General features: G+C 42.2%; 4 protein-coding genes across 5 annotated transcripts in view; 1 reads left to right on the forward strand and 3 right to left on the reverse strand.

The window, feature by feature from the left end:
* Nucleotides 1–1,542: 1,542 nt before the first annotated feature.
* Nucleotides 1,543–11,571, reverse strand: pspc1 (paraspeckle component 1). Its single transcript, XM_034547330.1, has 10 exons — nt 10,993–11,571; nt 10,355–10,504; nt 10,077–10,228; nt 9,808–9,903; nt 9,449–9,645; nt 8,989–9,073; nt 8,779–8,884; nt 5,178–5,235; nt 2,692–2,828; nt 1,543–2,268 (listed from the first exon to the last, which is right to left on the reverse strand). Exons 1-10 carry the CDS (start codon nt 11,368–11,370, stop codon nt 2,014–2,016), a joined length of 1,614 nt encoding a protein of 537 aa, XP_034403221.1. The 5' UTR covers nt 11,371–11,571; the 3' UTR covers nt 1,543–2,013.
* Nucleotides 11,572–16,545: 4,974 nt separating this feature from the next.
* On the forward strand, nt 16,546–19,166 carry lypd6 (LY6/PLAUR domain containing 6). Its single transcript, XM_034546754.1, has 4 exons — nt 16,546–16,666; nt 18,567–18,665; nt 18,759–18,889; nt 18,987–19,166. Exons 1-4 carry the CDS (start codon nt 16,546–16,548, stop codon nt 19,164–19,166), a joined length of 531 nt encoding a protein of 176 aa, XP_034402645.1.
* A 1,568-nt stretch (nt 19,167–20,734) lies between these two features.
* mmadhca (metabolism of cobalamin associated Da) lies at nt 20,735–23,718 on the reverse strand. 2 transcript variants are annotated; one of them, XM_034555284.1, is made up of 8 exons: nt 23,627–23,718; nt 23,125–23,169; nt 22,780–22,921; nt 22,368–22,585; nt 21,902–22,007; nt 21,693–21,811; nt 21,519–21,605; nt 20,735–21,431 (listed from the first exon to the last, which is right to left on the reverse strand). In XM_034555284.1, exons 2-8 carry the CDS (start codon nt 23,134–23,136, stop codon nt 21,213–21,215), a joined length of 903 nt encoding a protein of 300 aa, XP_034411175.1. In that variant the 5' UTR covers nt 23,137–23,169; nt 23,627–23,718; the 3' UTR covers nt 20,735–21,212. The 2 variants fall into 2 exon arrangements, with proteins under 2 accessions (XP_034411175.1, XP_034411184.1); XM_034555293.1 differs by lacking the exon at nt 23,627–23,718 and adding an exon at nt 23,484–23,620.
* Nucleotides 23,719–65,117: 41,399 nt separating this feature from the next.
* Nucleotides 65,118–72,089, reverse strand: part of rnd3a (Rho family GTPase 3a) — a 10,828-nt gene continuing 3,856 nt past the window's right edge. Inside the window, exons 3-5 of the mRNA XM_034554792.1 lie at nt 67,436–67,545; nt 65,980–66,114; nt 65,118–65,802 (exon numbers count right to left, since the gene is read on the reverse strand). Coding sequence (XP_034410683.1) covers nt 65,554–65,802; nt 65,980–66,114; nt 67,436–67,545 — 494 coding nt within the window. The 3' untranslated portion in view covers nt 65,118–65,553. The remainder of the gene's footprint in view (nt 65,803–65,979; nt 66,115–67,435; nt 67,546–72,089) is intronic.

The raw sequence follows: 72,089 nt of genomic DNA on the forward strand, positions 1-72,089 counted from the left end.
TCCATGCAAGTAAAGAACGATGTTGTATAAATGTCCTCCACATCCACCCTGGAGCCTTCCTTGTTATGCATTTGTGTTTTTGAACGCACGGTAACGATTCTACGAGCGCTACAAATATTATATACAGTTCAAACGAAGCCCCGAAGAGCTAAAAATATATTGGATTTATCCACACAAAATTAAAACAATCACCGTTCTTCAATTGTCTCTTATAGATTTACATATGTGTAAAAGTGATACATACTTACTGATGTTCATTTATATTTCATCTGCATTGCCAGGCGGTGCTTTTCAAAAAAATATTACATCTAAATCATCATACAATGGATATGTAGAGTTGTAAACACCGTGTGTGTGTGTGTTTACCCGTTTCTTCACGTGAGGCAGGAAACAAAACGGATCTATAAGAGACGAAAAACAACAAAAACATATTTAAACCAAATATTCTGTAACAACGAGCACACAACAAAAATGGACTTTTCACAAACCTGGTATTTCAGGTAGAAATGTGTGCGTGAATTATAGAAAGAAAAACTTCCGACAGTATTTAAACAATCAAACAGGAAAAAGGCAAAAAATGTAACTATCGGAGCAATAACTGATGAAAAGACCAGTTATTAGCTCATCAATGAGATACATTAAACGGTATAGTTTCCAGTCTCCGAATTATGAAAACAAAATGTATGAAATTACAGAATGCCTGATGTAAACAAAGATATGATTTCCAAACCTGGATGATGCAAAGTTGCCCTTTTCTTAGATTTCTTATTTCATATCGGCTAGATGGCACTTCCTGCTTCTGTCCACAAACATCACAGCTTTCGACTTATCAAATATCAATATCAAATACATGCTAATGGGAGTCCAAATAAATTGAGAGCCTTTAAGTGATCACGAGGTGACCCGGCTTTGGTGACTCACACAGAAATACCAAATATGACAAATATGATAACTTAAACACGTCACATACATACACTTATAAACATCACACAGATGTTTCCTTCCTCAGCCCGTCTGGAACTGTGGTATAACTGGGTCATGTTGTTATGGCGACGCATAAGCAGGGATTTATCTCAATTACTGACAACGTTATTGGTCACGTCCACCTGAAGCACACATAAATATACACTTCAAGTTGAGTGTGTAGAAGTGTTTTGCAACACGGGGGGGACACAAGAGGAAAATAAAATGTAATTACCGGTTATACAACTATTCTTTAGAATCCGTGACACCTCGTGGGGATATTTCATTATATGACAACGGCACCATTTGACCTGTAAGCCATAAAATTGCCACGAAGCCCGTTCAGCTCTCTGGCTCGTTGACAGGAAGTGCATCATTTTGACACCCTGTCAAATGGAGCGCTGCAGGAACGAGTCCCGAGAAACACACCGCTGGTTTCTTTAATGGGTGTTTGGTTACAACTGGCCTGTGACTACAAAAGACACAACTTGCAAACAAAAAACGGCACAAAAAAAAAAAGAAGAAGAGTGATGTTTATGGAGAAAATGACAATTCTTTTAAATCACAAAGAGACAGGAATTCCTACAATATTTTATTTCTCTTAACCATCAAATACACAACACAGCGGAGCAGGCAGAAACATTCACTCACTTTAAGATTGAATATCTAATTAGAGGAACAGTATGTTTGAAGGGATGACCACAAAGTACTACCAACTGCCAGCAACAGTATTCTTTTCTTTGTGCAATCTAACTCCTCTTTAACAATCCCACACAGCGGCTCCGTGAAGTGTATCCAACATCAAAGCAGTCGTCAACTGCAAACATGTTTGCACTCAAATGTGCAGCAGGGAAAAATAGTGTATGAACATTGCAAATAAGAGTCGACCCAAAGCATTCTCCTGCAGTTTCATGTAATCGATCACAAATTAAAACGCTCCTCGTCCCATCTTGAGTTACAGGAAAATACAAAACTCACAGGGCGACGTAAAACATAACGAGAGATGATCGGACGGGGAAGAAATAAAGATCCACGTCTCCATGAGACGAGTTAATATCTGCGCCGCTTATTGTTTGGCCCGTCAAAGACTCCCCCTACTGGACTCCCCCTCCCAGCTTGAGGGCCCAATGGCGGCGGTTGCGGTTGCTGCTGCTGCTGCTGCTGCGGCTGCTGTTGTTGTTGTTGTTGTTGTTGCTGCTGCTGCTGTTGCTGCGGCAGCTGCTGCAGCTGCGGCGGCTGCTGCTTTGGGGACTCAACTTCTGGTCGCCCCCCCATTGGGGCACCCTGCGAGTATCTATCTTTTCGCTGAGGTACCAAGGAGCCAGCATTATAAAAAATTAAATTAAAAAATTAAAAAGGAGTGCATAAACGGGAGCACGTTTGAGCGTCAGAGACAAACCCAATGTATCCAGAAAAGCAGTTTCAATGTTCATCAGTCCAGGTTTGATCCGAGTGTGGCCATCCGAGAGTAAAAAGAGGGGAACCAAGCCAACAAAGAAAGAGAGGAAAGGGACTATTAGTTAAGTCCACAGTTTAAAAGACATTTTAAGGTCTTTTTTCCCCTCCCCGATTCAAAATAAAGCTGACTTAAAAGGATAAAAGGATTAATTATTTTGTAAACAAAGTTTGACTGACACTTATTGGGCTTTGTTCTTGTAGTCTATTAAAGAAATGTTGATAGACTAATCAAGGGATAATAAGCGTCATCTGGTTTTCCTGATACATTACCATGGCTCCATTCTCTGACATCAATGGTGTCCCCATATTTGCCGTTCCCTCTGGGCCAATGGCTCCTCCCCTTCCACTCATGCCCATCATTTGACCTTGGTTACCACCGGGCCCTGGAGAGCCCTGGTTAAAGCCATCTACACGCAAAACAACGGAGCATTGGTTTGTGATCGGGTGGGTGGGTGTGAAGTCCCCAACGCGCTACAACTACCTCAATGACTTCAACGTTAACGTTGGCTTTTGGTCGGCAGCGAATGTGATTCTGTCAGCCGGTGAGGACTCGCATTTAGAAACAACTTTAACTCAACAGTACACTTTAACTGTATACATTCATCAGGTTGAAGACAGACCTTGACAAACAGTTGTAGCATTAAGCAACAGTCCGTTTTGTTATTTATATGTAGATATATAAAAATATATGTCACCAATACCACCAAAAACCAACGGTAATTTAAAGTAGACAACTTATGATATATTATGTAGGTATTAAGTCACATTTCACAGATACGGTTTGTTATTGATAATGAGAGGCTTTAACTTTGACAATTCAACTTTGAGGCTGAGTGTCAACACATCTTTTGCTAATTACACCTTGGATTGCACATCATCTTCGTCATGGAGCTCACAGAGCGGTTAGTAAACAACGCTGTACCATTTCGAAGAGCAGACAGACCAGCACAGACGCCACAGGCTCAATCACACGAATAGCAGAGTGATATCATACTGATCTACAAATAGAGTTCAGTGCAAAAAAATAATGATATTAACACTGTTAAAAGTACAATCGGCCATTTGACTGCACCATCCCAACATGTTGCAAGCTGAGACTTTTGTTTTTTGCAACAAGTGAACGAAGTCAACCATATTTGGATTGCAGAGGGGCGACGCTGTGGTAGAGACCTGTCAATCACAGTAGCCCCGCCCTAAAGCTCTAAATTTACTCAACGAACATCATGCTGTATTAATAAAGACTTGAAAATAGAGATTGAGACCATAAACTCATGTCGACCATGTTTACTGAGGGAATAAATCAGAGTAGTCATTTCCCCAAAGACTTCTGGGGACCAGAGGAGTCGCCCCCTGGTGGCCATTAGAGATAATGCACGTTTAAGGCACTTCAGCATTGGACACACTTTTCAGAACTGGAGTTTGCCGCCTGGTTGCAGCATGATGACTGATGTGAACCGTCCACTGCATGGACAAGTGAGACAAAACATCTTAAAGTGCTGATACCACATATCATTTTTAACTGCAATTACGAGCAGCGAAAAAAAAAGAAAGGGGGATAGAAAATTCCACACCGTCCACATCTCAAAAAACTACAGAGATGTCTGCAGATTGTTGGCAGAATGGCTGCAAATGCACCTTTCTGGCAGTTTCTCCTAAATAATATCCAACATTAACACTAATAATATGAAATCAGCCAATAAAGGGGTCTGTACACTGTTGGATGTTACCATTTAATAACAACTTTCAAAATGACTTAATGGCATTAATGGACATTTTAAATTGAAATATTGCTAAATCTATTTTGTGCTTGGCTGAGTGAACATAATTGCTAAATAAATAAGCGTGAGGCTTAAATGTCCACGAGGCGCCGGAAAAACATCCGATCACATTGCTACATGACACAAACAAAAATGTTATATTTCCAGAATGTTTTTCATATAGTTTGATGAGACGGTGTGAACACACGCCAGCAGAAGACAGAACAGTCTTAAAAGACAATAGCTGACCCCCAGACACCAAAACCTGGATGTTACGGTAATTTGTGCAACCATAAACGTGGAACACGGCAGCTGTTCCTATAGATGATGTGCAATCCTAGGTTATGATCGTTGTGTGGTGAATACCACCATAAACCTCTAACAATCTGTCCCACATTAGACTTCAACCTCGGTCCCCGGCCTCTCATCCGGCAGATCAACATTTACGTCAGATGTTTTTATTCATGATGGAAATCAGACGTTTGTCTTCAATTATTTCCAGCCATGATTCACTTTTTTTTTTTTTGGAAGTGCTAAATAAGTGCTTCGGCCCTTTGGAGCTTTTTGGAAAATGTACCATAATAATTTACTTAAAAAGGGCCACTTCGGCTCATAAATGTCAAATAATTTCATTTAAAATCTGCATATACCTGAGGATGAGAGCTCAGGGACTAAAGATTTCTCAATCTATGAAACCCCGCCCAACAAACAACCTCATTCAGTACACTGTATATTCCGTTAGTACAGACATTATGCTGTCATGTGGTGTAGTATGGTTTCTCCTTTGCATTGCATCGCATGTGACTCCATTTTACACCCAGAAAGGAGTCAAATTATACAAAGTAAACCTTAAGTCATTAAAAAAAATCTAAACAGATGAAAAAGAGCCACATGGGATGCAAGACCAATAAAAGCTCTTAATTACATTAAAAAGGCAGTCATCATCATCACTTGATCTGTTCTTTGTATCAACCAGTCTTTACACAATCATGCCCGTACCTCCCATATTAATGGCTCCACGAGGGCCCAGCTCACCCACTCTCATTTCCTGTTCTCTCTGGAAGAAGTGAAGAAGAGCCTTCAGAACAAAACTCGACTAAAAGAACAAATCTTTAGCGGATGGGCTATCGTCCAACACTCACTGTCAAAGTAATAATTTTCCTACACAAAACGGATGATAGAAATTGCCCGTGGCTCTTAAGGAATGTAATAATTATTATTTATGGCTGATGGGAAAGGTGAACTTAAGGTCCAGCTCATCTATCTTTATCAAGGCAGAAACAGTCTCCACCCTCCAGCTGGTCTGTAGGTTTACTGGTCACAGACCAGCTTTATGCAATCACAGTGCAAATATCATTTGCAAGTTGAGGCTTATAATCAAAGCTAATGATCTGGAGGTGTGCAAGTATTTCATTAAAAAAATGGTCTTCAGACATTTCTTTGGGGTTTAAAGCATATGTCAGCCTCTAAACCCAAATCAAAAGTTATGTGATAAAACCTTCACAACATTCGCCCGTTCACAGGCTCCTGACACACCATGGTGACTTTGGAAATTAGCAACAGCAAAGTGTTCAAGTGCAGTTTATAGATGAGGGATCTATAAACTGCACTTGAACACACGCAAATACCAGTTTAGTTTAGTTTCCTTTGCGGAATCAAGCACGGCCGTTAGCAGACTTCCCTCTGTGCTGTGTAGGTTTACTTTGAGGAGCTCAGGAGAGTCGATGCTGCAGCGGATTTAATGGTGCCTATCCCTCTTATAAACACAGGCCTACTCGTCTTAAACTAGTATGTTAAATGGTACTACCTTGGCGACTGCTTCTAAAGTAGATTCGACATTCAACAGCGAATAGAGTTGGACCTCAGAGCGAGTGACGCCTGTCAGCTTGGTGTGTCAGGGTTCAAACACACAAAAACAAAAAAGGTACTCCATCAACCGTTCATTCATTCACACATTCACACACACACACACCCTCACAATAAACAGTTATGGATACATTTCATTCACATAAAAACGAATACGCAATCCTCTCTCCATTTCACACAATCTTAAAAGTCTAAAGTAACAGATTTCCCTGACCTGGATTGAGTCTGCTTTAGGAATAACATTTTTAATGAAAATATTCCAATGAAACATCTCCACAAGACTCGATCCAACTCACTGAAGCCAAGTGGACGTCAATGACCAAATAATATCTTTTAAAAGGAAATTATAAACTCACTACAATGGGTTAATAAACTGTATGTACACATTTCATCACGAGTCAGTGGTGAAATGCAGGTGCAGGTCACCTCAGGACCCGGGATCCATTAGTTTGTGTTACTGTGTGACTTTAAAAAGGGGAGTTAGTCACACATTAACACAAACCAACCGATCGAGGCAGCGGTCGACCAGCAGCTCCCTTTAAGGTGACAGTAGAAAATATAGACATCAAGATCATATCAGTAGCCCATTGCCAGTTAAGCAATTTTCAATTTGTTTTGCCAAAACTATACGGCAACAGCAGAATTGGTCCCACACATACAGCACTTTATGAAATTTGGAACAATACGTTAAATTACTGCAAATATTGTGAAGAGCAACATTTGCAATCTTTAAAAATACTTACCTGTTAAATGGTCAATATGTTGAAACTATAAACAACTAGTAGTTATGTGCTCAAAGTATGATAAAACCCGTTATCATTGTTCCACTAAACTATGACATGACAGCTTCAGACGCCTGAGCTGCAGCTCATATATTCACTAGATGGCAGCAGGTAACATTCATATTCTGGGAGTCACTCACAATTTTCCTTCCAGCAAACAAAAAACATAAGTAAATGTGTTTAAAAATAAATACAAATAAACACCTTTAAATTAAAGTTCATATTTTACAAAACGGCCAAGGGAGCCAGTGTGGAGTCTTTACATTATTGCTGTTTGAGAAGTGTATGCCTGTACTCATTTGAAAAGTTTTGAAAATATGTCAATACACACCAACTGTATGACACAATGCTCATCCCAGACTGTGTGTGTTCATTGATAAAACTAATCTTTGGTGTTTCGATCTGAGAGAATATTTTGATTTCGATGGCGACCGTAAATGAGTCGGTGTGAATTGGACGGATGCTTCTAGAGTTCAGAGTGTTAGGTGCATGTAAAGATTGCAGACTCCAACGGGACCTCTAAACGGAGCAAAAAGGATTTGAAGAGAAAAGTTATAACATAGAAATAAACAACATATCACACCAACAGACACTCATACTGAAAGTTAAGGCACCTAGAATTCACACAAACTTTGTTCTTCATAGAATAAATTACATCACAGCTTTTTAGTCGCCGCAAATCCACTTGAGAGCAAAACTATATTTTCTACTCTCCTCCACTTATGCAAAGCTCTATCGATTATGTTTCCTTATGTTCTGCATATCTGTCGGGCTGGTTGTTGCTATTCATAAATCCAACCAATTCCTGTCGTTTTAAATCGTGTCGATTACTCATCAGAATTAACAGGTAAAGCTGTCAATGCAACAGAGCTAAACAATCTACAGCTGTACTTTTGAAATGCAATACCATAGATGTTAATCTAGGAAAATAATGAGGAATACATATTCTTCAATCTTACAGGAAACTAGAGCTCCTCTATAAAAGTGCAGCTACATCAACTTAGAAAAAGACATTTATAGAATAGAAAAAAAAGAGACCGCTCACAAAAATGTTGAGTGATAAGCTGCTTTACCAAAATGCATAAATGTATTGTTCCACAGCTAATCACTGATCTTTGATTATTCGTTTTATTTGTGCAGAGAAAGGAAACAAAAGCAAAACCTGCAAACAGTGGTGTGAAAAACAACAAATGGGTTCAGCATGCAGTTCAGAGAGAAGGATCAGGAGAGGAGGCCTAAAGAAGGCCAGTAACAATGTGAAGTATGTACTTATGATTGAATCATTTAAATTAATAATTAATTTATTGATAATATACATTATTAATAAATAAGCAGTACACCTGAATGAGAGTGTGTATTTGTCCGATCCCATGGGACACAATGTGTTACCATTGCAGCCGGAGTGCAACTATCAAAATACAGAAGAGCCGTTATGAATATGAAAATGTTGTCTCTGTATACGTCACTGAAAGCTGCAGCAAAACTATGAGAAAATAAGAAATCCCTGCACAGCAACACAATTCAGTCGAGATTCTGCTCAAAGTAAAGAAAGAGGCTGGCTGCTAACCAAAAACTGGGCTGTGAACTACAGACAATACTGCTTATGAGGTTTAGTATGTACACTGTAAAAGCTGTTGACATCTATTTCACACTATGATACAAAAATACTAGGATATTTAGTAGATCAAGATACTACACGTGTATTTCTACTTTAGGATTTGTAAGTTTGAATTAAAAAGAACGGTGTAAGAACAAGTAAGTTGATGTTCAAAATAGATAGAAAAGTTACGTATGCATTGGCAGAATATTAAATTATTAACCAGACAACCCTTTAACTCCTTGATAACTGTAGTTCTTGACTGCGTGTGTGTGTGTGTGTGTGTGTGTGTGTGTGTGTAACTAGACAAGCTGTTGTGTGTTTGACTGCTTGTATGCATTGCAGCTGTACTCACGTTGTCCAGGTAGTTTGGTTTGAAGCCATCTGGGTGTCGTCTCATGTCCTCTTGTTCTCTGTGTCTCATCATCTCCTCCTCTCTCCTCCTCATCTCCTCCTCGTGCCTACAGCCAGAGAGTAAAGATAGGAAATAGTCAAATAAAACACAATTCAAATAAAACTGTTGGACTCTCTTGACCTAATGGTTTGCTCAAGAGAGGAAATGCACCTCATCTCTATCTGCTTTCTTCTCTGCAGCTCCTGGTTGCGGAGCTCCTCCAGTCTCCTCAGCTCCTCTTGACGTCTCATGAGATCTGGAAGAAGGGAGGCAGTCAAGATTAGTGAGACGGAGTCCAGTTCAGGCGACATAATCCACCACCTCCTTTCATCCTCTCAATCTTAGTCGAGGCATCATCCCACTATGTAGAGCATCCCACTAGAGCTGGCATGTACCACCTCAAAAATGCAGCTAAATGGGGGTGGGAGGAGGGCAGTGTGGAGCATGTCAGAGTGCAATTGTGTTTCCAAATGTGACTGGTGTCAGGAGCGCGTGACAGCAAACACAACGTGGAGTCTGTTGAATAAAAGGCTTATTTTGTTGACTAAAAGGCTTATTTTCAACTTTTAAGTTATGCTGGACTAGTTTGTACAGCAAAGTGACACAGTGCAACATTCACAGAAGCCCCCACCTTGTCTCATTAACATGAGCTGATGTTCGTGTTTGGCCGACTCCAACTCAGCCTCCAGTTTCTCTTTGGCCTCCCTGATGTTCTTGTCCACCTGCTCCTTTTGCTGTTTCTCCATCTCATGAAGAGCTTTCCACCGGGACGAATACTCAAAATCAAATGTCCCCGGCTGAGCAAAATGGGGCATCTGCTCTCGTTCCCTGGGGGAAAAGAAGATAAATGCAAAAGGAACTCTACAACTCCAGACCGAGACCTCAGACCAAGAGACAGAATAAGCATTGGAGTTCAAAAGGTACTAAACAAATGAACAATCTCAAGCACATCTTAACGAGAAGATCACAACAAATCATCTCTTGACTTACTTATAGTACGCTGCAGACTTCTGCAACAATTTTTCAGGCAGTCCATCTTCATTATCAAAGTGCTCCGAGGGCTCCACGATGGTCGGACAAGGCGTGCTGAAGAAAGGGGAACAACAGTGAATTAAACCGGTCATATTAAAGCGATGGGTCAGCGATGTCTTCTACAAATCTACGATTTCAGTGGATGAGTAGAGAGAAACTCGCCCTTCATTTCACAACAAAACAACCCCCAAAAAACTTCAACTCTGAATCACCACCCGCGCTCTTACGTGGTCAGCAGCAGTGCTCCCTCCGCGCAGCGCTCCAGAGCCTTGCGTGCAGCTGCTTTGTTTGCAAACTCCACAATGCCTCGCCCAGTGGGGCGACCGCGGTCATCTGTCACGACAATGGCCCGTTCCACCGGCCCGAACTGAGAAAACGCCTGATGGTAGAGGGTGTTTTTTAGACATTTCAGATAAAATAGGGACATTTTATAGAGCAGCGAGACACAGAAGTAGATTTGTCAAACATCCCAATCCTGTAGAATCTGAGATTTTTTAAAGCATACCTCTTCCAGCAGCTCATTTGTTACTGCGGGCAACAGGTTGCGCACAGTGAGGGCAGCAGTATGTGTTGCAAAGCTGACCCTGATTGGTCGATTATTTAAAACAGTCCCATCCAGCTCAGCTTTGGCAATCTCTGCCAGCATGCGGGTTTCCTGTAGGACACAAGATATGAAGAGGAAAGGATGAGGATACCACAGTGAGGGAGACTCTGGCATTCATAAGGGCAGCAGAATGAATTTCATTACAATTGTTATCTTCACTTATAGCCAATTACCAGTCCAAAAGCTGTGCTTGCACCACTGCATGTTCTATAACTACCAATGAAAATGTGTCACGTGTCCAAATAAGGTGGCGAAGCATCAACTATGACAGACAGGTGAACATTCAAATGATGAGTAATAACCTAACGTGAAGTGTCGTTTTGGAACACACACAAATATAAATGTTAAATGTAAGAGGTTCGATATGAATGGGGTCAACCAGCACTTTGTGCTAATGCTAACATAGCAGCTACTAGCTCCTCTTTCGGTCCGCGTATTAAACACGTAACTAGGTTACAGCTCCAGCTTAGTGCAAGAAAGTCAAACCAACACACAACCAGACACACCGCCACAGTTTAAAACCAATACACGCAATTTACCAGGCGAATAAAGCCGAAGCCCCGGTCTCTGTTGATGAAAACCTCGCTGATCTTCCCGTATTTAACGAACATGTTCTTGAACTCCTCTTCCGGTAGGTCCAACGGGAGGTTCCCGATGAAAAGGCGCGAGCGCTGGGTGAACGTCTTCTCCCCGGGCTTCCGAAAGCTCGTGATATCCAAAGTCATTTCAGCCCGGCCCTCTTCGACCCCTTCCCCGGCTCCCTCCGCTTGTTCGGCCGCGGGTGACTGCTGCTGCGTCGGCGGCGCTGGACTGTCTTTGTTCGCCGGAGACTGCGCCGGGGACTCGGTCCCGCTTCTCGGCGGTTGAGGGGAACTGTTGCTCAGCGCAGTCGCTTGTTGCATATTTCGGTTCGCCATACTCGGATAAAGTAGTTTGTGAGACGTTGTCTGAATTAAACTAACTTTGAGGAGAAGGCTCGCGGGCCAGTGTTGATGGTGCACACCTCCTGATATTCAAAGATGGCGGTGCCTGCGCGCGCATTTTGCTATTTGGAGCCGTTCAGGGGCGTAGAACATGTGGGCACCAACTGGACTTTTTGTGACCCCCCCCCCCCCCCCATTCCACCTGTGCGCATCATCAACTTCAACACACTGAATGAATCAAAACAGGGCTGTTATATAACAGTTATAGACAAACAGAACAAATGCAGCAAATCCTCACATGAAAAATTATGAGTGACAGAAGTAATTGATATATTGCGGATTAATGTTCTGTGGATGGACTTATTGATTAGTCAACTAAATTAACATTAGTAAGATTCATATATATTCTTATATGGTAATGTATTGGTCTACATAAAAGAGCCTGGAGGGTGGACAACAGGTGTATTCAGACAGACAGTATGGAACAAAATATGTGGTTTTTCAACATTAAGGCATGTAGACGTGTTCTTGTAGAAACCCAAAATACAAATATTATCCTAAAATGAGCATGATATGGCCCCCTTTAAAGCTCCCAAGCATTCTTTCCAACATGAACATGTTTTGAATGATCCCTTTTTGTCATTTGAGCAATGTGCAAGCTTAGGGCGTGCTTGCTGAAAGCTATTCCCATTATGCACTGGCCATCTGTACAGATATTATGGCACATCTGTGAGCATATTTCTTCTGTCTAGGCTGTTATCGTATTCATTGCTCTCCGGTCAGGGATCCTGTGTCCAGACCGGTCAGAGGGCTCCTGCCTGTTGCTGAGGAGTCTATATGAGTCTGTCCACATGCTTTTCACTCAGGGAATATAAATAAGCAAACAGTTTGTTGTAATTAGCCTACAGAAATAATGCATGCTCATTTCAGAGAAAACTTGCTGTTTGATCTCTTTTGAGCCTGAGCACAACCCTGAAGCATTAATTGTACATATCTGAAACATCTTTGTCTTAATTACATCTGTGATCATTAAACATTCATTGTGAGTGCTATATTACTGTATATGATGTGTGTTGATAATTAATACTGATGCATTATCAGCGCTATAGGTTGAGCTAATTCCAAGAACGTTATATGTTGGATAGTTTAAATCTTAAAATACATAACATGTTGACGGTCATATGCTTTTGTGTGGAAAATGTTATTGTGAAACGTTTAGATCAGATAAATGGAGTAAAAAGTAGTCATCAGAATGTATCTCAAGTACCGTACTAGGAAAAAAGTACTTTGTTAAATGATGACACCACTGGATAAATACATCTATATAGTGACGTAGAAGTGACGTCGCAGCACCCTCCTCCCTCGGCTCCTCTGAGCAGCGCAGTAGTTTCTCTGATTTCCATCTGCAGGTCCGTCGCGGACTCATCGGGGAAGCGGGTAAGTTGTATTATGAAGTATTATGAAGTATTATGGACTGATCAAGTCACTGTTCATGCGCAGTGTAAATGTCACCCATCGCGCTAATTTCAGAATTGAGGATTATGAATTGTTCCCCATTAAGATTCTGTGTGTTTATTCAGGATTTTAAATATTGTTTTTTTGTTATTTCCATTTGCTGTACAGCCTACTGACACGACAATTCAAAGGGAAATATTGCGGCTACATTTTACTTAATTGACAACAACAGCTATCTTGAAGATTCAGATATTGCATAAAAAACAACTGCTGTTTAATAAACTACCTGATAGTATAACATACTTACCATAGCTTCACCGCCACCTACTACATCAAAATACTGCTTGCACGTCAGTAATAGAAATCCAATAATATATAATAATAATAATAATAGTATACAGCTGAAATAATAAATCGATTGGTCGATTGGAACAAAAATGATTGGCAACTATTTGGAAATATGAGAAGATTTTCATGCTTTTTTCTCATATAATCATTCTTAACTACATATTTCTGGGGGATTATTTTGTCCTGGGACGTTTTATGGAATTAACGATTATCAATAATTGAAGGGGAAAACAAGTGTAACAATGATATAACACTGAGATATAACACACACATCTGCTGCAGTTTTGATACTTCCAGCACCGTTTGATGCATACTTTTACTTCTTTAAACTCAGGACTGTTGTAACAGAGTATTTGAATACTGTAGTTTTGCCAGTAGGCTGTGCATTATGTGACTGGGAGGCTGAACTTTACCCACAATCATACCGAGGCGTTCCAGTCAACACTGAAGTGTCAATCAGCAGCAATCAGCGACGATCGCTGGAATTTCTCCGGTGCAGTGATGTCTGACCGAGTTCAGTGTGGAAGGGGAGCACATGAGCGGCCGTCTGACGGGAGTTAAGCCCCGGCCGTGTGTGTCTGCTCGGGAGAACTGAGCTGCTGGATATCGGCTGAACCTCAAAGGCAACCCTGGTGGCCTGACATGTTGTATTCCTCTGACACGCATGACCGACTCAAAGCTATTACCCTTCATCATGGTTCACATGTTTCTTTATTTTAAAATGTTTTATTAATTAATGTAAGCCTAGATTACTTTATGATTATAAAAATGGGTTTTACGGCTTCCCCAGTTATATTTACAATGTTTGGGGTCATTCGTCCGTGCTGCAGCCATAAGTTTGTTTTCTCTGACAGCACCTGAATGCAGCATAGAAGGACTGAAGGTGTGAATAGTTTGTGAGAAACAGTTATTTCCTTTTCTTGGAAATATATATATATATATATATATATATATATATATATATATATATATATAAATATAAATAAATATATATATACATATAAATATACATGTATGTATATATATATATTATTATTATAGTATTATATTTACAGAAAACCCAGCTTAACTCCTGAACTTCTGATGATGATTTACAACGTCTGTACTTGGCAGACAGCCCCATCTTATCTCTGGTATGAATAGGTCACAGGCAGGGTTGCAAGTCAGACAGCACGTAAAAACCTAATTATTCTTCTTTGTGGATAAAAGAACAGAATGTGACACTAAAGTACAGCACAGAACCACTTTATGGAAGGCAACGTCTCAGCTCAACTTTTACACAATCTGCACACTTCATCCTCCGTTGTCAGGGGTGACAGAAAGATTTAGAACCGGTCCTCCTTCAGATTCTTTCAGCGCTGAAGGAGCTGGTCGGTGCTGATTGAACGTCGAGAGATATAAACCCTCTCCAGTTGTAACAGGGAGACCCTAATCCCTCCAAGCACTCCAAATTTTGCTCCAGGCCCAGCATCTCTCAGGCAGCTCAACGCTGGAGAGCTGACGTCTGAAGTTTCCTTTTCAGTTTACAGAATATCATTATGAGCTATACATGACATGTAAATACAGTATACAGCGGCGGGGCTCTGAGGAGGAAGCCCGTGGATTGAAAGACTTCCCTGAATTCTATCAAGTATTAACGGTTTGATTAGGATGCGTTCACAGGTCTCAACTTCTGCATTTGGCTGGAATACAAGACATTGTCTCAATACTGCAATTTCGAAATCCATTCACACAAGTCACGAAACAAATGTACGAAATCTTTTATACATATATTGTGCCTCAAATGCTGGGTTGCTTAATTTCTCATTAAATCCATGAATCATTTAGTCTCTGAAGTGTCTGTCACTTATCGAAATGTCTTGTTTTGTTGAAGCAATGGTGCAAAATCCCCAAATATTAAGTTTAATATTATAAAACACAGTGAAAACCAGAAAGTCTTTTCATTTGAGAAGCTAGAACTGGTTCAAATCTACAATTTCTTCTTTAAAAATCATTATGAATTGAAGCATTTGGTTGATTAATCATTTTAAATGCTATCATGCTGTCCTGCAAATATCCACTTATTACAGTAATCATAGTACTCAATCTGATCAAGCAGAGCCTTGAGAGTGTGCCGTGTCCCGCATAGTCCAGTATGGTTTTTCAGTCTGCAGCAGAGACAAGGATCATGTTATTGGGGCATGCATAATGTTAAGAAAACAAGCATTTACAACCACACAGCCAGTTAGGCCTGGGGATAAAAATGGAGTCTGAGGCATCTGAGCTCAACGTCAATCTCACACAACGGATCTGGGATCAGGGGCAAAACCAGGTCATCTGGTGTTTAATTCACTGATTGACGTCTCAGTGAATCTGAAGAAGAGCATTTGTTGGAGAGCGTCCCTCTTGGAATGTAACTGATTACTATTGGATGTCACTTAAGGAATCACCACATATAAACGTAGCCTGTGTTTTCTCCAGTGAAAGTCAACGCGTACCAAAGCCCATAGATAAAAAGATGTTTATTACATTTCAATTAAGAGAGACATTTTTCTTGCATAGAAAAAACATGCTGCATTAAATCTTTATAATCCAAGGCCACTCAGATATCGTCTCTCACATCTTTTAAACAGGAATGCCCCCTGTTAAAGGAACAGCGTGCAGGATTGAAGGGGATTCATCGCCAGAAATGTAATATAATATGTATAACTATTATCAACTGAAACTAGAGAGCTGTAATCTGCAACCTCACCGCTAGATGCCACTAAATCATGTGCATGTTGGGGAGGTATTTACATTTCTGGTAGCGATGCATTAGCTAGCAAATGTTCTTGAATCTGTTGAGCCAAGGAACCGGTTCAGAAGATGGTCTGAATGAGTCTTTTCCTGCTGTTGTGATCAGTTCAAAGGTGTCAGAGTACGAGACAATACACATGCAGACTCGGCTTTATCAATCAATGACCCATCGCATGCATTGATTGAAAATAAGCATCTGGCAAGCAAGGACTAATGGCTAAATCCCCAGAAGGCAAAAGGGGGCTTGTAATTGAAACATAACTCAGAAGTGTTAATAGCTATAATAGATGTCTTCCTGTTCTTTGTCTGCAGACTGGTGGGGTTCCTTTTGACATTTTGAATAATGAAGTGAGCTCACAGCGTGCGCAGCACAAACAGCTGATCACTTTTGCAGACTAATTAATAGATGTTAGCTTCTCACGTTATACGTTTACTAAAGCTACAAAATTATGACTCAGACACATCTTTCTTAAAATATGTATATGCTTTTAAAATGTATGGCGGTGCTGCTCTTGGGGCTTTATCTGAAGGCCTTCTCTCCCTCAGGGTTTCAAAGTGCCAAAGCAAAGTGCATGAAGGAACTTTGGGCCAATGATGGAGGCCTGGCCAACGGTGGCCTGGATGCTGCTCATGACCAACGCTGCTGATTGGCTGAAAACGGTCCAGTCACGGGACTTCTCCATCACGGACATCATCCGGCTGCATCCCTCAAGTAGGAGCATTAGGCCACACTCTGAACTGTTGTGTCTCTGTGAGCTTTGTCCTGTGAGAACTACAGCTGTCCCTGCTGATTACCATGTACAGATATGATTCTGGCCAATGGGAAAGCAAAACAAGTCACATTTTTGTGTCAGAGCACTTTAAGTAAACGGATGATTATTCAGAGATATTGTCTGAAAGACAAATCTGATATGTAAGAACTTAACCCCTTGACGTTAACGGTGATAATAATTGGGATGCTAATTTTGGCTAGCGTAAAACAGGCACAAAGCCTGTCGATCACAAGGTAGCCCCGCCCTAACGTATTCTGTCTGACAAAAAAAGAGAAAGAACACTGTGTTAATGCATTGGTGTAATGATATTTTGTAGCTACGGGATCATTACATAAAGACACATTCTCATTTTGCATGGACATTGGTGATTTTGCACATTTACCCTAGATTAATAGGAATGTTTGCCTACACACTGTGGCCAAACATTCCTATTAATCTAGGGTAAATGTGCAAAATCACAACTAGATCTGGAGGCTGTGTGGTTATTTAAACCTTGCTATGAATGTAAACAGACTACTGTCTGCTACCACAGTTATTCACAAGATCAACTTTATAATGTTTATGTTCAGATTTTCTATTCTCAAGTTTACTGAGGAGTTATTGTGCACCAAAGTGGCGAAAATCAATTATCGCAGCTCCACACGTCAACTTTTCTACCCCTTATTATACTGATTAAGAGTTTAATGAGAGTAGACACACTGAGGAAAAAAGCATGTGCTCATATAACCGATTTTCTTTTTCCGATATGGTTGTTGAATAGATTTCTGACGTTTTTGGTCCAATCTTGACTCCCCACTTATAATAATAAAAAGTTCCAGATCATATTTTTGGACATAAAGCTCCAGCTGGTACCCAAAGGCACAGCATTGCAAATACTATGAGTCTGACCCGTCAGAGGATACGTGTTTGTAGATGGTACAACGCTGACCTCTAGTGGCAGAGGACCAAAACTGCATGCTTCAAAGTGAGGAGACGCTCTGATCCGTTGTTTGTTTGTTTTTGCAGATGTTTATTATGGAGGCCCATAAGAGTTTTTGGTCCTCTTTCTCAGACTGACCATCTCAGAATGTGGACTTAATAAGTCAATATCTCTAAGTAAGACATCATTTACATTTTGTATAATAACAAGTTGAATATACTATTCCATTAGTTCTGAGTAAAACAAAAAACAAAGCACGAGAGTACAAAAACTGTAAATAATAGTTTATATAATAGATTTATTCTCATAGACTTCTTTTTAAAGGAGTCGCCCTCTGCTGGCCATTAGAAAGAATGCAGAGTTAAGGCACCTCCGCTGCGGCTTGACCTTTCAGACCCAGAGGTTGCCCCTAGACTTGGTACGCTCAAGAGCAAACGATGTACAGTAAATATATATTCAGCAGCTTCAACAGAAAACAATCGTGAATCCAAGTCGAGTTGCAGGTGAAGATCAACAGAACCAGCTTCCGTGACCCAATGAGAGCGGTGATGATTCTGTCTAACTTCCCCTCCCGATAGCCGCCCTCTTTCTCCAGAAGGGCCGTTCTTTTGTTCTCCAGTGAGGGCTTCTTTGTCCTCTTCGGTCCGTCTATCCATTACTGTTAACAGAGACTTCCTGCAGCGAAGCCTTTAACGCCGGTGCCATTCGACCGGCTGACTGAGTGTGTCGGCTCCGTTTCAGGCCTTTCTGTCAAGAGCCGGTGTGGGGGAGGTGCTCGGTTTAATTAGTATTTAAATTGTGCATAAATTGAACAGTGAAACCCTGCATTAATAAATAATATAATCCTGAATGCCGTGATCAGACGGCACAAACTCAAGAGTACTGGTGTGTGTGTGTGTGTGTGTGTGTGTCCTCCACAGCTACACCTCATCCTGGCGGCTTCAAGTGCTTCACGTGTGAAGATGCCGCAGACAACTATGAGTGTAACCGCTGGGCGCCAGATGTTTACTGTCCAAAAGGTCAATATAAGCTAAATGTAAAACGTAGGTCCACAAAGACAAGAGTTGCTTGTCGTTCATCCTGAAGTGAAGGCGTATCTTGTCTTCTTCCAGATGCCAGATACTGTAGCGCGCTCCACGTGATGGATAACCACGGCGCCAGTGTGTCTGTGACCAAGCGCTGCGTGGCCCTGGAAGACTGTCTGCTTCCCGGCTGCGATGACGTCCCCGATAGCGGCCATCAGGTACGTGGAGGTGGACTCTCGTGTCTCGGAGAAGAGGTAAGAATGTTGTACGGAATCAGGAGGACGTCTCCTCAACCTTCTGAGTGTCGCCCACCAGATGTGCTCGTCCTGCTGCGAGGGGAACATCTGTAACGTGGTGGTGCCGAGGAACGCCAGCAGCTCCATCTTCTCCTCGACTTCTCCTCTGGCCAGCTCCGGCAGGAGGTTCCTTCCTGCGCCGCTGAGCTACTACATCATGGTCATGGTCATGGTCATCTCTACAGCTGGACACTTTTGAGAGGGAAACTCGGCATCTGTGTGCATACACAACATAAGGACACTTTTCTGTGTGACTAAAACGTTTTCTAAAAGCGGAAGAACAAAGACAAATGTATTTCCCAATCTCATGTTCAGTATATAGCCGATATTAGAACTGCAGATGTTTCACAAAACATTCCGAAAGTCACAGAAGCTTTTTTTGTTGTTGTTAATTTATTATAACATATATAAATTCTAACAGTATTAATGTCGCCATGTAAGTGTGTATTTTCTGAGGTTATCGATATTAAATTGCTGGGGAAATCAGTTTTTTTTTTTGTGCGATTGAGTTTCAAGATATTAATCAGAATCAACAATAAATGACCATCAAAAAAGAAAAAGATTGACAGAAAAAATAAATAAATACAAACACATTCCATGGTACAGAACGGGTAGTGCATACCTACACACACACATTTGTTGTACGTCATAGGACTACATACAACATGGGGACTGATGTTAAATGGCATAAAGGCAGTCATCTTGGTGAGCCCAAACAGAGAGTCTGAGTGTCTCGCTGATAAATGTCAAATTAAACTAACCAATGGCTCTGATGGGATGCTTTCTCTGGATCACAGCGATTATCAAGTCGAAGGTAAAGGAGTCAGCCTCTCTGCAGTAAAACTAATCAACCAATAGGTGGGGACAAATAAACACCACTGTTTCCATTTACACACACACACACACACACACAAGCTGAACTATGCTGCTATAGGCTCATAGGCTGCTGGGGGACATTTTAGGATACACTGAGCTCCTCTCTCTTCTTCTCTCTCTTATGGACAAGGTTACATCTCTCCATTGCACCTTACTAACTCTACTTCCTCCCCGGAGTCTTTGTGACTTCACATCTCATAGGGTCCATTGGACCTGGCTGAGTCTGAAGCTGGTCCGGGGTCCTTGCCCATGCTTCCTGCATCCAGCCCCTGGCCTGGACCTGGCCTCCTTCCCAAATGGCCCTGCCTCCTTCATTCTGGCTTTTGCCCCATTGGTCCGGCCTCTTTCTTGATGCCTCCTGTCAATGTCCATTCAATGAGTGTCCTTGATGGAGGTGCTTAAATTAATATTCTCCCCACTGACATGTTGAGCAACATATGGTAACCATTTGCGACAAGGGATGGGCGAAAAATGTTTCTCTTGCAACATCGGCTTGACTGGATCTTCATTTGGACAGTGGTGGAAAATACATTTACTGACGTGCTCAGCTCAAGTACAATTTTGAGGTACTGTAATTTAACTAAATGTAAACTAATACATTATTATACAGGTAGGTGAAACTACGTAAAGTAGTCAAAATCATCTTTACTTACTGAAGTGAAACATCTCAATACTTCTTCCACCACTGCCTTTCATCATATATATATATATATATATATATATATATATATATATATATATATATATATATATATATATATATATATATATATGCAACTCTTCTTTATGAAAATTAAAATATCAACCTGCATAATTCAGTCCTCCGTGTACTAGAATGAGTCGATTCATTTGGTAAACACATGTGTGAAGGAGCACACAGGAAATCGTGTCACAGCAGCCTGAGGAAAAGTCACTTTATTGGCTCAGCAGTTGTGAACGTCACAGCTGGAGTGATTCAACTCAAACAGCGTCCACGCTTCTTTAGATTCTGTGCAACAGATAAGAGGAAACAAAACAACACTGTACATGTTTGTAGGAAAAGGTTTTGACCCGATATCTGCATTTCCATTTCAAATCCATGGCTCTATTATCATAAAACACAGGTGATGTCATCCTCTGAAGTGGTAACATTGTCTACTCTTCAGACAGCCTCCGAGTTCGTGCTGATGTGGTGCAGGTTGAGCCAGGTTGACCAGCACCGGAGTCTACATTAGAGTCTCAGTCAAGTCCTTGTTACAGTACGACAAACTTTGCACAACTTTCCACTGATGCAGCCGTGCACCAACGCGATCCAAACTCCTTCAAAACATAAATAAGACGCCTTGTTTGGATTTGGCTCTGGGAAATATATATATATTTTTTCAAAAGCCTATTCCTCATCAGCGAGCACATTTGAAAGTCCTTGTAGTCTCGCGATGGCAGAACTGTGAGCGGGTGCATTGGTGAAAACGGTCCCCACAAACTGAGGCGTTCCTCTCAGGATGTGGCGGATAATTGTGCACGAGCCCGACACTTCGATGTGGAAGCCCAGGTCTCTTAGTTCCTCCTCTGTCCGCAGTTTCGTTTGACTTGACGGAGATGCAAAGAACTGTGAGGGGAAACAAGAGGTGATGTAAACAGGGAGAACGGTTCACCGTTAACGCAAGAAATCCCCACTGGAAACGGGACAACTCACAGCTGCTCCTGTTGTCGGGTCAATGAAGTCGGCCCAGTAGCCTGCAGTCCACAGAGCGAAGCACATTTCCTTTGCTCCGCTCACAAACTGCAGTGAGGAGAATAAAGCACGTCATGGAGCCGTTTCAACATCACATCTCTTAACTTATCGTGATACAATAATCTCGGGACTCGCTTTGCTCAGCAGCTGGTCTTTGTCCTGCTCTGCTGCCTCCTCACACAGACCGTTACTCTGCGTGACCGTCACAACTGTGATGGAAGTGGTGGGCGCTGAGGGGAACATGAGCTCAAGATCTGTGACGCACACACACAAAGAGTTGCGTTACTTCAGGTTATGAGGAGTCACTGTATAAGGCTAGTTCATGCCAAATAACGGTCCCTTACCTTTCCTTAGCAGCTCAGGGCAGGAACTTATGGAGCAGTCTGTCTCTGTCTGAGTAAAGTACTGCTCAGCTTTATGGACTCTGGTGTCTATAGTTCCCAGGTTTCCCTGATAAACACACAAATACACATTGACAAAGCAGCTTTGGAACCTGGAAATCACTTATTTATTTGGAAATTATACTCAAGAGGAAGATTTGGCTAAATGCAGCGTACAAAACTGTTTAGAGTAGTTGTTTATATCATGTGTTGCAATTGATAATGAGATACCTTGCAAGTGAAGAATCTACCCAAATGTTCTCTCGTTACATGGTTAAAAATGTATTGTTAAATGACCCTTACACGTACACTAGGTACAAGAGAATGTTAAGTCGCCCCCAGGTTGTCAAATTCACAAATGAAAATACATAAAAATAAAAAAAACAGAGCCCCAGCTGCACATTAAAACAAAAAATATTCAAAAACTTACTTGGAACTCGTTAACAAACTGGGCCAGTATGAAATGGTGTCTCTCTGTGCAGCTCGGGGCCGTCAGTACATCCGGCACCGACCTGTGGACTGGAGTCCTCTTCTGGTCCTCCATGCCCTCCAGGTGACAGTCGAACCCAGCGTTACCTGGTAACTGAAAGCGCTGGTCTTGAGGTCCGAATGGTCCCATGTTCTCGTCAGGCCACACGGTCCTGGGGCCTGGAGGGGACGTGACAAAGATACGAGTCCGTCTTTAAACATTTTTGTTAAAAAAAAAAACTTGGCTGTGTTTGACACGCTGGAGTCTCTCTCTGCATGCACAAAGAAAACTAAAATGGAATCCTTTTACTTGTGCCTTGAGTACGTTGTAAAGCGATATACAAATAAAATGTATTATTATTAATTTGACTCACCAGAGTCTGTGTGTGATACAGCGATGTAAGGCTCATCTGAGCTCGCAGTAGAGAAGATTCTGGTTCTGCCGACACGGAGGGCAGCTAATGCTTGACGGCCGGCCGTCTTACATAGGACCAGCCTGCCTCGACCACACAGCACCTGTATAGGAACAAAGACATGTTAACAGCTGGAAGCATATCAAGAATGCCCACATAAGAAACAGGTATCACTTGTATCGCATGTCATTTGTACGATAAGCAACATCTTGAAAAATTGCCTGTATTTTAAAATTAAGTCTGCGGACACTTCACACAAGGAGGTACAGTGGGCTGACGTCACTACCGGCCAGTTATGTAACTTACACTACTGGACATCGTGGTTCGTGTCAGTCTTCCTCTGACTGTAACCTGTTGGATTAAAAACAACAACAACAATTAGTGCAACGGAGGACAACTCAAAACGTGTGTACAAAAATAAATAAAAAGCTTCAGCTGGCTAACTTAAGCCAGCCAGTTAGTTATAACACACATGCTAGCTGACATGATGCAACCTTTTTACGGGGCAGCGAGTTGGTCGTACACTTGCTTCACAAGTAACGTTTGACTTGTAACGGACACACATCGTCGGGTTCAACGTTAACTAAAGAGCCAACTAACTAGTTAGCTACTACCGTTAGCGAGCTGTTTGCTAACACGCAGGTCAGCTGGCTTAACTTACTTACACTCTCCCTTTTTGGGCGGTATTGTACATTCCCTAACTTGATCCGAGCACCGCACACAAACAGCCGACAACGTAATGAAGAAACATGACAAATATAGACGTGTCGATATGGATTACAGCTTGAAAAGTACACGTTGTTCTTACCTGTCAACTTGCACGTCCGCAATTTCACCATGGACTCTTTCTCCGTCACAAAAACAACGATGGGAAGCGATAAGGGACAAAAACAAGTCATGCGCAGTTTGCGTAACAGTTACATCAAAGTCCATTTTAGTGGGATGTAAGGGACAATGGGTTTAATTAAGAGGGATTAAACACCTAGCATTTTCTGCGTGAATTGTGCTAGATTGATACGATATTATATTTTAAATGACACACAACCGGTGCTATAAATCTGATATTAAAAAGAGCCGTGTTTTTCCATGTTTCACCACAAGATGGCAGCAAGTTAACACGACCAAGGATTTGATAACAGCAGTACAGCTCTTCTTACACTGCAAGTTGGCCTCATTAAGTAGCATACTTGATTGTAGTATTCAAAGTTTGTATAAAGTTAACTTGCCTCCCATATTGTTATTTGTGCCCTAGCTTGCTATAAAATGCTAAATATAACACTTTTCTGAGATAAAAAATAAGTTACTCAAGACTTAACGTTACATTTGTTGATATTTATAGATTTCAACTTTATGATAATGGTACTGTCCTACTAAAAAATACATATTGGTTGTTTCAAGCCTTCGGTTTTACTGTAAAACTATCATAAGGAGCAGAGAGAGGTGTTGGGAAACAGCAGCTAATTAATACCAGGTGTGCCAGCTGATTGCTCATGATGACATCATGTCAGTGTACAGGCTCCAGTGTAAACTATAACATCCTGGGCGGGGAAAGTGCTTTAATAACCCTTTTGCTTAAGTTCCCCGATACTCGAACAACTTTACCTTGGCTAACCTCTCAACAATGTCCACAATAAAATACCAAGTGTGTTTGTACTGCAAAGTTCCCAGGAGAGGAAACTGCAGCGAAACGGCCCACATGCTCAGCAAAAAAAATCCCCCACGCCCCTTCCTGATCAATAAAGTAAAAAAAAAAAATTGAATTGTCCTGGCAAGAGCAGTAATATTTGATGTCTGAAGTTGTGAAGGACAAGGACACCAAAAGTGCATTTTGCTGGCGTGGACGTGTCGCTTTATAGCTGACTCGGACGAGCTGATTGGCACTTTCTCTGAACTGACAGGATGTGCAGTGGGAGTTTACCCTGTGTGTGTGTGCGTGTGTGCGTGTGTGTGTGTGTGTGTGTCTGTGGGTCTGTGGGGAGGAGGCATGTGGAACTGCAGAGCTTGGCTGTCAGCGTGTCTCCCACAGGATAATTTGTAACAGCAATGCAGCATCCACCCTCGATGAAGCCCTGTGGGATGTACACACATACACACGTGCACGCACACACCCGCACACACACACGCACACACTGATATGCACCAGCATCCCATAGCAGCTAACAAATGGAATCTTCACCACAGGCTTTCATCCCCAGTGTTGTTATTTAGAGGTGAAAAGCATCGAGTGAATCAAGACCAGTTGAGGAAGAATTCAACACTCTGCTCTGTAGTGAGTTTAAAATGCAGCTCGACTGACATTAAAGCTGCACCTTAAAAAAAAAGTTCATCGTTTATTACCCTGAAATTGTGTTTCAAGCATGCACTTGCCATTACTCATTAACTCACAGTTATCAGTCGCTAATTGTTTCTATGAAACACATTTCTTTCCTGGACAGCATGCGGCTGGTTTCTCCGCGAGTGGAACTCCTCAGTGCAGCGGAGCCTCGAGACCTCAAGACAGGGCCGTGAGTCACTCGAGGTCTTATATCGCCGCGCTGTCAGGCCACATCGGATCTTGTCTGGAATCAGCACTTTTCTATTAATATTTCATCCATTGGCAAAAAAAAATAAAACCAAAACATTTCCATCTCACACATTCAGAGCTATACACCTGCTTGTGTCAGCACTCTATTTACTGCGCTCACGCCTTAACTAATGACATAGTGAGAGCCATAAAAAGGTCTATATACCATCTCCTCTCGACATTTGAGGATGACAAACCTATATTAGGTTTTGGTCATGTTTCCCACGTGCCACCACCTCCACCTGGCTGTCTATCCGTGCTTGCTCGTGCTGTATTTAGAAACATCGGTGCTCCTGGTTAAAGCTTTAAGTCCCTATGTCTCCAGGCCACGACGAGAAATGTAGACGCAGTGGCGCTGACATTCATCTTCCCACACATTTGGTTCTTCATATCGCAGATGTGAACCTATCAGGAGAGAGAAATAATTCAATACAAAAAGTGTAAAATACCAAATTGTGGCATTATCCTTTCAGAGGAAATGCATTTTTTATGCAGAACTGGGAACTTACTTGTTGAGCCTTGGATGAGAAGATCAATGCTAGTTTAGCTCTTTCTGAAGGGAACTTCCTCATGTCTAAATCTCAATAATCAATTAATTTAATCTTGTTTGTTTAATTCATTGAAAAGAATACATCTTGGCTTTAGAGGTGCTTGTTGGTGGATTCTGAGCCAGGCTAGCTGTTTCCCTCTGTTTCCAGTGTTTACGCTAAGCTACGCTAACCGCCTCCTCCTGGCTGTAGCTTCATAGTTAGCATACAGACATGAGAGTGGTATCAATGTTCTCATCGAACTCTCAAGAAAGCAAATAAACACATTGCCCAAAACGCATAACTATTTATTCAATGTGTAACAACAATTTCATTTTGGGCTTTGACGGGTCCAAGAAGTCTCTTTTCAATTAAGCAGTCACATCTTTAATCATTCAACGAGCCAGACTCCTGTCTACAGGGTCTCAGCTGCCGCGGAGCCGAACCATCTGGCCACCAACTGCCTTCTAACACCTCGGTGGATGCTCTTTGAGCTGAATAAAGAGAAACACTTTCAACATCTGTGTATCTAGTTAAACAGCATATCATTATGACTTATATTTTGTGATTTTTCATAATGAGCATACTGCTTTATGATAGTTTGGACAAGTTGGCGTCCACATATCCAAGCAGGCCGCACAGACTTACGAATGAGAAGGACAAAGACAATACCTGTGAACCCCGAATAATGTGGAACCGTATATTTATGTACATTTTCAGATGTATTACGAGAGGATATTGTGTTAAAATCGATGTCAACTTCAGAAACATAAAGAAGCTTTTATCTGTTCAAGCAGGAAGATAATTACCATTTTAATTTCCTCATCTCTCCAGTTCTCCAGCTCGCATTTATTATCCTATGACCTCGCCAGGCTTTGTTTTTTCCTGTCAAGGGCTTTTAAACGCCCTTGTTCGTTAAATCTCTGCTGTCACTGCATCACTGCCATCAAGACCACATCTATGGCTCTCCAGGGTGGGATATTTTTAAATGACTGCAATTTATAGGTTCTTAACCTATAAACCGATGTCATTGATGGGGTTAATCTTTTAAACATTAATCCCAACATCCATTTTTCTCCCCTGATTGACCAAACACGGTGAACATGGTCACAGTGGGCACTGATGCAAAGTGCAGGAACCTCCCCCTCCTGAAACATGCATTATGTGTATCCAGAATAACGGCTCAAACGCGGTACGGCCTCATTAGTGAATCCCCAAGCTTGCGTGAGTTCAGCACTACTGACAACGCTCAGAGCATTTTGGAATCCATTTCAACAAATACGCACCAGGTGCAAGTATGATAATATCAAGAAAGTAGCACAGAGGGCCGGGCAAGTGCAATAAACCACTGCAGAGATGACTTCTGTTTATTGTCAAAACACTGGCAAGTTGGTTCAATAAGAAAAGCCATGCTGGCAGCTCTGTGAGGGTCCATATAGGCAAAGCAGTGCTACCGCCAGCATGCTAGCATGCTGATGTTTAGGATGTTAGCATGTTAGCATGTTTTTATTTTTGGTTAGCCGTTTGAAATAAGGTCTGTGGTAAACACAAGCTTAAAAGATTTTAACGTGTTGTTGTTTGTGTATTTTGAAGCTTTTGAGTGTTTTAAAATAGACGGTGGCTAACACGTGTCTAAATGAGAATACAAAACATCCTCACGCCGACCGGTCCGCCTTTACAAGTTGTGTTGTGTTCTCGCGCTCATGACCATGTTGACAATGGTACTATTGATCTATTGCATTATCTTTTTACTTTTGGCCACCGCATACACGCTCGAAAAAATCATAAAAGTGGACGGGAGATTTTCTTGCTGCACAAAAAGCATACGTTTCATAAACTTGTGTTAGCCACCAAGCTTATCTGCAATAATCCGAAAACCACTGGACTCCCATTGGCTTTTTGTTAAAGGGAACAAGTGCAATGCTAACTTCCTGTTACGTTGTCGTCTGGATAGGAACACAATACATGTAGCTGCCAGCCAAACAGTTACACGTGCACACTGCAAAAGCTCAAGAAAGGTAATTTAGCATCGCGGCTAGCTAGCTTGTTTGCAGAACATTTAACATTTCAACTATTTAACGGGTCTTGTGACTGACTCCTATCAGTCCAACATCTCGGCTTGTTCCCTCGGTGCTCCCAGAAAGTTCCGGGGACAGGCGGGGTCAGGGAATAACAGAATATTACTGTAGGTGCTCGCACCTGATGCTCATTTGTCGAAGTCTGTTCCAAAAATAAAAAACGCTCTGAGCGCTGTCAGTGCTGCTGAACTGTACAATTAGGGCCTTTTCCCGGTTGTGAGCCTGGGGGCTGCAGTCACTAATGAGGTATCGGTGGGTGGGTGTCTGCTGTTGCACTGCGCGCATAACATTATGTAGATGTGGAAAGGGCCCCGGGGTGTAGCTGCACCACTGGCACCAACTGATGCTCGCCTAGTGACTGCTGGTAGTTGATGGCAGATCCTGATATGCTGGCGAATCCCCGAGATCCCTGTTTGCTCAGTTTTACTTTGTTCAGCAACACGGACGTCATACCTGCAGCAGCTCCTTTATGCGTCAAGGGGTTCATTAAAATTCAGGCGAGTAGTAATTATAAGGGAAATAATTACTACACAGTTTGCATGTGAGAACACTCAACCTTGGCACCCTGATCATTTAAGCCATTCTACATATCTTTACATATCTTGAATGCAGGCAAAGTGCTCTAATGGCATTATGGTTCAAATGATGTTGCCAACCCTGTTTCTTCTCTCGTCAGCCCGAGAAGATGGAAGTATAGCGGCTATAAATAGAAAATGTGGTTAGACGTGTCTGACTGTCCTGGTAAGAGATTAGAAACTGCACGCTTTCACTCTGAAGCAAAGCCCCTGCTTTCCCACCAGATTCCTTCTGAAAGACGTCAGGATGGATCTATGAGTGGCCTGTGTGTGTGTGTGTGTGTGTGTGTGTGTGTGTGTGTGTGTGTGTGATTTCAAAACCAAACCACAAGCAGAACCAATACCTGCTAAATGTATATCTGGCACCTGGAATGCTTGCAATTGACATACTTTCATTAAATGACTCCACATCCAGTCCCACAAATGACTCTGTAAATGTGATCAGTTATTAGGACTATAATGGTTAAGTTTTGACTTTGACCTCGAATGGTTAAATTAGCCTTTGTTTTGACATTGACTTTTGAACGCTTTGTTTTTGCAACTGATGGGTGATCATCAAAGACACGACCCTGTGCGGTTGGATTGGAGGCTACTGTGGCATGAACCCACAAGAAAGTTTTTCTTGATATCGGGGTACATGCGTTTGTAGAGGGCCACAAGGATTAATGTCGAGGACCAGCAATCATCCAGTAAACCCACACAGACAATGTTACTATACAGAATAAATGTTTCATTAAATGGACCAGTATGTGTGCAGAACATTTTAACCTCAGTGAGCATGAACAGTACAGAGCAAACTTTCATTAAAATGTGAATAAAAAATATAATTGCAATGACATAATGTTTCATTCAGTAATGAGAACAGGTCTCATTCCTGGTCTTTGAAGGTCAGCATGAGCCTTTGGTCCCTAAAACTACTCCAGCAAGATGAAACATTGAAGGTCAGCCTAGCGAAGTAGCGGGATAATTTATGACAGACATTATGTTTGCAGTTTGCAACAGTGCTGGACTTCTTATTTCCCCCTCTCTTATCCTTTTAGCCTTTTAACCAGGCCTCAATCTTCTTTGTTGGAGAGGATGTGCTTCGGTCCCACCCACTGACATTTTAACTCAAGCCAATGAGATTACCGCTGCCTCTGGGTCAGCTGAGCCCGCGAGAAATGTTTGTGTAACTAAAACTTCTATTCTCAAGTACATCATCTCATGTGTGTTTGTGTGTGCGTGTGTGTGTGTCGGCGCTCATCATTTCTCGGCGACCAGAGGTGGGGTGACATTTCTGAAGGCACGTAAAACCTTGCCACTGTCTCACAGCCCTGTCTGTTCGGATTACGGCAGCAGCATGCGCGGTGTCGACGGGGAAAGCTCTCTGAAAGTGTGTAAAAATACACAACGTTGTCATGTCTGATACACAAAGAACACGGAAATAGACAACAGGACTTCAGTGCGTATGGGAAAGGGCGAGTGAGTAACAGCTTTTGTTAAATTGAGTGTGTATTATATGCTCTCTGAATGCAGGAACAACTGCTTGAATACTAATGAAGCGATTATCCACATGTGGACGGTTATGGCATATTTTCTTCATACTCAACTGCAATTTGAGCCTCCAAAACACTCAATTGGAATAGCACTGGAATAATAAGCTAACTTGTTTCACAAAAAGTTAGAGGGTCATACTGTTTGTTCAAATAAAAATAGATATTTAATAAAATCATTGTGTTGTTTCAAAATACAGACACTATTTCCTGAGAGGCTATGTATTTGAAACAAGTTGGTATCTTGAACTCAGTCATAAACAGAAATATGGACGACTACCACAATTGGGGAAAGAAAATCAGATTCTCAGGAAATATTATGACTTTCCTGCAGCAATGAGAAAACCGCATTGTTTCAGTGTGATCGCACAACGTCCAGCCGGGCCAATGCGAGAAACCCCATCCACCACCTTCAGGCTGAATGACACGAGACGGCATTGTGATGACTGCATGGGGGCAACAAGGGTGTGGACGGGGCTCGGCGATGCCACGGCTCATAATGCCCTACTAACCTGTGCTTTCAGCTTCCATTCAAAACAACAGAAGATCTCCCTGTCACATCTGGGAGGGTGGCAACTCGGTGCGAAAAGGCGACGGTCCCATGACTCTAACGCAGTTTGATAGAGGGGATGGGTTTTCACACTCTATGCCCAACGGTAATGTAGCTAATCTCAGAGTACAATGCTGCTGTTTATCGACCCGTTGGAGGATGAAAGAGCTCCTCATAGAAAATAGAAAAAAACATTTCCCCTAAGACAATAATGTCATGAGAGGACTATGTGAGATCCAATTGATGCATCTACTTCAGAGCAAGAAGCTGAACAAGTTCACAGTGTGAGGCCTAATGTGTATTGATTTGTTCATGTCAGCTGTCTCTTTGGCTTTGTCACACGCTCTGATGATCGCCATCCTGCCCGAGAGCCACCTACCTACCTACAGAGACCACATGGGGCTTTGGGACAATAGGGAGCCTATGCTGTTTAGGGGGATTGTGGCAGGAAGGGAGGACGGAAGGATGCCGGTGTTATTTCTGAAAGTCTTCTTGGTTTGTTCACAGAGGTTCTGCAGCTAGATAAAGACTTTATGAAATGCATCTGTTGACCCACATTTGCACTTGCCACCAACCAGGTAGCGCTAAGACAATTAAATGTGCAAATTAGCTTCGAGCAAACTGACCAACACTATTGTACTGGAGGCTGGGGTAATGTTAGCTGACAGCTGGAGGTGATCCAAATGAGTTCATCACACATTAGGCGCCCCGGGGCTAATTTAACTCTCCACGGTTGGATTACACGGAGCAGCATGATACCGTGCCGAGGGTCAAAGCACCTTTGAGGAACAATGACCACTTGAGGGAAGATATATCTCTCAAAGGTCAAGCTGGGACCTTACAGTCTTCTACACATGTTTGCATTTCAGGTCAAATAATAAATTTAATAAAGAATAATTTTGCGTCTTTACTAAAGGATTTAAAGTCATGTTTATATTCATTCTTTATTTTTTTTCCAGGTATAATGTCTTCAATCATTGTGGTTTATTGCGTTAGCATGCTAACACTTGCTAATAACAACTAATCACGCAAGAAACACCAAGTACAGCTCATGTCATTAGTGTATGCAGTCATAAACCAACGTATTACACATGAAGTTTAACCTCATGATGGTGCTAGAGGTACCCAATGTTTCTAGAATACATCATCTGGGAGCCATGAATGTCAACACCAAATGTTGTGCAAATCCACCCAATAAGGAAAAGGATAAGTACAAACTTTGACATGCTTGAAAAAAAGTCATAAGGATTCATCCTCTGGACACCATGAATATCTGATACGTCATCTGGGAACCATGAATGTCTTCACCACATTTAGTGCAAATTCACCCGGTAGATGTTGAAATATTTCAAGGATAAGTACAAACTTTGACCTGGTGGAAGCAAAGTCAATGGATCACAAAAGTCATAAGGATTCATCCTCTGGGCACCATGATTGTCTATACCAAATTGTCTGGCAATCCATTCAATAGTTGTTGAGATATTTCAGCCTGGATCCGAGCGGTGATACGACCAACACTGCCATCCCTAGAGCCACATTAGTAACATGGCTAAGAATGTTAATGAAACAGAGACAAAACAACAACAACTCAAAGGTGAAAAAGAATCATTAGACACATCTGCTGCCTCGCAGCAAGCTGCCCACCTAACTTCCTCCTGATAACCAGTGACATTCTCAGCCTCTCCTAATTGGAACCGACCTTCTGTTTAAGCAACAATGAGGTGAGCTCAACAGAAACGAAGCATTGAAAGAACACACTGTGACAAAACAGCATTGAATTTAAGCTTTCTCACAATTTATCAACGGAACACACACACGAGTGAACCAACCTTAATTAAATGTCGCTGACTGATGAACATTGTTACCCTTCCTCCCTCAATTGGACAAGCTTGTTTTGCGTAATTTGTTGAACCTGATTTATCCATTAATAGATAATCTGAAACACTGAACCGAAAGTCATGATTTAACACGGCTTAGTTAAAAAGCAGGGAAGCAGCCTATTCAGAGGTAGATACAAAGCGTTATTGGGAGTTAAAAATGAAGGGTCTGTTGTATCTTTGTAGTTGTAATAATCTTCATTAAACGCTTCACTGTTTGCTGTCCTGCAATCTGGGGGTTTAACCTTTGCTCCGCAGCATCATTAAATAAAAAGCCTTAAAACATATCAAAACACGTCCTTTCCTCTTTTAATGACTCACACTCCAAAAACCCGGAGCGCTGCCACACTTCACTAGGTTTAGTGCTTTCCAGTCTGCGGGCAGGGTTAGCAGCAGCGAGCGTTGAAGCGTGACCATATTGCTCCACTATCATCTATTGCCTTTTGTCTCCTGGCTTTCGCTCTACGTACAGTGCAGCAGGAACGTGCATGTGTGCGGGCCAAGCCAGACAAGGTGAGAGCGCTGACCTCGCTCAATCAGACGTGGGCGGCGATCCGATAAGCGATGACCTAATTCGTTGCGGTATCTCTGATTTGCTCACGTTACCTTCAGCAACCTGTGTGCCGGTGAAATTCCCTGCAGCTGTTAAGTGAGTGACAGGTGGAGGCAAATCAGGATGGTGAGTTGGGCGATCCAGGTCTGTGTAATGGCTTTTCTGTCATGCCATTTGGTTGTCGGGTAGAAACGAGACGACTATAATGTTTTTCTTCTTATTTCAATGTAAATGAAGGCTTTAGTCTTGATTTGTGCCATATAAAATCATGTACACCGTTAGCTAACATCTTTTTCACATGACGACTAATTGGTGAGTTTATGTGTGTACTAACCTTCACACCCCTGACAGAATACACATTTAGCCATTTTATTAAATGTTATGTGCATTAATTGTTATACAATGGTAAGACTACATTAGACTAATGTATGAGAATATCATGCAGCCGCTGTTCCTCCACTCTTTGGGCCCCTCATGAATATGAAAACAGATGAACTGTTTCCATTATGGTATTGATTGACCAGTCATTTCAAAAGGTCAAAATTGTCCATCTGGTACAGGAGTACATTGAATGACATAAATAGACAAATGTATGCATTTAGGTTATACGTGACAGAAAGACAGGACAGGACTTGAATTTGATTATCTTGAGATGTTTGTCTAAACAATTAACATTTACCATCTCCAAGTTAAAAACAAATAATGACAAAAGGATATATTTATCAACCACAGAAACATTTTACTCAAGAAATGTATCCAAATCCTTTTTCCAATTAAAATAAAATGAAAGTGGCTGTCATATAACAGTAAACTGGAAGACATTTTGTGACCAGTCCTCTCATTCTTTACTTCTCCCTCTGGATTAAGACCATCGATTCACCCAGTGCACTCCGAGGTCAAACATTGGCTGTTTGTCCAATCAATGGCCATCTTACAGCCGTCTATCAGCCGATCAATAGGCCTACCTGCTTTAATCTTTCCACAGCTCCCTCTCAACATGTAACCCAGAATCCATCCTCGACCATGGCAGCAGTGCATCTTCACCAGCGGTGCAAACTCATAACAGAGTTCAAATTGGCCAGTGTCTCCTGAGGAAGAGGTGAAAAATCAATACTTTGAGACAGAGGGGCTGGGGTGGATTCAGGCGATGGTGATCGGTATGGTTCTCTTGCAGCCAAACGATCAAAATCTCATCGCTGCTGTTGTGGAAGTTAAGTGGACAAACTGACGGACAGAGATCCAATTGGGACTTTTGGGACAGAAATCTCCTGGAGCAAACTCAAATAATTCATTTTGAGATGTTACAAATTACTTGAACTCGTCAAGAAACCTTTATTGTCTCAAGTATATAATGATAGGATCTCATCCCATTGATAACTATTGATTAGGTGTTCATACTAGGTACCAACAATGTTAGGTTAACAGTTGCATCAAAATGTTTGGCATCAAAATAGCTATAAACACAACACTGACAAATGTTAATATGGCTAACGCAAACAATTAATTGCTTATGCATCCAGAAGAGACAGATCAACATTACTGTTTATTTGGAGTCACGTTCCTGACCAACAGACGAATGTGAGTCTAATATTCACTCTCTTTTAGCTCTGTTTTTGGTCTCCACCATCTCCTAAAGGAAATGTCTCTTTAATAATAATAATAATACATTTTATTTGTATAGCGGTTTAAAAGGTACTCAAGGCACTTTACATGGTAAAGACAAACAATAGAAGCAACAACAAAACAAGATAGCTGCTAAATTCTTTACTATATTTACTAGCTTGGAACTAACTTCTTCCGCTTCCTGTTTGGATAGGTGGTCTATAGTGTTTGTTTTTTACAGTTGTTTTTAATGGAAAACGGCTGCTCCAAGCTGCCTGGAGACCACACCAATGAGAATAATGAGGGAATCAAAAGAGTAATGTGGGCTGAAGATGCTAAAAAAAGCACTGTAGAGCTGAGGGGAACTGCAAAGTTGGTGATCATTCTCTGTTCGTTATTAAGACTGACCCTTTTCACATTAAAAGCAGTCATTTGATCCCATTGTTAACATAAAAATATTGACCAGAGCAGCTTTAAAATTGCCTGTTTGGCTCACTGCCATGACTGATGGAACAATGGGAAGCTTCTTCAGTGGCCGGTGATGTGCTTTGTTTGCAGTACACAGGAGAGGACCAGGGTAGCATTAGGAATGACAGACGGAACCAGTCACAAAATGGAAATAAATCAATTTGATGTGATAAGTGATCTCTGGGAGGCAGAACCACCACAGCCAGAACCACTTTACCAACAACAGTAGAGCAGAAAGAAAACAAGAAAAGGACGATCTTGTGGATTACCACACTGCACGCAGTGACAGATAGTAGGCCCTAGCAAGACTACCACCCCCACGGTGCCTTCGTGGTGCGGCAGCGGAGCCGGATGAAGGATGTAAATAGCTTTTGACAGCACATTACAAGCCTCTCGGCTGCACTGGGCGGCAGCATCGTGCGTTTTAAAGCATGGTGAAGGACACGCAACACACAGGAAAACAGACTAACGCATTTTATAGTCACGGTCACACTAATTCTGATGACGATGAGTGTTAGCAGGTGCAGGTGCATGCTGTTGCCCAAGATAGGGACTATGTGGATGTAGGATATGTGGGTTATGAAGGCCTTCATTTAAAAATATGCTACTTATAGTATGGTTTTGAGGAATTTGAAAAAAAGTATGTTTTAAAGTAATAATTGTACACTTTTTTGAAAAAACAACAACTTTTGGCTTAATTATTTTATTTTTTAGAGCCAGGAGTCGATTAGCTTAGCTTGGTGTACATAATGGAACTAGAGGGAAACAGGTAGGCTAGCTCTGTCCAAAAATATATAAATACAAGTACCTCTAAAGCGCAACACTTTATATCTTGTTTGTTTAATTTGTTTTACCTTTCAACAGAGCCAGACTAGCTGTTTCCAGTATTCATGCTAGCTACGTTAAGCTAACATCTGCTGGCTCCAGCTATATATTTAGCGTACGGTCACAAGTGCGGTATCAATCTTCTTATCTAACTTTAGGGTGCAATACTGTATTTCAGAAAATACGGAACTATTGCCTTTATATACAGAAAACAAGTACATTTAATTCTAACTCTATTCTATTCGAATACACTACTTTTGTACCGCTCAGTGATGTGTAGGTGTGTGTGAATATTTCCTGCCTCAAGTAACCTTAGATGATTGTTGTTGTAAATGCAGTGATGCACCACTCCTGTATCTGTTCTACTCCATCTGAACCAACCAGGAATCAACTGCTCTGCAAAGGTTAAAAAGCTCTACCCATTACCTCTTTGTGCACAATGTCACCCCTCCATTGCTTATTCATACACACACACACACACACACACACACACACACACACACACACACACACACGCACACACCAGCAGCAGAAGATGACGGTCAAGGACAGGTCGGACCTCAGAGAGACATTGTTGAAAGCTGATGGCCTCTCCAAAACAAACACAGAGGCCGGGATGCAGAGAGAGGGAAGCGGTAAATGAAAGAAAGCTATCAGAAGTAGCAGCTGGATTGGTTGTGACAAGGCACTGATGGGATAGAGAGGCTCCTACAATACGTAAAAAAGCCCCGCCATCAGCAGTTCTGTGCCTTCAGGTAATGGGCAGATAACATGAATTCACCTCCTCGCTGGGGCACTCTGTGCGACAGTGAGGCACTTTGGTTGTTGTGAGAGTGCTTTCCTTTGTCACCTCGCGAAAAGCGACAAGGACGCTGGCGAGAGAAGCAGCAGCGGCAGCAGCATCTGGTCGCACTATTCCTCCCAGCAGATAAACCTCCATCTTTGTCTTCCCTGCTGTCACCGCATAATTTTTGCTGAGCATCATTAAAAACAACACCTGTAATTTTGGGCCTTCTTCTGTTTCCCACAACACAGAAAAACAGCCTTGATATTAAATAGTTATTATTAATTTTCCCTCTTCTGATTTGCAGCTACCAGTCGAGCTCCACTCAATTACCCAGTGGCATTTTTGTAACCTTGCACAAGATAGTAATGACCTTCGCCGTCCCGCTGAGCTCTTCTTTTTATTTTTTCCTTCTTTCAAGTCCTCCATCACCACACAAGCTGATTGATGCCTCGACGGGGCGCGACATCATGTTCGATGAACATGACGGCAAATCTATTCTCAAGTCTCTATTTCAACATCTGATTTATTTCTCTCTCTCTCTCTCTCTCATGCGGAGCGATTTTTTTCCAGGTCCACAAAGATTTCCTATTTTATTATTATTTTGAAGATTTTTTCCATCTTGAGTCGATTGAACTAAAGCAAACAAGTTTTTCCCTGTGAAAGATGAACCAAACCACACACTTGCTCCCCTTGAGGAGACACCCATCCCCCCCCCCCCCCCTCACCCTTCTGGTTGCATAATCTGAAACATAAGAAGGCACTGATTTACAAAAGACTACAAGCAAACTGCTCGGCTCCAATGTTGTTTTACAAAGAACGCAACGCGGAGAGCAATAACCACAGATTACGCAACGACTGAGGACTATATGACGGGATTATTCAATCGCGCCACATCTCTTGTGATCATGCGAAACAATTCATTCCTATTTCACAGTCAAACTGAAGCTAATGGAACAAAGAGAACCAAGCCTTGTATGCAGTGAAGCTCGGACCTATATTAGCACCATCGCTTTTATGTACGGTATGTAAACATAATGACGCTGAGTTTGTATCATTATTGTAAAGCTGCTCTCCCTGCAAAAAATGTCCTGAAGAACGAAGCAATGACCTGGGAAGAGGTCACATATATGCATGCCTGGCACCTATGCTCATAATATTAGCTAACGCGCAGAACAAATCACATGTTACATCATTAAAACAATCTGCTGTAGCTCTCGAGATGAAACGCTGCTCCGCTTAGCAGAAGAAAACCTTGACGCAAACGGCTGCAGTTTAAGCTTTAGTGGCGAATATTTTAGGAAAAGGGACTTGACCTCTTGACCTTGTTTGTACAGTAGGTTCTCGTGTTTATGCTGTTGAAGTTGGAGAGGGGGAGTCACAATGCATGAGCATTATGGAGGTCAAAGATCAAAGTCAGCCGAAGCTGCAACAAACAGGAGCAGATTTTTGTTCTCCTCAAAGAACCATTATGCAACGCTAAGAATGTGAAGTTGTTTATATGAACGCAGGAACCTTCATGGATATCTCCCCAGTTCCTTTGCGTTTGAACTGTGGGCGGTTGTGGTGTAATGAGCCACCGCCCGAGCTTTAAAATAGAATCCCTACTGATTAATGAAGGTGAAACACATCCAATGCACCAGCCGCATGTGGGGCGACTATGGGTCATGCCCCTCTTTCAATCAAGAGGTTGTCAGTTCAATCCCCGCCCTAGTAGATGTGTCCTTGAGCAAGACACTTAACCCTGCATTGCTCCCCGTAGCTGTGTCTACGGTGTATAATGTAAAGTGTCTTTGAGTATCTTGAAAAGCACTATATAAATTAAATGGATTATTATTATTATTCATGTGGAGGTCATGGAGGGCAACTGTGGCTCAGTGGTGAGCAGGATCGTCCTTCAATCAGAGGATCGGCGGTTCGAGCTCCACTAGTCCATGTCGATGTGTCCTTGGTCATGACATGTAAGCCCAAAATGTCTCCCGTAGCTGTTTCCTACAGTGTATGAATGTGTGTGAATGTTAGTTACTGTTGATATGCAGGTCGAAACTTAGCTCCTCCCATTAGTGTGAACGATGTCACGTAGTGTTAAAGTGCTTTGAGTGGTCGGAAGACTAGAAAAGCTCTATACAAGTACGGTCCGTTACTCCACAGCTGCATACAGAAAGAAATTATCACCATATTGAATATACATTGTATATTATTATGTCCACACAAATGTTATATTTATGCACAAAACTTTAACCAAATAATTTGCTAAATGTTTTCTACCTTGCAAAAAATGTTCCCCACCTGTTCACAAAAACAACAACATTTGCTTCGGGTAGAAAAGCTAATTTTCATCCTTCCATTTGGTTAAGGGTTAAGAATTTCAGGGGCACAGGGAAACCCAGCTCACTCAGATGTCCTTGGGGGGGTGTACAGGCTTCCTTATAATCCCACCAGGTCCTCCAAACCTCAGTGCGACCACCCCATGAGGACGTTGGGGTCCTTTGCCTCGATACTTGCAGGCGAGGTGCAGCTTGTGGCTCAGATCTGAGCTGGATCTGCAATATTGGGCAGCCTCAGATACACTCTTTAAGTGATGGTGGTTAATCTGTCTGCTCAGCTGACCTGCTGCACTGACTAAGAACTATCTATCTTACGGCAGCAATTCATTTGAATTAGTTAATTGAAAGTGTATTAGCTGAACACTGCCTCCATTCCACCTATAATTAGTACCAAAGTACGCAGCCCTCTTCAGGAATCTTCCAAAGAATTTGCAGTTAATTTCTAAGAAATGATCAAGAAACTATGAGACATGTAAAGAATTTGACTAACGTCTCAACATTGTGTGTCCATCATCAAAACCAGCCTTTAAAGTGGCCACATTTTAACTATTTAAAATGGAATGTTTTCTACTGTTTTCAGACATCTCAGATTTATATGATTGTTTACACCAAGAGCAACTCACTAAACCACGTTATTATTATTGTTGGAGGCGCTTCATTACGACCTCATCCTCCTCACATTATTGTACACGGCGAAGAGCTTCGAGCTGCACCAGTGTTAAGGCTACAAAGCCTTGATGAATGGTGACAGCGATCAGAGTGCAGCATCCCATTAAAACACACACACACACACACACACACACTCACACGACACACACCTACCGGTAGCAGTGATATGAGCAGAGACAGTCATTACCGTCTAATGAAGCATCCATATTTAATGTGTCAGCTGCCTGTGTGTCAGGCTGGCACTAAACGCTTGTGACTGAATACGGTGCCCTGATACTGTCTCCGTTCAGCAGTGCTGCACTGACACCCTGAGGCCTCCGTGTCACTCGTCCTGTGCAAGATGACGGAGTCATTCGCTGGAGCACGTCGCGGCTTGTTTCTTGTGTGACGTCACCTTAAAAAAGAAAAAAAGAAGGAAACAAATAATGGATTTTGCATTGACTTAATGTCGTTTCAAGCCTTGAAAACACCGACGCATTTTGGAAGTATTAAACCTAATATCCCTTCACATTTGGCGTAAGAAAATGATGATATTGTATTCTTGTGGTGCAGTGAAGCTGCGAGCACCACATCCACTCTGAACCGATGAAACAAATGCATTTAAAAGCAATCAGCGGCCTTATCAACATTTTACAGAGTCTGCAGAACGTTGGCTCAGTGAGATATCATTTGCAGCTTCCCAGGGGGAACGTGCCACCGCTCATTTAATCTGTGGCTCCCTGCAACACTTTTTCCCTCAAAGCGGCAGAAAACAGAGGAAGCCGAGAGAAAGGAAAACACAGCTCATGTTTCATTAAATCAGTGGGAAACCAGAAAGCAATCAATGCCGAACACGACGTGGCCATTTTCTTATTCACTGACTCGGAAACTGAAGGAGAGAGATCTTGTTATTTGAAAGCGTCACGTGAATTCGGTTTGAGTGACAGCTAATTTGGTTTGTACATAGATATGAACCCGTACATGCGTGTAGAAGTGCATCAAAGCTGATTATTCTTTACTACTTTCTCCATCTTCAAAGAGTGTAAACACACAGTCTTATTGATTCAAAGCCACATCAGTGTAAAGCTCTCCGAAGCAACTTAATCTATATTTGTTCACCTGGAACTGGAGATAATGGGACATTCAAGGTTTTCCTAAAGGTGGCAAATATAATATAACATCATTTGAAATTTCTGGAATGGGAAAAAAAGGAAGATTCTCCGACCCCGCTTCTCTGCTCTCTCTTCAGTTCAGGCTGAGATCCAGAATGATGGAATATTACTGTATATGTAGTATATTCCAAAGACATCTCTGCTTTGCAGCGTCCACTGAGTGTCACAGGATGTGACAGCAGGCTGTAGAGACCACTGTGCTCTCCAGCGACACTCTGTCCACTCACATCAACGGCATCGTTCCCCGCGGCGGCCTGTCACTATTCTGCCTTTAACCACCTGCCCAGGTGGGTGGGGTGGGTTGGGGTGGAGGGAGGGGGGTGGGGGGGGGTTAAGCAGCTATGGCAACACCTGCCCACATCTGGCACCTCCGCACCTGCCCAGTCACTGTTTTTATGGGTCACGAGACGATCGCTGGTCATTCTGATGTCTAAAATACTGGCAGGCTTCTGAAGTCAATTTTAGTAGATACCACTCTCATGTTCGTATGCTAATTTGAAGCTAGAGCCGGGATACGATTAGCCTAGCTTAGCATCAAAGACTGGAAGCAGGCGCTGGCTCTAAATCGATGGTTGAAACAGAGTGAAAAGGTGAATATTGGATTTCTACAGGTGTCTAATATGCTTGTAATGCTCTGTGCCTGCTGCCTGTTTGCCAACATAGTAGCCACATTTACTTTATGAGGCGCTACTAAGTCTATGTTAGGCTGTGTCAGTCTGTCAGTTGTACAAATAAACTTGCCTTGCCTTGTGTTGTTAATGCAGAAGTCTACGATGTTGCCCGATAAGCCTCGAGTGTACGCGTGAGGATCGCAGTGCGTGCCGGCGATTAAATTACAGTCCTTATCTTCATCATCATCACAGTCGGGCTCCGCATTTATCAGAAGATTAAATACATTCAAATGTGAACTGATCTAACTGCGGAGATAACAGTAAGTGCAGAGACACAGTCAGACAGTTACAATTACCTTGTAATGAACTGGGACAAATCTTTCATGTGTAAGCAATTACAAAACAGAGCAATTATTTATTTTTTATTGCAGTTTTGAATATCACTTGGTTATTAAAGCATCAAATAAACTAACAATGCCGCGTGTCCTTAACTTTGAGTCAGTATTGAATGCAAATAATATAATATAACTTCTGTCATTGACAAAAATAAAATGCTGCCAGTGTTTATAGGGGGAGTTCCAGCATTCTTCTAAGCACACAGAGGAGATTATGTTTTTTGGAGCACAGTCTTGTGTTGCTGGTAGTTTTGTACTCTCGAACAAAGTTACGAGAATGAAGGTGCGGCGTGAAAAAATAATGCAGTTTCACGTGTTTCTTTTTTCGAAAAAAGAAAATTCATGTAATTTAATGTCTAATTTGCTTTCTAGATGCCAAAACACTGGAGGTGAAAAGCACCAAAACATGTAAATCTGTATGACTTAACTCCCACACAGCACCTGTTCTGTCTGCGACTCAGCCAATCGGCTGGCTCGAGCCGTTACATCTTCCTGTGTGTCTCCCCGAGTCATAAAGGTACAATCAACCCACAGAGCTAGGCAAACCCTCTCTCTTACTTAATCCGGTTTTGTTTTGTCTTCCAGAGAGCAATCCACACTGACGACTCTTTAGAGATATGCAGCTTTTAATAATCCTCCGCTTGGAACAGAAGAGCTCGCTGGTTTTACTGCCCGGAACGACAAAGCAAATCATACGAAACAAAAGAAAACCACAAAGAGCCTGAAGCCTCAATCTGGTGTCTTCTATCATGAAAGGGCTGCGGCTGGAATTCCAACTGCTCGGAGACACATTGGAACTTGTACATTCACTTATTGTGGATAACAATACAGACAAAGTACAATTTACAGTCATTCTTTCCCCTCAGTCACAATGAATTATGGTCTATTGCTGAGTTTTTTTGCCTGTCGGTCTTTCCTACGCCAGTCTCTGCCACTATGTGAAAATAATAATCTCATCAATTCTGCTTCAGTTTTGCATTGATGTCGGCACTGGACTTTTGTTCAACTTTTGAGTTTCATATGCTCAGAAATTCAGTCTTTTTTTTTTTTTTTTACACTTCTGAGTAAAAATATGCTGCAGGCCATACCATTTTATTCTGATTATTTACAAAAGGAATGGGTACTTTAATAGGATTTGCCTTTTATGTTTTTTTGTGTGTGCATGCTCGGAAATAATTGGATAAAAATCTATTCCAAAAACACATTACATTGCGCAAAATAAAAACTCCTCGGAGAGCTTGGAAGATAAGATTCAGCAATCCCTCCTCGCTGGGCAATCAATAATAAGTTAAATGTCACATCTGGTGCTAATGGGTAGATTATGAGACAATGAGTCCCTGGAATACGTGCCACGCTCTTTTTGCTGCTGGTGGAAAACGCCCAAACTTAAATCATATTGTGTTCATGCTGAAGAAGAAGAGACATATATATCCATTCATATCATACATAATGGACAAGACGTGTTATACTCTATATAATTAATCCCAAAACAAACATGTGATAGATGAGGAATATGTTTCATCTAGCAACAACATTATGGATCAATATATCCAATCAAAGAATCATTTTTTCCTTTGCACTTTCAGAGTTGTGTTAGAGACCCATAACGAGACAGGACATTTTTATTTTCTTTGGATTGGTGAATGTTTGTGTGTGGTTTATACTCTAGATATAAATATAGAATTAATTGACTTTAATCAAATATTCCTTACACCTTTTATATAAGTATAAATATATACATGAACAGTAGATGTACCTACCTTTTATATAAGTATAAATATATACATGTACAGTAGATGTGAGGTTGTGAACAGTCGGTCAATGCAGTCGTCTCTCCTTCACCTTCTCACATGCGCACACAAACTGTGACATTTCAGGTCCTTGCAGTGACATTGCCTTCGATGACCAACGGGCAAAGTGTGTGCGCGGAACTGTGCGTCTGCGTGCGAGGAGAGGAGGACGTCATGTTTATACAATCTGACAAGCAAAATCTATGGCGGAGGGGTACAAAAAAAAGAAAGAAAAAACGCAGAGCCACTGGAGTAAAAGTGTGCAGCTTCGGAATTTGAAAAGATAAGTCTTTCTGCGAAGCACATCACAGACATGACATATCTGGGTCCCCACCAGCGTGGAAAAAAGAATTGTCTCAAGCTCGCACAGGGGAAGTCACAACAACTCGCTGTCACATTCTTTTGCTCCTCGCCGGCATCAGTGAGTCAGTTGTGTTCTGGATTTCGGGTTTAAATTAGTCAAGCTGCTCCTGCTGCGTTCGGACGGTTCACGTTATGAGTATTTCTGGACGTACTGCGCATAACATACAGCACATGACTATGTTTCCAGTAGGTCTGATAAATCGTATTTTAGCTTTGGTTAGTATCCATTTTCAACCTCCACGACCTCAGCGTAGTTAAGAACAAACACAAGTTGTCAATAGGATCCTCCGCTACACGCCTGTGGCGTCCGGCAGGCATCAGGACGTGTGTGTATGTGGAGCAAATGTCCTCACAAAGACAGAAAACCATAAAAGAGATGGCACATTTGGGTTATTTGGGGTCTGGATTTGGGCTCAAAGTCAAAGCTGGAAAATAGCTACATGATCTAAAAGGTCAATTTTTTTAGATGTTTTCATCCTTGGCGACTGATTCCTCTGAGGATCTCAGAGAGCAGGTCATGTACACACAATAGTCTAGGATTTAATTAACTATCATACCAATGAAGCAAATGACCCCTCTTTTTACACAATCCTGTAATCTGAACAGCGTGTCTGCTATAGTAATTTTCTAAATAAATCCTTAAATCTGTTATGTCACTGTCACTGCTTGCAAAGCTCTTTCCACTGCAAGATGTCAACAACCGGTCGACTGGAAGGGTTTCCATAACCTGAACTTTCAAGTAGTCCCACACCCCCGAGACATCCTGCTGCTGATTAGGCCCACTCATTAGGACACTAGACGTATATCAATCCACAAATGAAAATAGTCCCAAACAAATGCACTCTTTACTCCAGTTTGAGCAAAGTTTGCTAAAAACCGGTCCCGGCTGTGTTAGTGAATGACTTGGCCTTTTTTAATATTGAAACCAGGACTAGTGGCACAAACAGAGCACAAAACCTAATGTTCAATTATGTTTCTTTTTTTATATCCAATGCCAACATTTTCAAAATGTGTGCATGGCAATTATGGTATGATTATGTTTAGCGGTGACCTAATGACTCAAATAGTTGGCTTGTGTATTGGTGACAATGGGCTTATCCAGTATCGGATACCATTATTATATAATTTCCACACTGTGAGGCACACAATCAAACTCTGGTATCAGATTGGTACTCAGTATCGGCGGAAACCCCAAACCCCGTTATCGGTATCAGTATCGGGACTGAAAAACTTGGATCGGTGGAAGTTCGTGGTGATAGCAAATACACTATGGTTAAGGTTTGGTTAGGGTTTGGCAACTCAAACAATTAAGGTTGGGGAAAAATAATGGTTAAGGTTTACAAAAAGGCAAACGTTAAATCGTGATTGGATTCCCCGAGATACTGCACTGCAGACACAAAGTATTGAGAGATGGACTTACATGGTTGGTTTTAAGAGTTTTCATGGGAACCAAAATGTTGTTTCATAATTTCACTAATCCTCACAAGCCTGTTACACGCAGACGGAGGCCTGTTCTGTTTTAACACCCTCAAACTGTAATTCCCCGCTGTCCCTCTGCTTATTCAACTCACATTCACAACGTGTCAGCAAGTGCCGCTCGTCGCCGCTCTATTGAGAGTATAGCTTGAAAGTAGCGTCTTGACTGCGACGTTGCTCGCTAAGCCTCTGGAAAGACTCCCACTGCCATCCTCTGGCTTTCACATCCACACAGAGAGAGGGAGAGCTCCCCCCCCCAACCCCCACCCACCCACCCTCGCCTTAACAGTGTGTAGGAAGCCTGTGGAAAACACACAAGAGATAATAACTAATGTGTCAAACCTGGAGCGAGATCAAAGCAGCGCGGCTGACAAGAAACCTTCCTACCAACACAGCAGCGGTACGTAAGATGTACATGTTATGCAACCCGAAGCTGTCATTTTAACACTCAAAGACATCCCCAGAAGTTCTTAATGAAAGGTTCCCTTTCACCTCATAGTCAACCCTTTCACAGCAGTCATTTGGCGAGAGACGACGATGCAAACGTTCTGCAAGGGCATTATGGAATATTATTTCCAAATGCCACCTGCAGCAGTGCAGCAGTGCAGGAGTTCGGTGTTCATCGATCTTCTATTTGGCACAGAAAAATCACAAAGCTATGAAGCGCTTTTCAGTTTGTTCTCTGCAACTGACGACTAATTGTGTTTTCGGCAGTAAATTAAAAAAACCTGCAGCGTTTTTTAATTAGTAATTTTTCTGAGGCGCTATTAAAGAGACTAATCTATGGAGAGATGCTGGAGTCTCTTGATGTTTACATACTCACTCCCACATGGGTTTGTACAGAGGATGTGAGGACAATAGATGTAGAGAGGTAGAGAAGTGACAGCGTGCCAGATTTTGTGTGACAGTTTCAAACGTACCCTTGAAAACTGAATCAAAGTTGAGTGTCTCATGAGCCTCAGCGACTTATAAGTTTTTCCAGAAAGTCTCACACTCTTTTTTCTATGTTCAAATGTGTCAGTATATGGACAACGTTGGTCTCTTTAAACATGGATTATATATTATTAATTCTTGGTGTATTCTGTTGGCGAATTCCTGACAACGTAGTTATCTTTAATGTTCTCACTAATGTTTGCATTACTTTGTAATGCATAAGGATCTTTAATGTTCTCACTAATGTTTGCATTACTGTGTAATGCATAAGGATCTTTAGTGTTCTCACTAGTGTTTGCATTACTTTGTAATGCATAGATATTTTTTTCACTGGCAAGTGAGAGTAAATAAATTACAGTAACTACTGCGCTCAATTTGCTTCGACACTTTGTGGACGACTTGTTTGTCGCCTTACTGAGAGTTAAATGGATGGTTGATATCAGTTATTTCGTTAGCTTAGCGCAGAGGGTGTGAAGACGCAGTTAGTCTCCCGGGATAAAATGTAAATACCTGTCTTGTGTTGACACCTTAGCAGTGTAGCTTTGCACACAATCGGTTGGTAAACCTTCAGTTGCGGACGGGAAGTTAGTGGAGCGCTACATCACGGAGGTTAAGCTAACGTAACACCTCCTCACTGTAAGCTAAGATAACGCAACACCTCCTTACTGTAGTCTAAGCTAACGTAACGCTTCCTCACTGTAGGCTGACAGCTTGTTAAACCACAATGTCTACATCATTTCTAAAAGGCAGCTTTGATGGAGCTGTGCAAAGTAAACCAAAAAAAATGTAACAAGTAATGTCAGTTTTGCAGTTTAGTAGCTAGTACGTTTTTGTAGATACTTGTTCAACGTGTAATAACTGAATATACTTTTCTAGACTTAATACTAACACTGGTCATCACAGGCAGTGATCTTTGAGGATGAAATGCAATCAAGAGTCTAATCAATACTAAATCTAATTTAATCATTCTTCAACACTGCACCCATTTAAAGGGTAACAGAACGAGAAAGAACAGAGAACCGAACAGAGGAACAAAGGCCGTACTTATTGCAAACGTTAGAAATTGAAATTTACACCCAGACAGCTCATGTGTGGAGCTTTTAATCTCGGGGTGTTCATGTCTGCTTATCAACATTCTTTGATCTGTATGTTGTGTATGTTTATGAATAACTTTTCTCTTATCTTTCACTAAGTGCAGTCAGAAAGTAATCATAGGAGTTTCTTTCTTAATTATTTACATACATTTTGTTCCACTTCTGATGTTAAACGTGACGGACAATTTAACATAAATCAATCAATCAGTTGCTCTACTTGACAGATAGACTCAGTTGCCTCTTGACTTTAATCACAGACCATAGTATGTTTTCAAATCTAGCCAGCGATTTGCTCACCTCAATGCGTTTGTGTGCTCGATGTCGCCTGTCAGTTTGTGACAGTTGTTGAGTTGTAGTGGATTTTATATATACTTGCACATGTAAATAAGAACGTTTTATGTTTTAAATTAATACATAAAGAAAGATATGATAATTTATTTGGGATATTATGAGGAATATTCTGAGGAATGTATTATAAAGCATAAGAGAGGATCACTGTTTTATTATTTTGTTTGTTGATGACAAATGTAATGATTAACTGTATAATGAATGAGAATGAATGAAGTTTTATTGTTAGACAATAGTTAAAATGGATGCTGAATGGAAACCTGAGATGTTGCTTTTATTCTGAAGGCAGGATAATAGGTTTTATTCTGAAGGGGAACTTCCGGACACGCTGATGCTGTGCACAGTGCACAAAATGGGCCCGGCATGCTACATTACAAAGATGCAATTAATTGTTTGGATTTCTAAAGATGGATTATTTAGCAAATGGTCTTCTTTGGGATAAAACCCAACACCTGACCGAATAGAAGGGTTGTTTTAAATGAGATCGACGACATGAAATTCCCCCAAAACATTTTTTTAAAATAATACAATAGAGAAAATGGTATTTACACTATCTGGTATTCACAACTTTTTTGTGTGTTCACAGCAATTTGGCAGGTATGTATCATCATCGAATGAGGCTTCCGTAGTTAAAGGAAATAATAGAAAAGTAATTAAAAGAGGAAATATTTAATCAAAGCCAAAGTAAAGCAAGGCAGTTGGAAAGAGGAGTCGTCGTTTCAGCCAATCAAAAGGTGTTTAACTTGATCTTCGGGGGAGTATTCCCAAATGAATCAAAGGTATTTCAAGGGAAGTCAACCACCAGGATGTTTAGAGAGACCAGAGCCTCTCCTCTCAGTCTTCGTTTCCCCTTTTGAACTCTGCATGTTTCAGTCCCAGCTGAGAGGAAGGAAGGACGAAAGGAGAGAAGAGGAAAGAGGAGAGTGGAGGAGGAGGATGGGAGGTGGTGGATGTGTCTCCAGCAGCTAAGGATCTGAGATAAGCTCAGTTCACCGAGTGAGCTCCTTTAGCCATTTCAAAGAAGGCCAAAGAGTAAAGAAGCACATCCTCCGTCTGCAACAAGGGCTCTTAAAGTTATACATCCAGTTTGTAAGAGATTGGTACGTGATGAGAAAAAGGATCAACATTATCATTGTTATCTATAACAGCAAAGGCTTTTTTCTGGGATTATAAAACAATGAAGAGATTATTCTGAGATAACTGGCATGATTTTATTAAAATAGATCATTCAGCAAAAGATAAAGTGAGTCTATAGGCAGGATGTGGTCGAAAATCTGAGACAGGAGATGGTTGGAGGAAGTAGCCATATTGATTCCTCTGTGTGTGTGTGTGTGTGTGTGTGTGTGTGAGACTGAACCGTCATACAATATTTAAGATATTTCTAATATCCATTAAGATAACAGTTCAGCTCTGCTTTGTTTTTTCTTAAGAGTTTACTCAACATACACAATGAATGTTTTTAGATGCATTTCAGTTGAGTTAAGGAAAACATCTTCCCCACATCGTAAATAAAGGGGAGAACTGGATACTCTGTTTGACTTTTACACAACCACGTGAAAATAAAAGACTGGGTAGACTTTAAATGGAAGTAAAAGGTCTTTTTTTTGCATCAGCAGAGACTCATATGGTATTTCATAACTTGTCGAAAGGCTCCCAGGCTTCCTTTCCCTCAGGAACAAGTTCAACTTTTAATTTGAGAACTAAATAAAATCCAAGAGTCAAAACCAATCTGGCAGCTTCTTGTGCTTCATATATCTTTTTTTATTTCATGTATTGGAGAACATGCCACACATTTTCAGGTCGGACTCAATAGATCAATGCTGAATGCAAGATGGTGTTCTTTTAATCCGACCCACAAGGTCACGTATCCGGGCTCCCCATTCACCAAATGCTTTGCACGGATCAATGCAAAGCCAACATGGATGACTGCCGGGGTTACATGGTCTCCTTTGATCCATTATTAATAATGCTGAGTTACTTCTTTTTGGTGTGTTTTGAGAGAGGCTCCTCAGAGGAACATTTTGTGCACACGGTGTATATTACTGGCAGTGGCTTTGAGAAAAAATGTCCTTGGCAAATTGCCTGGAAAAAGTTTTTAGTATCATCCGTATTGCCTTGTTATTAATGCAGTTGTTGATTAATGTTGCAGCTGTTAAAGTAATCATCAATATCATTGTTGTTATCATCCGACTCATCTTGAACTAGGTGGAAATCTCATTGTCCTTTTGTGCCATTATCGTTTCTTTTCTTCTTTTCTACAGAAAAAAAAGAAAGAAAAGAAAAAGAAAGAATTAAGCCTCTAAAGAACTTCAATGAGTCATTTCTAGTTTGCTTTTTTGGGGGGGAAATATGTTTTATTGATTTTCACAGTTTTTATCCCACCACACATGTCTGAGGGCAATTACAGATTGACATTTTAAAACCTCATCAACCCTATAGCCACCCTATGTAGGGTTACAAGCTATGGAACTTCTACTTCAGGAACTTCTACTTCAAGTACAGTCATGTGACGGAGATGTAGACAATGTCAAATAATTGCATTAATCGATCAGACAAAGTAAAGCAATTTGGAAAATGAAAATAATAGATTGAGAAGTTACGCTGCTTCCATCTCAGAAGGGTCAAATGTTGAGCAAGGAGTGTTGTGAAGGAAGGCTACGACCACATTGGCTTTATTTGGTAAGCGGGCACGGAATTCCTCTGGTATTAAGCCAAAGAGTTTGCAAATTCAGGTTCAGGTCAAATTGAGCTGCAAACATCTCACTATATAAGCTTTAAAAATACTTGTGCAAAAGGTGGGGAGTTTCGGGCATAGCCAGAACATGTGTAACAAGTCTGCTGGCTGGCCTTTATGAGGACATAACAGATCAGAGTTAGGGTAAATGTTTGCCAATCTAGCATTAGTGTAATGTGTACCACATTTAGCTGTATTAAGTTGTGTTTAGCGGATGTAGATGATGTATATATCAAGTCTGAGTTAGAGTCTCATTGGTTATTTGTTATAACCACTCCAAGATCTGAGTCCCAGGTCATTCTTACATTTTCCAAGGAGGGTGAATTGATATCGTTAATGAGTTCGTAAGTTTGGGATATCAATCCTCTACTGTTCGCGTTCAGCAGTTTTACTTTTATTGTATTATTTAGCCTATCGTACACATTAACTGCCAACTTCAAAATACTTCAAAGTAAAAGCCTAGACATCCACATCGAGACAAAAACAACTCCTCTTATGTTTATTCCCACAAAGAACAAATTGCTGTTAAAGTATGACACAGGTGTGACTCCTAGATCGAAAACGTTTAAATCAGTAATGATAAAAAATAAACCGTGACCAGATTATCCTTGAGTTTGATGCAGGAAAGGATCAACATTAGCTCCATGGCTACAGATGCCAGACATATACACACACACACACACACACACATTAAATATACTTACAAAAAAAAGTGTACCATATTATGGGTTAATACATTTGGTCAACATATGTTTCCTCTGTTTCATTATCTGTTTTCACACTCTGCAGGGTGGCTGAAGTGCCTGTCGTACTGGAGAGCAATTATGTTTTTGTTCGTTTACAGTTTCTTTGTGCAGAACAAAATAATTGTCCGTTTTGTGTCCATCGTCCTCCTCAAAGTGGCATACCAGGACTTCAAATGTCTGCTCCGTAGGGCTGTTAGCGCCGCTGGAAACGCCGCTCGCTATTCGCTCCAATAATCGGTTGCTTCCTCCACATGTCCGCTGTAGTAGAATTATAAAATGCAGAATATCAATAAGCATGCAGGCTGTCCTGAACAGGGCTTTTTCAAATATTGCCTGTAACACCACCAATTAATGAAGCCTAGTTACATGCTAATATGCCGCTTAGCTTTGGAAGTAATGCTAGGTTACTACTGAAGGTAGCTAGTTAGCCGGACATGCTAACATTAACAGAAAACACACATAAAACCCACAAGAAAAGGCTTTATTTCTGTCAGTGAATTACAGTGTTCACCCATAGACACAAAGTAACAAAAAAAGAAGGTGTTTTTCATTTAATGGAACCATTAAGGGATTTCTTAAGGGACCTCTTTGAATGTCTGACATTAAAGCAGCACAAGGCAATTTCACATACTGGCAGCTGCAAATGGAAGAAAGAGATAAGTGCTTGATTGTGCTTATATTGAGTTCAGTCTCCCAAAAATCCAACAATGTGACTTCAGTAAAACTACACTTGGCATGCTCATGTTAACCAATACAGTACCAGAGCACCTGAGGAGCAATCGAGGTCCAACGTTGGTCCAGCTTTCCCAGAATGCAGAGCTCTCTCTTCCTGTCGGCTTCATTCATAAATTCGTGTGGTTTTTTTGGGGGAAGATTCTTGATGCCATCCAAGACAATCTCACACTTCTGTGGCCCCGAAGTGGCAGCCAGAAGCTTTGAATTTCTGGAGTTTCACTGCCCAGAAATGTGATATGAAGTCAGCAATTGCATATGAAACACCAGCATTTCATCTTTGTGGTTTGGGGGAATCGTCTTTCAGCTGGATCAGCCCTTTGAGGGACACTTGGATGGAGGGAATGGTTTACAGTATATTTCATTTTTGATGTTTCCTTTGTTGCTTCCTCTGGGTGGAGACCATTTCCTATCATTGTCCATATCCATCACTTACATTTAATTACAACAAACGCTTAAGAACTGTAGTGGTTTTTTTTCTTTTTTCAAATGAGTGCATGATCTTTCAGGTGTTTTTTCTCTGATTAGATGATGAAGGATGTTCTAAAACGCCTTTGGGGATTTTTTTTTTCGTTCGGTTATTTCTTAATTTTCCAGATGGCGGGGAAATCCCGAGAGTTAGCCTTGAAATATGCAGAACGACAGCGGAGGTACATACAGCGTTCCCCTTGTTTAATTGAGTTTCAGTTTTTGGGCCCCCACCTCACTGGGACGTTTGAGTCATCCAACCTCGCCGAGGTTTAATTGCTTTTGGCTGTCGAGCACCTCTGGGAGAAATGCGGCAGCTGAACAGGATTCCTGTGTTAGGAGGTACTCAGGCACGCTCCCACTGAACTAAGATGCTTTTTTTTTTTTACACTCACCATGCAGAGAATAAGTCGATTTTCAAACAAATCTGCATTATGGATATATGTTATAGAAACCCAATAAAACCCATCCCATCCGTCTATTCTCTACTGTGTGCAACAACAAAGTTAAGACAATTGTATCACAATTTCAGCCCACATAATCCGTCATGATTACATAACAGAAAAAGCCCTGTGCCTTCTGTCGGCGAACAAACGTCATCTTGCTCACAAATTCACTTTCTCCTCCGAAGAATTGCCGAAGCCGCTGCGGCGTTAAAAGGAGAGCCTTGAATTATTTCTTTCTGTGGCAAGTCTACTCCTTTCTGCGCCGATGCCTCAAATGTCTCCTCAAATACACAAAGGGCAGATTTCTTATTCCACCTTGATTCGTTAAAATAAACTCTGCGAGCAGCAACGATTGCACTCCGGGCTTGCTGTCGGCTCTGCGAGCTGCTCTTGGGTTGCGTTGCATTTGAATGTTTCTGATAAGGTTTCTAATAATAGTGTCGCTGTGGCTTCTTCCATCTGCCATCCATCCTCAATCTTTGGCTTTGCTCAGAGATGACTGATACGCGAGGAGTCAGTGGGCTGCACACAGCTGATAAGCCAACACTGCACGACCCATGGACTCCCCTCTAATCTCACACACAGTTTGAATCCTGTGTGTGCAAGTTGTGTTTGTGTGCGTTTTGGGCCGCCTGACCTTGAAAGGCTGAAGAGTGTCGGCGGAGCTACCGGGTGTACACTCTGACTCCTCAGACTGGTATATGTTCACAGAAATGGCTTCAGGGAAACAAAATCTTCAGCGCACGTCTTATTGGTAATATATGTGGTCTTTCCTCAAATAACTCGAAGCAATAACGATGAAAAGAAATGCGCTGTGAATCGTGGATATCCCACAAAATGACTTTGTGTGTAATCAACGTTAAAGTGAAGCGGGAAGTATAGAGACTGCAAAAAAACACAACTTCACTCTCACTCATTTTCTTAAACCTTACCAAGTAGTTTTGTTGCCAAAACCCTAACGCCTAAACCTAACTAAGCATTTCACAGCCTTTTCATAACCTAAGTTGTTTCCTGTGAAGACGTGAGTGTTTACTTTGCATGTTACATGTGGAAATTGACACTGTTGCTGGACTTTTGAAGGAAGACGCACGAAAAGTGACCCTTTCATAAGATAACGTACCTTATTCCTGTTGTATGAGGAATGTTGTAAGTATTAACAGCTCCTCGGAGGGGAGTTGCAGAAACAGTGACCACAATAAAAATCTGCTCCATGGCTCCAACATGTTGAGCATTTAAAATGAAGCCTGCCTCTAGAGTAATTACAACATGCCTGCTTCAGACAATGAACCAGGAGCTTCTCGTGTGCTGCTTTCCACAAGAACACAGATGAAGCCGTACTGGCAGCTCTGGCACGCTGTGTTCAGGGGCTGAAAGCTATGACTTTATTTGACCCCTGATGGGGCGAGCAGCAGCTCGGACACACACACAGAGCAAGTCAACTCAAGCTAAATAAAACGTTGAGAGGATATTTAAGAGAGCGGACAGTTTCCAATCTCTCGTCATGTACGATGGACGAAAAACAGACGTGTGTTCCCATGGAAACGAAACAAAATAATTCAGAGAAGGGCCGAGTCCGTATCTGACCTTGGCGGGAGGTCGATCAGCTTCGCAAATAGTCATACTAATGATGGCCCCCCCCCCCCCCCCCCCCCCCCCACCAACCCCCCCCCCCCCACCCTGCTGCACAATCTCCCCTCCCTCCCTGCTGAGCTAATGCAATCAAAGGCATTACAGAGTGTAATTGTGATGTAATAGCCTGAGACAGCAGAGGTGGCAAACGGAGAAGACAAGTTTGATTAAGAGGACGATCATTAAGCGTGAGCCATCTTTGAAATGTGCATAAACTTCCCGCCTGAATGTTATTTATACGCCACAACACTCGGATGCCTCTCTGATCTCACAAGAGCGCGATTGATTCCCTCGTTTTTTTTCACGAACACAGCTCACACTCGACGGGCGGCGACTCGAGGAGAAGTTTTCCTGCCGCGCGTTAACAAAAACGTGCCCCTTTTTTTGTTTTCTTTCTTTCACAAAAAACAAAAAGAGCTCTCGAGACGCTGGCGGGCTCATCGGGACAAAGCGGCGTCCGCGAAGTGAAATTAGGATTCAGAGGCAAATTGAGTTACAGCTCGGCAAAAACAAACGCCCAGCGTGAGGGTTTCAATGGCTGACAACTGATAAGCGTCTGCGGCTCAGTGTGTAGCATCAGCGCCGCAGTGGGGGTTGGAGGGGGAATTGATGGGTGGCAGGCAAGCTAATCGGGGGCAGGTGGGAGTCCTGGCTGCTTTTTTGTTATTGGTGAAGTAAACAGACTCAGCAGGAAGCCGGAGAGGGGGGAGGGGTGTCACTCTATCTGTATCACACACAGAAAGTGATTTTGTGATGCTCCATTCCCTCCATTCTTTAGGGTGTCCTGTAAATGAGCTAATAGATAAACAAACACACTCTCAAAGGCGTTAATGCTTTATTGAGAACGGCTAGAATTTGGATTAGTTTTAAGCGTGCGTGGGTGTGTGTGGGGGGCTGGACAGGAAGTGGGGATGGCTGAGGTTAATGTGGTGAAGGCCTGGAGGAGAGGCTCCTTAGACAGCTGGAGAGGAGAGGAGAGGGAAAGTACATATTGGTCGTAAAGTACATATTTGTCTGGCAATCCTATACCTGAATTAATCGTGTTTGCATTCTCTCGGGAGTAAAATGTTAACCTCGTTATCAAAACCTTCTCTAGCGGTGTTGGAAATGTGTTGGGGGGGCATAAACTGACTAATCACAGTTATTGCTGTCAAAGCAAATCTGGGGGGCGACTTGAGGTAAACTGGTATTACAGCTACGCTGTTAGTTCCGCACGTATTTGGACGTAAGCCAAATTGACGTAATGACCCACATTGATGATGTCTGAAGAAAACTTCAAAAGGGGATTGAAATATATCCTGAAGGGATAACGAATGTCCTCTGGGAGGAATAATTCATCCTCTGGGAGCCATGAATGCCCGAACAAAATTTCGTTGCAATCTAATCCAAAATTGTGGACCAAAGTGGTCAAATAAATTTAATTTGTTATGGCAGAAGAGCACCAAAGTGATTGTTCACGTGTCCCCAGTGCACCGTTGGCTCCGGCCCACTCTAGCATACAAGATATTGACTGACATTAGCGCTATGGAGGAGATCAATTTAGAGCTTAAGCAGGCGATGTGGACTCTCTCTGCTGACAAGATGCTCAAACATGTGTTGAGTTTGGCTCCTGACCAAAAAGGGGCCGAGCTGGGGAAGCAGATGGCAAGGAGAGGAGGTGAAGCAGGAGGTCAGCGGTCTGGATGTAGTCCAGGGTGTGGATCAGACATATGGCAGACCGCAGGATGCTGGAGAAAGCTGAGGGAATCCACTTCACCGGAATATTAAAAAATAAAAAAGATCCGTAGTCTGGAAATGACGTACTTAATGTCGAGGATTAAATGTGAAAACAGCTCTGAGCTTCTCAATCAAAGCTCGATCGGGGACAACATCCACAGGACGGTCTGGCGCTGGCGAGCAAACGGCGCCCAGTAGAACACGAGTCGGGAACCTTTCTGGCGATCTGGCAGCCGCTCTGCAGTTCACCGGCGAAACGTTCCAGCAACAAGCACGAAAAGCTCTTTCAGTGAGACTGAAATGAGAACACGTTGGGGGATTACATGAGTGCTGAAGTGAAAAAAGGGAAAACTTATTAGTACAAAGTCTCGACTCATTCACAACAATGACACGCTATCAGGTGATGCTCCGGGCTGAAATAGCTGGTTAAAGTGAGACGACGCAACTTTTAAAGAAGATAAAGCACAATATTCTTTTTTAAAATCAAAAGTCGGATTCATAAAAAAAATCATCGCACACTAGCAGTTTTGTTCTTGCAATCTTATTTGGTCTCGTACGACCAGTTGGTTATGGCGGCTCATGTTACTGCGGTTACATGGGTTCACTTTAAAGTCTTAAAAAATAATAAATAAGGATGTTTGTTTAATATTTAATGTCATAGAGAAGATTTGAAAAGCTTTGGAGTTAATATTGATAGCCACGACTCAACCGAAACTATACATTCTTCATTGATCTTCGCTCCACAAAGGAGAATGACTGTCTCGCATAAATAGTATGGAAGCAAAAACACAGATACACATTTTGAAAACATTTTCGTATCAATTCCCAAAGCTTCATAACCTCGAGTTGAAGCTTTTCTCTGGCTCTCGTACACAAAAGGCGCTGCACTGTTACTTTGCCGAGTTGTGCCAGCATTTTAGATTAAGCCACTTCTTTTTGTTTTGTTTTGTGTGTGTGTTCCCATGTCGCACCAGGTCATTCATAATGAAATAAAGGCCCGTCATTAGGCCGTCGTGAGCGCGCCCCACAGCCACAGGGAACACGTTCTCCTCTTCATCCTCTTTTCTCAAGACTTTCAGCAAAAAGATTATTCTGTTCACAAAAAAAAAAAGAAAGGACAAAAAAAAAAAAAAAAGCCCATTGTTTCGCTTTCAGTCCCGTCTCTATTTTACAGCTGTGCATGACTGATTGTTTGAGGCAGGAAAATTGTGTGTGGCGGAGGGGACAATACACCACCAGTTTAGACCTATTGATCCACACGCTCCCAGTCTGTCTGCTCCAGCTGGTCCTGTAGGAAAATGGAAAACTGTGTGTGTGTGTGTGTGTGTGTGTGTGTGTGTGTGTGTTGGGGGGGGGGTTGAGGTTAGCGGCTGCTATTGCAAACAACTTGGGGGAAGCTCGCGTTCATATTCAGGGGAGCTTCAAGAGTGTGTGAGGATATTCGCCTGCTTTATTGAGGGACACAACAGCTCACTTCCACCTCCGCCTCGAGTTCGGGCGGTCGATCGCACATGAAAAGCAATATGCTTGTGATAGACGATCCCTCCTGCTCAATCGAGTTGTTGCTTTTGCCATAACAGTTCATCTGGGCAATCTTATTTTAAGATGGGGGGAAAAAAGGGGCTTATTCGCTCATACAAAGATGGTGATGAATAGTTTCCATCTCCCTCTAAGTCTGTTACTGCAGACGGATTAAGGTATTTATTCTGTCTTGCACTGGAGAGTGGGAAAATGGTATTTGGCTTAATATTAAAACTATTTATCAAAACTGTGCATGCGGGAACTCGTGAGTGACAATTTAAAACGGTCTCAGGATAGTTCGCCCCTTCATGAATCAAAGCAATCAGGAGCTGTTTTTCTTTTGTTTTTTTTAAAGGTTTGATACACATTTGTGTGAAATTAAGAAAAATGTCCAATGAGGAATGGCATCCCGTAAAATGTCCGACGCCTTGCAGCTCCTTCAAAGCACACAGTTAGTCACTTGTCAGATGTTTGAGCTGGAAGGCCGGTGTAAACAAAAGAATACGAAGGCAAGATTCTCTAATTCTCTTTTCTTCAGACAATTTCTGTCCTTTGGGACTCAGCTGCCAAATGCTACAATGGAGCTCAACCTTTCCATGTGCCAGATTAGGAGTGGCTTCTCACACATAAATGCCACCGCTGTATGTGTGTGTGTGTGTGTGTGTGTGTGTGAGTCATGTCTGTGTCAGACTATTTGTCTCGAGAGTTTTATCTTAAACAACATTACGAGTTTAGAGCCATGCTGTTTACCCTGTGAGGAGCATGAGTGTCCGAGAGAAACTTCATGGCGATCCATTCAATAGTTGTTCACTTCGAACCAAAAACTCCACATTGTGGTGCTAGAGGGGACCTCAGAGGATAACCAAAGTCAGTGGGACGGATCATCTGGGAACCATGAATAACTGCAGGAAATGTTGTGCCAATCCCTCACATAGATGTTGATCTATTTCACAGGATATGTGAAAACATTGACCTGCTGGTGGCGCCAGAACAAAGGAACAAGGAAATACAAAGGCAAGGCAAGGCAAGCCAAGTTTATTTATAGAGCACAATTCGTACACAAGGCAATTCAAAGTGCTTTACAGCTACATAAAATTACAAAGACAAAAAAAATCATTCCATAAAAACATAAAAATAATCATTAATTAATTATATTAAAAGCGAAGAGTGCAGATAAAATACTTTCAGTTGTCAAATAGAACTGTTTTCAGGATTTAAACATTGTCAGAGTTGAGGCCTGTCTCACATCTTTTGGAAGACTGTTCCAAATTTTAGCAGCATAAAACTGAAACGCACGGTGATTCATCCTCTGAGGACCACGCATGCTTGGACCAGATTTCTTGGCAATCCATCCAATAGTTGTGGAGACTAAAAAACTAAAATGTTTGAACGTAAAAAGTCCCAGTCAGTCGGGTTCCACTGGGGACCATGAATGCCTGTTCCAAATTGCATTGAAATCCATCCAATAGCTGTTGAGATATTTAATTCTGGATGTGGCGGACCAACCGACATTGCCATTCCTCAAAGCCACAACACTACCAAGCCTTAAAAAACATGCCTGGTGTATCTGAACAGCTGCAAATCCTACAAACCCAATCTTGGGAAAACGGCGGAAATCACTCACAGCACATCTGCAATCAATGGATTAGCTCACTTCACCTCCCGTACTTGCACAAAATGGCAGGGTAAAATGAGACGTACAAGAGAGGACAGGGTGGACTGCAGACTCGCTAAAGACTGACTCTCTGCCAGTTCACGGTTGGGAGTGTTTAAGACCAGAGCTTTGCTTTAGTAGGATTCCTTACTTAATACAGTATCTGGGTCAGGCTAAACACTGTTACAGGCTGGACCCGGGTGGAGAATCAAGATGAAAATTGCCACAGAGCTGTTGTGCTCTTTGTAAGGACATGTGTCGGTCCACCGCTGCTATCATAGCGAGTCAGCGTTGAAACGCTGCATTCATGCATTTCAGAGAGCGTACGAAAAAAAACAACAATGGAGGCAATAATGGGGAGCAACCAGGTTTTTCCAGTTAGTTGTGTATGTCACTCGAACCCTCAACATGTCAGACGTCCTGGTTTATGTGGCTATCTGGGTGGAGAAAGTGTTATATGATCCACATCTTGTACAGCCGCATATGTGTTATGTGTCCCTTGTGTTTCTGGTGAAAATAGAGGCAAAGCCAACTCTAGAAAGAAGCCCTTGCTGTGTAATTGTACAGGACTGGCATCAAACCTGATTACAACTGTTGTTTTGCTGAATATTGTTCTCCAAACCTCATGAATGCACAAACAACATCAGATAGCACTTAAGGCTGAAAGGAAAATGTCACGTTTGCTGTTTTACTGAGAACAAGATGACAAGATCGTCAGCCCTGTCATGTCTTTACACTAAAGATAAAGCAGGTGTTAGCTTAGCTTAACACAAAGCCTGGAAACAGGAGAAACAACTACCCTGGCCAAAGTCGAGGTTGTGCATCTTTGAGTATCTCACGATTACTTATTTGCTTTTGAAATTTGGGGTCGGGATTTGATTCAAATTCGATTCTCGAACTTTATTCTAAGATATATGTTATCATCACAAAAGTTTTTGTATCTATCGAAATAATCTGCTTCAATCCATGTCTTTCAAAGACACTTTATTCAGCGAATATATTTGAGGATTTATTCTTTTTAGGGTGATGATCACAAAATATGACTACAGACACTCAAAGCTTCATTCGAAAACCTCAATAGAAGCTTGGAATGTAACAACATATATATTTAGTACAGCCCTAAAATACTATGCAGTTTGTTTTTCACGAGAAACCACAAAATAAAGTTTTTATAAATTGATATGCAAATGTTTCCAACGGAAATCTGTGCCGTGGCTTTTACGATCCGTCTGTGACTGTTCAGTTGTTTAAAATAAAAAAGCACCTCAAAGCTCACGAATTACATCAATATGTCGTATCTCATTTGTTTAATCCCTACAAAAACTAAAACAGAGCAATATTACAAGTTATGGTTCCATTGGGTGCTTTGTGTTTCTGAGTTTTACAGGCTGTGACAACAAAGTCTGGCTAGCTGTTTCCAGCAAGGCTAAGCTAACTGGCTGTTAGCGATAGCCTCAACAAGAATAAACACATCCCCTATAATGTCAGACTTAGCCTTAACTTTGACGAGTACAAAGAATAAACTTGAACACACAAGGACAGGATACAGGACACATCTCAATAAGAGCTGTTACTTCACTCTATATGTCGTAGCTGCAGTGTGCCAGTTCACTTAGAAACATAAGAAATGAGCCTTTAGACTACAAATTACACTTAAATCTAATATAAATGCATGTTACTTTCCTCCATGCGACCACAAGGAGCACAGTCGCGCGTCTTTCATCTCTGACATTTATTTTTCACCTGACAGCCCGGTTTCCCTGCCCCCCGACAACCTAATACATCACAGGCCGAGTATACGTGATGAAGTCATTGCGTGATGTATAGGCTCGCTTGTGAGGGAAAGCAGTTTGCATGCTCGGCAGCCCCCCGGGAGTCTAGCGAGGCGGCGTTGTCTGCTGCCAGTGATACTGACTCACAGGGAGCGTTTTGTTCCACTCAGCTGCTACAAAACCTGCTTTTCACTGAGATGTCAAGACGGTCGGGACTCAAGTCCAACTTGATTTTTCTGAAAGGAAACGATGTCGAGCTGAAGAGGTGAATGTTAACACCGCTGTGCTCAACGACTTTAACCCATTTAGTACTTAGTTCTTCCGTATGTTCCGTAAACACAATGCTTTTTCTTTTCTCATGCCTCTGTACATGTAACTTGTGATTCTTTGTTCCACAGGCCCCATTCTCCAAGCTAACGTTACGTTAGCAAGCTAAAATGAACTTGTTTGTTAAATTGGTTCTTTGAGAAAGTTACATTTTTGGATTTCTTCATCTTTTATCTACTTATGTTTTAAATGAAGTGAACAAAAGTTATATTTATATATTGGCACATTTTAATGACAAATCCCTGGTCTCGTAATCAAACTTTTGTTTGAATATATTTATTTTGCACATAGTAAATGAAATGTTTTTGTGTACCGCAATCTAGTTAACTACTCATTGTGAAAAAAATGTACTCACAGATCTACATGGTTTTTCAGAAGATGTACATGTTCGTATCTAAAATGAGTTTTATCGTAATTCTTTTAACTTCTGTATTTGCAATATCAGAAGCCGCATATGATTGGATTGTTTCACAAGTAGCACGTACAAGCACATTTTTAAACCGATAAAAGCTAAATAAATCGTAAAGAATGAATTTCAGCCAATCTCTTTTGTTTTACCTGTATTCAAAGACTAGGCCTGCTTGAACATGATTGGTCAAGACCACTCGGACTACAAATGTAAACCGAACACTTGTGACACCCAAATCTTATCCTGTGTTTTTAGAGATTAGTGCGCTTGTTCTCTGACTCAAGAAGAAAGGTCTTGATCCAGCTTACTGTGAATAAACTGCACTTTTGCAGGTTTTGCCTGAAGGACTTGTTGCTATGACGACAGCTCCATATAACCTTTAAGCCAGTTGGTCTCAAAGAACTGAAAAAAATAGGCTTTTGTTGAATCACCAACAATGAAAATATCAAATTCAGTGATCTATGTACAAAGACCAGGGATTTACAGTATTGTTGGCGAGACGTCCGGCCGTCAATAAACCACCCGAAACGCAATGTGCAGGAGGGCAAAAGGAATCCACCAGAGCACACAGAAATCCACTGGGAAATATATATCTCTGTGGTTTAACTCCTGGCATGTTTGTGTACCACACATGAAAAAAAAGCTTTTGTTCGAGAGAGCAAATAAAGGTTAATAACCACCTTCATATTTGAGCCGCGAGTCTTTTGTCTATGGATCAGGAGACCAACAGGCCGTATACAGGCAGCACCTGTGCAGTCACGTCAACGCATCACAGGTGTGCTTTGTCCTGAGTCCAATAGAAAGATGAATGGAAATCCTTTGTGCATTTATTGGGAAGTTGATTTTTTTGAAAAGGTTCTGCATTTTTGTAAATTAAATGTAACCTTAAATGAGGTGGATTCTTTTTTACTCCACCCATTCTTGTAACCTTTAAATATGTAATTCCGTGTAACTATTGTGTGGCTTCATAGAAACATTTTGCATCCCTTCATGAAGCATTTTATGCCCCATTTTAACAACACTGCAATGATACCGAAGCTCTACATAAATAAACTACAGGGCCTTGAATGCACTTTTTTTGGTCCCTGTGTTTACACGAGATATATTTAGATTACAATTGAAACAAAAGGTATCTCCAGACCAATTGATTGAATATTAATTCCAGCTATTGCTTTTTATCTGAATTAAACATCCTTGATAGCAGCCTGGACTTGTGCAGAAATGATTGCCGTTACCTTTCAGCGCAAAGTGCCAAATCTGATGGGAACCCCAATGTCCGAACACCACCTGAATAACACCAGAATAATACCAGAACACCACCAGAATAATACCAGAATACCTGAATAACACCAGAATAATACCAGAGTCGATGCAATCGGTTTGAAAATGTTTTTTCAATGAAAAGCAAACGCACTTCTCTTCACTTTCTTTTGCATTTATTCTAAAGGGAAAATATATAATTCAATAAATACTGCGGAAACAACATTGGCAAAGACATCTGAAGGTGACATCAACATTCAAGAAAACATGACAATGCACACGGGGGAAAGAGACAACAGATTAGAAAATCCAGACGGGCCACCGTGCTGCCAAATGTTACAGCGCGGGCATTTGAGCAAAATAAATCGGGGAACTTACATTAAAAGTGCATCAATACCTTTGATATTTAAACAGTTCCTTACTTGCGCTGTTGGAGGTTAAAAAAAAACACACAAAAAAACACATTTACATTGTAAACAGTTTCTCATTTTCAAATTGACACCCATTAGTTTTTTTACATTAGATCATCCGATTTGAGTGAAGGCCCAGTCACACCAGAGAGTGGAAACAGCAGTTATTTTTCCTCGTCTTTGCAATAGTTGTTGCTCTAAAAAGTTGGGGCTAGTTGGCGAGCAGCTGTAGCTGGTGAGCTAGCCGCTAACGCACTCAAATGTAGCTCCATTAGCTTCTTTTTTTCCCACTTATGCCAACGACTCCGCCTCTGGCACTTCCTCAGTATTATACATTCTAATCAAGTAGTGCCAACGATCGTTTTCATTATGTTTTAATCTGCAGATAATTTCCCCCGATTAGTCATTCAGTCTGTGAAATGTTAAAAATCAATGAAAAACAGACTAAATCAATTAATTGATGGATCCAAACTGTTTGCTGGCGTGACGGGGACTTCATGGGGAGTTTACCCAACAGCGCAGTTTGAACATTTCAGGGAGAATGCAAAGCAGAGAGCTCTGGTGTTTCCATCTTCTAATACACAAGCTTTATGGTTACACTCCCTCCCTGAAGTGCGGTGGGAAAATGACTCGTAGCTCAAACCGACTGTCAGCCTGCAGGACGAATTTACACAATTAGACACATTTTCACTTTGACTAAAGCTTTTGGCCCTATTAAGGGTCCATTAAAAGGTATTTAAAACGTGTAATGACAGGTATTTGAGTTTTCCCAATTTCAAAAAGAGCGTCACTAATTGACACCACATTTGTTTATATAATGGTCTTAAGGAATCGTCGGACAAATCCTGGAGGCCGAACCACAGCTTTGAGTCACTTTGCTTGCGGCTACCCGGTATGATACAAATGCAGTCCATGAACATGTCGGCAGGGAGTACAGTTCCGGTAATCTGTCTCTGTGTATCTGCAGCTGTCGACGGGACATTTACGGGGCACAGAATGACGGTCCGACTGCTACAAACGTGCGGTTGTTGACTCGAGAATCGCTCAGCATGGCTGAAACTCAACAGGGGGGAGCTGAAACAAAACAATGATGCGGTTACACACCGATGACTTCACATTATACCAACGACATATCAAGAGACAGGGGACACACACAGCGTCAGGTTTCCTTTGTGCAGCACTCTTCTAGTGTCTAACAGTTACAGGAACGAGGGGAGAGAGGGGTGAGAGTGAATCGGGTCCAAACTTAGTCCTCTGAGCAAAAAGGTCTTTGATCCGGCACAAACTGTAGCCCCCCCCCCCCCCCCCCCCCCCCCCCCCCCCCCCCCCCCCCCCCCCCCCCCCCCCCCCCCCCCCCCCCCCCCCCCCCCCCCCCCCCCCCCCAATCAACGCCTTTGGCTCTTCTTCAAACGATCACATGCTTTTAAACTCTTTCTTCCGTTCACAAATGAGTGTCTCCTAATGACATCACTCCTGCTGCTCATTTCCTGTCGGTGTGGAAAGCCTCGACCGCGTCCGCTCTGTCTTCCCCGGAGGAAGCGGGTCACTTCCCCGAGCAGGTAGCATCGCTGACGGATAGCTTCCTCGTCTGGCTGGGCAGGGTGGGGATGTGGGTGGGGGCACAGAGGTGGGGATGCTACGCATTGAGTTTTCACTGGTGCAGAGTATTCCAGCAACATGAACATGAATTGAAGCATAGAAAACCCCCTTCTGGACAAACAAGGGGTCTTTAGCATGCAGGAAAGAGCGTCGATCCACAGCTTCCTGCTCGCACGGTGCCCCGTCCTCATTCTCAGTCCGATCCCCGTAAGTCTGATCGGTCACATGACCGAGCAACTTTTGGCTTTGTCCTTCCGCAGGTCCGAGGCCACGGCCGCCAGGTCGGGCCGGCTGGGCATGTGTGAAATCCTCTTGTTGCCGCGGGTGGTCTTGCTGCGCTTGACGTTCTTGTTGCTCTTGTTGATGCAGGCCAGCGTGGCCACGTGGAAGATGTCCCGGACGCTGTTCTCCGACTGCTGGGCCGAGCACTCGATGTAGGGCGCCGAGATCTGCTTGGCCATGCTGGAACCCTGGGGAGGAAGGGGTCAAACGGGGTCAACATATGGGAGAAAAGGGCTTGTAGGTCAGGTTAATGAGAACAACGTGATTTTCTCTCTTTTTTCTCAGCCGTGGCTTTTAAGTGGAGCACAATGAGCGACTACTCACGAGCGGCTCCAGGAAAATGTGTCATTTACAACGCTGCATACCTGGTCGTAAGAGACTGGTGTCTGTCTGTGGTTGGAAAGCTCCACCAGCGTGTTCAGGTCGGTGCGCAGGTCCGACTTGCAGCCGACCAGCAGCATCTTGGTGTTGGGACAAAACTCCTGGATCTCCCCTTTCCACTGTGGAGGAAGACAAACGCTTGCATCATGTAACATTCAGAGGGGAAACAATGTCTACTGCTGTTAGCTCTATTTTCCACTGCAATAAAGTGGTTTTCCAGAATTACCTGATACAACATCCCATGACTTCCCTCCCTCCCCCCGGCCTCGTCACCCGTTCATTTAAGAACAAAAGGTTAAAGCTGCCACTTCCTGGAGCCCCTCACACTTTTAACCCTGGAAGGGAACTACAAATAATCCCCACGTTTCCTCCCGGACAACAATAAATGCTCTGTGATTAATGACATTTCTCCAGGGGCTTTAATGTGCCTCAGGGCTGGCTGGCTGGCCGGCTGGCTGGCCGGCTGGCCGGTCAGGGGATCAAGATCATCAGTATCCAAAGAGGAAGTTGTTTTGCACAATGTGTCTGTCACTTCCCGTCATGACTAAAAAGCCAACGCAAATTCTAATCTAGATTGTCCCGAGACGCGACTGACGTAATGTCGAGGAAACAAACTTAACTTAGAAAAAAAAATAACAAAACCCATAAAGCAGGAAGTTCCTTCCAAAAGAAGAGCACATGCCAGGTGTGTTTTACTGTCGCAAAAACAACAGTTTCACATTCTTTGGCAACCGTTTTTCTGAGAACCATCCAACCCTTCTACCAGTCAGATGACCGACTAATGCGGCACGTCTTGCTTTAGGTTACACACACACACACACACACACACACACACACACACACACACACACACACACACACACACACACACACACACACACGGTGGAAAGCAGCCACTCCCGTGATTTAACCCGGCTAGCCTCCGGCCACACTACATCCCAACATCACAAGATCTGTTGTGACTGAGGCTGCAGAAAACAATTCTTGACTGTAGACTTACAAAATCAAAGACTTTACAGTGGAGGAATTGTTAAGAGTTTAACAGCTAAAAGACATCTGAGCTTGATGATAGCTCCTTGAATGAATGAGTCAGTAAAGAGCATAACCTTTTTAAAGAGTGACATCTGTAAAATAGACGGTAAAGCAAAGTATGCTTTAGGTTGTGGCTACCTTATGATTCTGTATTCTTATGATACAGGTGGCTACCACAGTGGTGTCTGGTTATTCACAGTGTGCGTTTTCAGTTAATTGAAAATGTCTTGTTTCGTTGTACTTAGCTCCACATGATGATGTTTTTCTTTCTAACCATTATTTTTAAACTCAAGAAACACAAAGATAAAACATAGGCCTAATATTTGACTGGGCCAAATCTTTCAGGAGAGAAAAATGGCTTCGGAGAAACGGCTTTAAACAAACTCCGTGTCCACTGAGCCCCTTTACCTTTTTCAGTACGCTGTCGAGTGTTTCAGGGCGGCTGATGTCGAAACAGATGAGGACAGCATCTGAGTCCGGGTAGGAGAGAGGCCTCACATTGTCGTAGTACGGAGATCCTGAAACAGAAGAAAATAAAGAAGTATTCACACATGATGCACATCGAATGGCATCTCTCTGAACAACACTCTGACGATAGAAGGAACTTTTTTCCCAGCGAGGCCTACAATTCTTCACTGAAAAGGAAATACCTGCATTGAAGTGAGGGGCAGTAACCACATCTACAGAAAAACCACAAACACATTTTTCAGAATCAATGAACACGCCCAATTGATTGCTTTAAACTGCCATGCTTTTTTTGGCAGGTATTCTCATATGGCATGATTACAGCTCAGCCATAATCCATAGCAACGGGGCGAGAGAGAAACAAACAAATAATGCCGGAAAAGAATGTGCCGACTACGGCGAGATCACTTGTTGAAGAAATCCTCTCCCGGAGAAACCGAGAACTTCAGAGCGAGGAAGTGACTCCCACGCTCGGAAAAACTGAAAACATGTGTGAGGGAGACGCCCATCTCTCCAGCAGACTGAAACATCTCCGGGGAGAAAGGGGAGCGAAGGGTGGCCTCATGTCAAGGTGAAGTCAAGAGCACGTGACGAGCCAGAGCTGACCACACACACACACAAAATCGTCTGGCAAAAATCCGGAGAATTTTGTTTTTGGTAACCGAAGGTTCCCCTGGGAGGTCTTTTCTAAACACTGCCATGGAGAAAAGTCAGGAATGCGGCGTCTTACACACACACACACACACACACACACACACACACACACACACACTCAATCACTCACTCAGGGATCTCGTGTTCCTAACCTAAACGGTCCGGATGGGAGACGACCCCGTTTATACAATCCGCACTTCCTTCCAGGCCTCGCACAACAAAGCATGACGATGGCACAATAAATGAGCCGCTGCTGCACAAAGAAATCTCAGCCATATCTATATCCACAATCATACATTGCCAGTGTTTGAGTCGGGGGAGGGCAAATGGGCTAATGAGGTCACTGCTCCGTCAAACGGGAATAATAAACAATACTGTCGAAACTGTACGCCCGGGTGCAACAATGCATTTAAATGGTTTACGAATTTTTAATTAGACACAACCTCTTCGTTTGACCAGGGTTGTGCCATTGACAAACACTTCAATAATTTGAGAATTAATTTGTAACTAGAAAACCACACACATTAACTTTAGCTCACGTTTAATTGTAATAACTACGTTTCTGTGGTTACAATTATATTTTTGATCTAATTAAAACGGCTCACTGAGTAGAGTTCCATCGCGGGTTCAACTCGAGCGGAGAAAAAAGAAAAATAATCTTTTTAAGAAGTTGCCAGCAATTTCACAGACTGACGGATCAATTTGGGCGACTTAAGACATTGATGTGCTAACATATAAGTTATACAAAATACTCCCACTACTATGTGCTATCAGCTAGCATTAGCTGTCAGTACTTGACTGCCATAACTAACCATATTTGGCTCGGACACCACTTTGGAAAGTACCGAATTTTGACGAGCTAACAGGCAACAGTTTTTCCTCGTAGTTTGGCTAACTCACTACCGGGGGGAGGGGGCAATTTAGTGAAGGGAAGTTGTAATGGTGAGACATTGTATGTTTTGGCTAAAACCGTGAATTCCACAGTCTCATTTTCCCAAATGTTGATACACACCAAAAATGCAGCGAACATCTGTGTCTCAGTGTCTTTTACCACTTAAAAAACTGAAAGTCAGTGAAGTGTCGACGCCAGGAACAGTACTGAATAAATAATTGTGATGTTGTGATCTGAACATAATGCGTTTCTGCTTTTCCCACTCACTCCCCGAGGATCCTTTGTGGAGCCATCTGATAGGTGACATCACCAAAAAACTAAAAGGCCCGACAGAGCTGCCATCGTCGACACGGCACAGGAAGTACAAGGCGAGGAGGCACGTGGGATCCCCTGCAAGAATTCTTTCCCCATTTTTCACCGCCGTCTCACAATCAATCACGACAGCATTGCATTGTTTGAAGGTTTTTCTTCTTTCTTTTTTTTTCCCAGCCGCGACTGCCTGGAACCAATCACTGGAAAAATAAGACCCTGCGACTGAGTCAGTTGACATTTTACGATGAATTGATTCTTTTGCCCAACCCAATCGAGGCGGAACACACATCTGAGTGGCTGGCTGAAATGTGTGTGTGTGCTCCTCTGCATATATTCCTGTGAAATTACCTGGAAATGTATGTATTTATAGCTGCACATTTTAAGCCACACAACACAAACGGAGGATCAGAATTAGCATGCGGCCGTGTGCGCATTTCTGTTAATGGTTTTAATTTGAGACCCAAGTGTTTTTTTAATTGGAGACGTTCTTTCTCACTGAGGTCATCTTCCTGCCAAGCGGAAAGATGAGGACATCCCATCGCTAACACACACACACACACGACCTGGTGACTGTCATCTAATTAGCTCTCGTCATTGTTCTCCCACAGGATCTCTAAATCTGGACGAAGACACACCTCGTCCTCCCCATCATTCCTTTAAACACACTCTTCCGCCCTCTCGCCTACTCTTAAACATATTCCCCCTTGTGTCTTGCTCACGGCACATGCACGACGGCGTGAGAGGATACCGTATACTGTGAGACAATAACCACTGATGAAAAACTAAATGACTTTCCAGGACCGCGCAGAAACCTTTCCAAACTGTGAAAATGTTCTTCCTTCCTGTTGTGCGCAGTTCCTCAACAACTGGGATGAAAAGCCCCACTTATTGCACATGAAACGAGTTGGAAAATGCATTCTGCTCTACTCGTGTAATTGTGACTCAATATTCAAATCCACCCAACGACAAAAGAATCTGATGTTTCCCTGATGTTGGCCGTCGGGAATACGGTTCTGAAATAATCCTGCGATGTTCCAGACATCCCACTTTCTGTTGGAAGCCCTCACACACACGGGTTACGGAGATGGAAATGTACTTTTATCGCACACGAACACACAGAGTCCTGAGGTAAGCCAGCTGCGATCCGACAGTCTGGAGGTACGGTCTCGGCAACAGGTCTGCAGGCCCGCTGATTTACTGCATAGCTAACATAGCTGAGTTAACTGAGCTGAAGGGGGGAGGGGGAGAGTGTGTGTGTGTGTGCGTAGAGGCGTTAACGCCTTCAGGGACACCTGTGGAAACAACAAAACAGCGACGGGCACGGCCAGCCATCCCCCCACAGTATTATCGAGCTTCAATATGTGACCGCTCGCCAGCCAGACGCATTCAATGCAAACAGAGAGGAAGACAAAGAGCATTTCAAACCGAAGTAACCCGGACCAACATCAGCTGTTGTTGCTGTGGTTACCAAGATATCTGCTGCTGCAAAACGCTGCCATGTATAACTTGTCCAATTGCTTTTATGTGCACTGCGATAAATAATGTGTTACTTTACAATATGATAAAATATTTATATAGTACTGGAAGACAGGGTAGGGCGATCGGAGGAATATATCGTCCATTAGTGATTGGCTGAGTACATTGCCATTTTTTCGGGGGCAATTTCTTTACATTTTATTTGGCTAATTTAAATCGGTCTGCCTCCAAAGAACGAGTAAGAGACAAAACGCATGTAAACCTGGAATGTTTTCCACATGTAACTCTGTATATTTCTGTGTTTTACGATGAGTTAACAAGGCACTTGCGTCTTAGTTCGGTGAAAGAGAGAGACTCGAATAACATTGTTTTATTATTCTGTTTAAGAAGAAAAAAAGGTGCAAGAATATTTATTCTATTGATTTATTGAACTAAAAAAAGGCTAAGAGAGCTTGTGAAAAGTTAAAAAAACGGTACGGACGGTCGAAAGATTTTAACATATCGCCCAACCCCACTGTAAGATAAATGCACGATGCAATACGAGGTACATTTCTTTGATAAAGAAGGTCAGAAAAATTGTGATTTTGGATCAGGAAATAATCGGAAAATGTAGCTCAAAACCAACACATTTAGATGGGGATTCCCCTAAAAAAAACGTATACGTGTGATATACGTGAATCAGTTCCAGAGGTGCCGTTAATGACAGTCGAGGCCAGAATCAAGTAGCAATCTACATTACAGCAACTACAAAAACATGGTTGACTCAAACAGGAATGGTAGGACCAAGAGGGCGAGGTGTTCGGTGTCAAGACCGGACACGGATATTTTGATGTCGGGAGTAACATCACACAGAAAGTCCTTCCAACAGGAAGTCTATTCATCTCTCCCAGAGTTCCACTGTCCTGAAGTTGATACACTGCATGGCCACCGTCGGCTCGAGGCTCTCTCTCGCCAGTCGGCAAATTCCTGTGTGATTCAATTTCCCCCCTTGGAAACGAGGTAGGACTTCAGCGGACCACGCCACTTCTCTTTTCACCGAGGATCTAACCCGGCCGGGTACAATGGGGGTCTTTGTATACGAGGAAGGAGAAACCTTTAGTCTGAAGAATGCCAGACATGCGGCTCCAATTCGCTGAGCCCAGAAATGTGATCCCAACGCAACAATGGCCGCCGACACAGAGAGCGGAGAGGCACGGTTTGCAGAGGCGCTTATTGAATGCATGAAGAAGTCCCCCAGTTCAGCCGTCCAGCATTACAAGGAAC

Source organism: Cyclopterus lumpus, chromosome 2 (genome assembly GCF_009769545.1).
Source record: "Cyclopterus lumpus isolate fCycLum1 chromosome 2, fCycLum1.pri, whole genome shotgun sequence".
Taxonomy (NCBI): Eukaryota; Metazoa; Chordata; class Actinopteri; order Perciformes; family Cyclopteridae; genus Cyclopterus; species Cyclopterus lumpus.

Coding starts and splice junctions, on each gene's coding strand:
- lypd6 (XM_034546754.1), top strand. CDS start 16,546: ATGATGGAGGCCTGGCCAACGGTGGCCTGGATGCTGCTCATGACCAAC. Junction 16,667..18,566: donor CATCCGGCTGCATCCCTCAA/GTAGGAGCATTA, acceptor TGTCCTCCACAG/CTACACCTCATCCTGGCGGC. Junction 18,890..18,986: donor TCCCCGATAGCGGCCATCAG/GTACGTGGAGGT, acceptor GTCGCCCACCAG/ATGTGCTCGTCCTGCTGCGA.
- pspc1 (XM_034547330.1), bottom strand. CDS start 11,370: ATGGCGAACCGAAATATGCAACAAGCGACTGCGCTGAGCAACAGTTCC. Junction 9,646..9,807: donor AAGTCTGCAGCGTACTATAA/GTAAGTCAAGAG, acceptor CTTTTCCCCCAG/GGAACGAGAGCAGATGCCCC. Junction 2,269..2,691: donor TGTCAGAGAATGGAGCCATG/GTAATGTATCAG, acceptor TTGGTACCTCAG/CGAAAAGATAGATACTCGCA.
- mmadhca (XM_034555284.1), bottom strand. Junction 21,812..21,901: donor CCCTGAGCTGCTAAGGAAAG/GTAAGGGACCGT, acceptor TGTGCGTCACAG/ATCTTGAGCTCATGTTCCCC. Junction 21,432..21,518: donor ACCCGACAACAGGAGCAGCT/GTGAGTTGTCCC, acceptor TTCCCCTCACAG/TTCTTTGCATCTCCGTCAAG.